We start from the raw sequence: 72,089 nt of genomic DNA on the forward strand, positions 1-72,089 counted from the left end.
ATGGGACGGGATGGGATGGGATACATTGGGATGGGATGGGATCCCTGGGATGGGATGTGATGGAGTGCGATCCCTGGGATGAGATGGGATGAGATGGGATGGGACGGAATGGGATGGGATGTGATCCCTGGGATGGGATCACTGGGATGTGATGGGATGGAATGGGATGGGATGGGATTGGATGGGATGGGATGGGATGGGATCCCTGGGATGGGATGGGATGGGATGGGATGGCATCCCTGGGATGGGATCCCTGGGATGGGATTGGATTTGATGGGTTGGGATGGGATTGGATGGGAATGGGATCGATGGGATGGGATGGGACTGGCTAGAATGGGATGGGATCGGATGGGATTCCTGGGATGGGATGGGATGGGATGGAATGGGATGGGATGGGATACCTGTGATGGGATGGGATGGGATGGGACGGGATGGGATGGGATCCCTGTGATGGGATGGAATCCCTGGGATGGGATGGGATCCCTGGGATGGGATCCCTGGGATTGGATGGGATCCCTGGGATGGGATGGGGTGGGATCCCTGGGATGGGATGGGATCCCAGGGATGGGATGGGATGGGATGGGATGGGATCCCTGGGATGGGATGGGATCCCTGGGATGGGATGGGATCCCTGGGAAGGGGTGCCTCGGATGGGATGGGATCCCTGGGATGCGATGGGATTCCACGGAAGCGATGGGACCCCTGGGATGGGATCCCTGGGATGGGATGGGATCCCTGGGATGGGATGGGATGGGATGGGATGCCTGGGAAGGGATCCCTGGGATGGGATGGGATGGGATGGGATGGGATACCTGTGATGGGATGGGATGGGATGGGATGGGATGGGATGCCTGGGATTGGATGGGATCCCTGGGATGGGATGGGATCCCTGGGATGGGATACCTGGGATGCGGTGGGATCCCTGGGGTGGGATGGTATCCCTGGGATGGGATGGGATCCACGGTAAGGGGTGCCTGGGATGGCATGGGATCCGTGGGACGGGATGGGATCCCTGGGATGGTATCGCTGGGTTGGTATCCCTGGAATGGGATGGGATGGGATCCCTGTGATGAAATGGGATGCCTGGGATGGGATCCCTGGGATGGGATGGGATGGGATGTGGTCCCTGGGATGGGATGGGATCCCTGGGATGGGATCCCTGGGATGGGATGAGATGGGATGGGATGGGGTCCCTGGGATGGGATGGGATCCCTGGGATCGGATGGGATCGCTGTGAAGGGATGGGATCCCTGGGATGAGATCCCTGGGATGGGATCCCTGGGATGGGATCCTTGGGATGGAATCCCTGGGATGGGATGGGACGGGATGGGATGGGATGGGATGGGATACCTGTGATGGGATGGGATGGGATGGGATGGGACGGGATGGGATGGGATCCCTGTGATGGGATGGAATCCCTGGGATGGGATGGGATCCCTGGGATGGGATCCCTGGGATTGGATGGGATCCCTGGGATGGGATCCCTGGGATTGGATGGGATCCCTGGGATGGGATGGGGTGGGATCCCTGGGATGGGATGGGATCCCAGGGATGGGATGGGATGGGATGGGATGGGATGGGATCTCTGGGATGTGATGGGATGGGATGGGATCCCTGGGATGGGATGGGATCCCTGGGAAGGGGTGCCTCGGATGGGATGGGATCCCTGGGATGCGATGGGATTCCACGGAAGCGATGGGACCCCTGGGATGGGATCCCTGGGATGGGATGGGATCCCTGGGATGGGATGGGATGGGATGGGATGCCTGGGAAGGGATCCCTGGGATGGGATGGGATGGGATGGGATGGGATGGGACGGGATCCCTGTGATGGGATGGAATCCCTGGGATGGGATGGGATCCCTGGGATGGGATCCCTGGGATTGGATGGGATGCCTGGGATGGGATGGGATGGGTGGGATCCCAGTGATGGGATGCCTGGGATGCGATGGGATCCCTGGGGTGGGATGGGATCCCTGGGATGGGATTGGATGTGATGGGATGGGATGGGATTGGATGGGGATGGGATCGATGGGATGGGATGGGACTGGCTAGAATGGGATGGGATGGGATGGGATGGGATGGGATGGGATGGGATGGGATGGGATCCCTGGGCTGGGATGGGAAGGGATGGATGGGATCCCTGAAATGGGATGTGATGGGTTCCCTCGTATGGGATCCCTGGGATGGGATTGGGTGGGATGGGATGGGCTGGGATCCCTGGGATGGGATGGGATGGGATCCCTGGGATGGGATCGGATGGGATGGGATCCCTGCGATGAGATGGGATGGGATTGGATGCCTGGGATTGGATGGGATGGGATCCCTGGGTTGGGATCCCTGGAATGCGATCCCTCGTATGGGATGGGATCCCTGGGATGGGATGGAATCCCTGGGATGGGATCCCCGGGTTGGGTGGATACCTGGGATGGGATCCCTGGGATTGATGGGATGGGATGGGATGGGATGGGATCCCTGGGATTGATGGGATGGCATGGGATGGGATGGGATGGGATGGGATGGGATGGGATCGGATGGGATGGGATGGGATGGGATGGGATGAGATGGGATAGGATGGGATCCATGGGATGGGATGGGATGGGATTGGATGCCTGGGATTGGATGGGATGGGATACCTGGGTTGGGATCCCTGGAATGTGATCCCTCTTATGAGATGGGATCCCTGGGATGGGATGGAATCCCTGGGATGGGATCCCTGGGATGGGATGGCATGGGATACCTGGGATGGGATCCCTGGGATTGATTGGATGGGATGGGATGGGATGGGATGGGATGGGATGGGATGGGATGGGATCCCTGGGATGGGAGGGGATCCCTGGGATGGGATGGGATGGGATGGGAAGGGTTGGGATGGGATGGGTTGGGATGGGATGGGATGGGATCCCTGGGTTGGGATGGGATCCATGGGATGGGATGGGATGGGATGGGATGGGATGGGATGGGATGGGATGGGATGGGATGGGATGGGATGGGATGAGATGGGATAGGATGGGATCCATGGGATGGGATGTGATGGGATGGGATCCCTGGGATGGAATGGGATACCTGGGATGGGATCCCTGCAATGGGATGGGATCTCTGCGATGGGATGGGATGGGATGTTATCCCTGGGATGGGATCTCTGGGATGGGATGGGATGGGACGGGATGGGATGGGATACATTGGGATGGGATGGGATCCCTGGGATGGGATGTGATGGAGTGCGATCCCTGGGATGAGATGGGATGAGATGGGATGGGACGGGATGGGATGGGATGTGATCCCTGGGATGGGATCACTGGGATGTGATGGGATGGGATGGAATGGGATGGGATGGGATTGGATGGGATGGGATGGGATGGGATCCCTGGGATGGGATGGGATCCCTGGGATGGGGTCCCTGGGATGGGATGGGAAGGGATCCCTAGGATGGGATGGGATCCCTGCGATGGGATGGGATGGGATGGGATGGCATCCCTGGGATGGGATCCCTGGGATGGGATTGGATTTGATGGGTTGGGATGGGATTGGATGGGAATGGGATCGATGGGATGGGACTGGCTAGAATGGGATGGGATCGGATGGGATTCCTGGGATGGGATGGGATGGGATGGGATGGGATGGGATGGGATGGGATGGGATGGGATGGGATGGAATGGGATGTGATGGGATGGGATGGGATGGGATCCCTGGGATGGGATTAGATCCCTGGAATGGGATCCCTCGGAAGGGATGGGATCCCTGGTATGGGATGGGATCCCTTGGATGGGATGGGATTCCTGGAATTGGATCGGATGGGATTCCTGGGATGGGAATGGATGGGATGGGTTGGGATGGCATGGGATGGGATGGGACGGGATGGCATGGGATGGGATGGGATCCCTGGGATGGGATGGGATCCCTGGGAAGGGGTGCCTCGGATGGGATGGGATCCCTGGGATGCGATGGGATTCCACGGAAGCGATGGGACCCCTGGGATGGGATCCCTGGGATGGGATGGGATCCCTGGGATGGGATGGGATGGGATGGGATGCCTGGGAAGGGATCCCTGGGATGGGATGGGATGGGATGGGATGGGATGGGACGGGATCCCTGTGATGGGATGGAATCCCTGGGATGGGATGGGATCCCTGGGATGGGATCCCTGGGATTGGATGGGATGCCTGGGATGGGATGGGATGGGTGGGATCCCAGTGATGGGATGCCTGGGATGCGATGGGATCCCTGGGGTGGGATGGGATCCCTGGGATGGGATTGGATGTGATGGGATGGGATGGGATTGGATGGGGATGGGATCGATGGGATGGGATGGGACTGGCTAGAATGGGATGGGATGGGATGGGATGGGATGGGATGGGATGGGATGGGATGGGATCCCTGGGCTGGGATGGGAAGGGATGGATGGGATCCCTGAAATGGGATGTGATGGGTTCCCTCGTATGGGATCCCTGGGATGGGATTGGGTGGGATGGGATGGGCTGGGATCCCTGGGATGGGATGGGATGGGATCCCTGGGATGGGATCGGATGGGATGGGATCCCTGCGATGAGATGGGATGGGATTGGATGCCTGGGATTGGATGGGATGGGATCCCTGGGTTGGGATCCCTGGAACGCGATCCCTCGTATGGGATGGGATCCCTGGGATGGGATGGAATCCCTGGGATGGGATCCCCGGGTTGGGTGGATACCTGGGATGGGATCCCTGGGATTGATGGGATGGGATGGGATGGGATGGGATCCCTGGGATTGATGGGATGGCATGGGATGGGATGGGATGGGATGGGATGGGATGGGATGGGATGGGATCGGATGGGATGGGATGGGATGGGATGGGATGAGATGGGATAGGATGGGATCCATGGGATGGGATGGGATGGGATTGGATGCCTGGGATTGGATGGGATGGGATCCCTGGGTTGGGATCCCTGGAATGTGATCCCTCTTATGAGATGGGATCCCTGGGATGGGATGGAATCCCTGGGATGGGATCCCTGGGATGGGATGGCATGGGATACCTGGGATGGGATCCCTGGGATTGATTGGATGGGATGGGATGGGATGGGATGGGATGGGATGGGATGGGATGGGATCCCTGGGATGGGAGGGGATCCCTGGGATGGGATGGGATGGGATGGGAAGGGTTGGGATGGGATGGGTTGGGATGGGATGGGATCCCTGGGTTGGGATGGGATCCATGGGATGGGATGGGATGGGATGGGATGGGATGGGATGGGATGGGATGGGATGGGATGGGATGGGATGAGATGGGATAGGATGGGATCCATGGGATGGGATGTGATGGGATGGGATCCCTGGGATGGAATGGGATACCTGGGATGGGATCCCTGCAATGGGATGGGATCTCTGCGATGGGATGGGATGGGATGTTATCCCTGGGATGGGATCTCTGGGATGGGATGGGATGGGACGGGATGGGATGGGATACATTGGGATGGGATGGGATCCCTGGGATGGGATGTGATGGAGTGCGATCCCTGGGATGAGATGGGATGAGATGGGATGGGACGGGATGGGATGGGATGTGATCCCTGGGATGGGATCACTGGGATGTGATGGGATGGGATGGAATGGGATGGGATGGGATTGGATGGGATGGGATGGGATGGGATCCCTGGGATGGGATGGGATCCCTGGGATGGGGTCCCTGGGATGGGATGGGAAGGGATCCCTAGGATGGGATGGGATCCCTGCGATGGGATGGGATGGGATGGGATGGCATCCCTGGGATGGGATCCCTGGGATGGGATTGGATTTGATGGGTTGGGATGGGATTGGATGGGAATGGGATCGATGGGATGGGACTGGCTAGAATGGGATGGGATCGGATGGGATTCCTGGGATGGGATGGGATGGGATGGGATGGGATGGGATGGGATGGGATGGGATGGAATGGGATGTGATGGGATGGGATGGGATGGGATCCCTGGGATGGGATTAGATCCCTGGAATGGGATCCCTCGGAAGGGATGGGATCCCTGGTATGGGATGGGATCCCTTGGATGGGATGGGATTCCTGGAATTGGATCGGATGGGATTCCTGGGATGGGAATGGATGGGATGGGTTGGGATGGCATGGGATGGGATGGGACGGGATGGCATGGGATGGGATGGGATCCCTGGGATGGGAGGGGATCCCTGGGATGGGATGGGATGGGATGGGATGGGATGGGATGGGATGGGATGGGATGGGAAGGGTTGGGATGGGATGGGTTGGGATGGGATGGGATCCCTGGGTTGGGATGGGATCCATGGGATGGGATGGGATGGGATGGGATGGGATGGGATGGGATGGGATGGGATGGGATGGGATGGGATGGGATGGGATGAGATGGGATAGGATGGGATCCATGGGATGGGATGTGATGGGATGGGATCCCTGGGATGGGATGGGATACCTGGGATGGGATCCCTGCAATGGGATGGGATCTCTGCGATGGGATGGGATGGGATGTTATCCCGGGGATGGGATCTCTGGGATGGGACGGGATGGGATGGGATACATTGGGATGGGATGGGATCCCTGGGATGGGATGTGATGGAGTGCGATCCCTGGGATGAGATGGGATGAGATGGGATGGGACGGGATGGGATGGGATGTGATCCCTGGGATGGGATCACTGGGATGTGATGGGATGGGATGGAATGGGATGGGATGGGATTGGATGGGATGGGATGGGATGGGATCCCTGGGATGGGATGGGATCCCTGGGATGGGGTCCCTGGGATGGGATGGGAAGGGATCCCTAGGATGGGATGGGATCCCTGCGATGGGATGGGATGGGATGGGATGGGATGGGATGGGATGGGATGGGATGGGATGGGATGGGATGGGATGGGATGGGATGGAATGGGATGGGATGGAATGGGATGTGATGGGATGGGATGGGATGGGATCCCTGGGATGGGATTAGATCCCTGGAATGGGATCCCTCGGAAGGGATGGGATCCCTGGTATGGGATGGGATCCCTTGGATGGGATGGGATTCCTGGAATTGGATCGGATGGGATTCCTGGGATGGGAATGGATGGGATGGGTTGGGATGGCATGGGATGGGATGGGATGGCATGGGATGGGATGGGATCCCTGGGATGGGATCCCAGGGATGGGATGGGATCCCTGTGATGGGATGAGATGGGATGGGATGGGATCCCTGGGATGGGATGGGACCCTGGGATGGGATCCCTGGAATGAGATGTGATCCCTGGAATGGGATGGGATGGGATGCGATGGGATAGGTTGGGATGGGATGCGATCCCTGGGAAGGGATGGGATGGTATGGGATGGGTTTTGGTCCCTGGGATGGGATGGGATCAGTGGGATGGGATGGGATGGGATCCCTGGGATGGGATCCCTGGGATGTGATCCCTGGGATGGGATGGGATGGGATCCCTGGGATAGGATGAGATCCCAGGGTTGGGATCGGATCGCTGGGATGGGATCCCTGGAATGAGATGGGACCCCTGGGATGGGACCCCTGGGATGGGATGGGATGGGATGGGACCCCTGGGATGGGATGGGATGGGATGGGACCCCTGGGATGGGATGGGATGGGATCCCTGGGATGGGATGGGATGGGATGGGATGCCTGGGATGGGATTGGATGTGATGGGATGGGATGGGATGGGATTGGATGGGAATGGGATCGATGGGATGGGATGGGACTGGCTAGAATGGGATGGGATGGGATGGGATGGGATGGGATGGGATGGGATGGGATGGGATGGGATGGGATGGGATGGGATGGAATGGGATGGGATGGGATTGGATGGGATGGGATGGGATAAGATCCCTGGGATGGGATGGGATCCGTGGGATGGGGTCCCTGGGATGGGATGGGAAGGGATCCCTAGGATGGGATGGGATCCCTGCGATGGGATGGGATGGGATGAGATGGCATCCCTGGGATGGGATCCCTGGGATGGGATTGGATTTGATGTGTTGGGATGGGATTGGATGGGAATGGGATCGATGGGATGGGATGGGACTGGCTAGAATGGGATGGGATGGGATGGGATGGGATGGGATGGGATGGGATGGGATGGGATGGGATGGGATGGGATGGGATCCCTGGTATGGGATGGGATCCCTTGGATGGGATGGGATTCCTGGAATTGGATCGGATGGGATTCCTGGGATGGGAATGGATGGGATGGGTTGGGATGGCATGGGATGGGATGGGACGGCATGGGATGGGATGGGATCCCTGGGATGGGATCCCAGGGATGGGATGGGATCCCTGCGATGGGATCCCTGGGATGGGATGGGATCCCTGGGATGGGATGGGATCCCTGGGATGGGATACCTGGGATGCGGTGGGATCCCTGGGGTGGGATGGTATCCCTGGGATGGGATGGGATCCACGGTAAGGGTTGCCTGGGATGGCATGGGATCCGTGGGACGGGATGGGATCCCTGGGATGGTATCGCTGGGTTGGTATCCCTGGAATGGGATGGGATGGGATCCCTGTGATGAAATGGGATGCCTGGGATGGGATCCCTGGGATGGGATGGGATGGGATGTGGTCCCTGGGATGGGATGGGATCCCTGGGATGGGATCCCTGGGATGGGATGAGATGGGATGGGATGGGGTCCCTGGGATGGGATGGGATCCCTGGGATCGGATGGGATCGCTGTGAAGGGATGGGATCCCTGGGATGAGATCCCTGGGATGGGATCCCTGGGATGGGATCCTTGGGATGGAATCCCTGGGATGGGATGGGACGGGATGGGATGGGATGGGATGGGATGGGATGGGATACCTGTGATGGGATGGGATGGGATGGGATGGGACGGGATGGGATGGGATCCCTGTGATGGGATGGAATCCCTGGGATGGGATGGGATCCCTGGGATGGGATCCCTGGGATTGGATGGGATCCCTGGGATGGGATCCCTGGGATTGGATGGGATCCCTGGGATGGGATGGGGTGGGATCCCTGGGATGGGATGGGATCCCAGGGATGGGATGGGATGGGATGGGATGGGATGGGATGGGATCTCTGGGATGGGATGGGATGTGATGGGATGGGATGGGATCCCTGGGATGGGATGGGATCCCTGGGAAGGGGTGCCTCGGATGGGATGGGATCCCTGGGATGCGATGGGATTCCACGGAAGCGATGGGACCCCTGGGATGGGATCCCTGGGATGGGATGGGATCCCTGGGATGGGATGGGATGGGATGGGATGCCTGGGAAGGGATCCCTGGGATGGGATGGGATGGGATGGGATGGGATGGGATGGGATGGGATACCTGTGATGGGATGGGATGGGATGGGATGGGACGGGATCCCTGTGATGGGATGGAATCCCTGGGATGGGATGGGATCCCTGGGATGGGATCCCTGGGATTGGATGGGATGCCTGGGATGGGATGGGATGGGTGGGATCCCAGTGATGGGATGCCTGGGATGCGATGGGATCCCTGGGGTGGGATGGGATCCCTGGGATGGGATTGGATGTGATGGGATGGGATGGGATTGGATGGGAATGGGATCGATGGGATGGGATGGGACTGGCTAGAATGGGATGGGATGGGATGGGATGGGATGGGATGGGATGGGATGGGATGGGATGGGATGGGATCCCTGGGCTGGGATGGGAAGGGATGGATGGGATCCCTGAAATGGGATGTGATGGGTTCCCTCGTATGGGATCCCTGGGATGGGATTGGGTGGGATGGGATGGGCTGGGATCCCTGGGATGGGATGGGATGGGATCCCTGGGATGGGATCGGATGGGATGGGATCCCTGCGATGAGATGGGATGGGATTGGATGCCTGGGATTGGATGGGATGGGATCCCTGGGTTGGGATCCCTGGAATGCGATCCCTCGTATGGGATGGGATCCCTGGGATGGGATGGAATCCCTGGGATGGGATCCCCGGGTTGGGTGGATACCTGGGATGGGATCCCTGGGATTGATGGGATGGGATGGGATGGGATGGGATGGGATCCCTGGGATTGATGGGATGGCATGGGATGGGATGGGATGGGATGGGATGGGATGGGATGGGATGGGATGGGATCGGATGGGATGGGATGGGATGGGATGGGATGAGATGGGATAGGATGGGATCCATGGGATGGGATGGGATGGGATTGGATGCCTGGGATTGGATGGGATGGGATCCCTGGGTTGGGATCCCTGGAATGTGATCCCTCTTATGAGATGGGATCCCTGGGATGGGATGGAATCCCTGGGATGGGATCCCTGGGATGGGATGGCATGGGATACCTGGGATGGGATCCCTGGGATTGATTGGATGGGATGGGATGGGATGGGATGGGATGGGATGGGATCCCTGGGATGGGAGGGGATCCCTGGGATGGGATGGGATGGGATGGGAAGGGTTGGGATGGGATGGGTTGGGATGGGATGGGATCCCTGGGTTGGGATGGGATCCATGGGATGGGATGGGATGGGATGGGATGGGATGGGATGGGATGGGATGGGATGGGATGGGATGGGATGAGATGGGATAGGATGGGATCCATGGGATGGGATGTGATGGGATGGGATCCCTGGGATGGAATGGGATACCTGGGATGGGATCCCTGCAATGGGATGGGATCTCTGCGATGGGATGGGATGGGATGTTATCCCTGGGATGGGATCTCTGGGATGGGATGGGATGGGACGGGATGGGATGGGATACATTGGGATGGGATGGGATCCCTGGGATGGGATGTGATGGAGTGCGATCCCTGGGATGAGATGGGATGAGATGGGATGGGACGGGATGGGATGGGATGTGATCCCTGGGATGGGATCACTGGGATGTGATGGGATGGGATGGAATGGGATGGGATGGGATTGGATGGGATGGGATGGGATGGGATCCCTGGGATGGGATGGGATCCCTGGGATGGGGTCCCTGGGATGGGATGGGAAGGGATCCCTAGGATGGGATGGGATCCCTGCGATGGGATGGGATGGGATGGGATGGCATCCCTGGGATGGGATCCCTGGGATGGGATTGGATTTGGTGGGTTGGGATGGGATTGGATGGGAATGGGATCGATGGGATGGGACTGGCTAGAATGGGATGGGATCGGATGGGATTCCTGGGATGGGATGGGATGGGATGGGATGGGATGGGATGGGATGGGATGGGATGGGATGGGATGGAATGGGATGTGATGGGATGGGATGGGATGGGATCCCTGGGATGGGATTAGATCCCTGGAATGGGATCCCTCGGAAGGGATGGGATCCCTGGTATGGGATGGGATCCCTTGGATGGGATGGGATTCCTGGAATTGGATCGGATGGGATTCCTGGGATGGGAATGGATGGGATGGGTTGGGATGGCATGGGATGGGATGGGACGGGATGGCATGGGATGGGATGGGATCCCTGGGATGGGAGGGGATCCCTGGGATGGGATGGGATGGGATGGGATGGGATGGGATGGGATGGGATGGGATGGGATGGGATGGGAAGGGTTGGGATGGGATGGGTTGGGATGGGATGGGATCCCTGGGTTGGGATGGGATCCATGGGATGGGATGGGATGGGATGGGATGGGATGGGATGGGATGGGATGGGATGGGATGGGATGGGATGGGATAGGATGGGATCCATGGGATGGGATGTGATGGGATGGGATCCCTGGGATGGAATGGGATACCTGGGATGGGATCCCTGCAATGGGATGGGATCTCTGCGATGGGATGGGATGGGATGTTATCCCGGGGATGGGATCTCTGGGATGGGACGGGATGGGATGGGATACATTGGGATGGGATGGGATCCCTGGGATGGGATGTGATGGAGTGCGATCCCTGGGATGAGATGGGATGAGATGGGATGGGACGGGATGGGATGGGATGTGATCCCTGGGATGGGATCACTGGGATGTGATGGGATGGGATGGGATGGAATGGGATGGGATGGGATTGGATGGGATGGGATGGGATGGGATCCCTGGGATGGGATGGGATCCCTGGGATGGGGTCCCTGGGATGGGATGGGAAGGGATCCCTAGGATGGGATGGGATCCCTGCGATGGGATGGGATGGGATGGGATGGGATGGGATGGGATGGGATGGGATGGCATCCCTGGGATGGGATCCCTGGGATGGGATTGGATTTGATGGGTTGGGATGGGATTGGATGGGAATGGGATCGATGGGATGGGATGGGACTGGCTAGAATGGGATGGGATCGGATGGGATTCCTGGGATGGGATGGGATGGGATGGGATGGGATGGGATGGGATGGGATGGGATGGGATGGGATGGGATGGAATGGGATGTGATGGGATGGGATGGGATGGGATCCCTGGGATGGGATTAGATCCCTGGAATGGGATCCCTCGGAAGGGATGGGATCCCTGGTATGGGATGGGATCCCTTGGATGGGATGGGATTCCTGGAATTGGATCGGATGGGATTCCTGGGATGGGAATGGATGGGATGGGTTGGGATGGCATGGGATGGGATGGGATGGGATGGGATGGGATGGGATCCCTGGGATGGGATCCCAGGGATGGGATGGGATCCCTGTGATGGGATGAGATGGGATGGGATGGGATCCCTGGGATGGGATGGGATCCCTGGGATGGGATCCCTGGAATGAGATGTGATCCCTGGAATGGGATGGGATGGGATGCGATGGGATAGGTTGGGATGGGATGCGATCCCTGGGAAGGGATGGGATGGTATGGGATGGGTTTTGGTCCCTGGGATGGGATGGGATCAGTGGGATGGGATGGGATGGGATCCCTGGGATGGGATCCCTGGGATGTGATCCCTGGGATGGGATGGGATGGGATCCCTGGGATAGGATGGGATCCCAGGGTTGGGATCGGATCGCTGGGATGGGATCCCTGGAATGAGATGGGACCCCTGGGATGGGACCCCTCGGATGGGATGGGATGGGATGGGACCCCTGGGATGGGATGGGATGGGATGTGACCCCTGGGATGGGATGGGATGGGATCCCTGGGATGGGATGGGATGGGATGGGATGCCTGGGATGGGATTGGATGTGATGGGATGGGATGGAATGGGATTGGATGGGAATGGGATCGATGGGATGGGATGGCACTGGCTAGAATGGGATGGGATGGGATGGGATGGGATGGGATGGGATGGGATGGGATGGGATGGGATGGGATGGGATGGGATGGAATGGGATGGGATTGGATGGGATGGGATGGGATAAGATCCCTGGGATGGGATGGGATCCGTGGGATGGGGTCCCTGGGATGGGATGGGAAGGGATCCCTAGGATGGGATGGGATCCCTGCGATGGGATGGGATGGGATGAGATGGCATCCCTGGGATGGGATCCCTGGGATGGGATTGGATTTGATGGGTTGGGATGGGATTGGATGGGAATGGGATCGATGGGATGGGATGGGACTGGCTAGAATGGGATGGGATGGGATGGGATGGGATGGGATGGGATGGGATGGGATGGGATGGGATGGGATGTGATGGGATGGGATGGGATGGGATCCCTGGTATGGGATGGGATCCCTTGGATGGGATGGGATTCCTGGAATTGGATCGGATGGGATTCCTGGGATGGGAATGGATGGGATGGGTTGGGATGGCATGGGATGGGATGGGACGGCATGGGATGGGATGGGATCCCTGGGATGGGATCCCAGGGATGGGATGGGATCCCTGCGATGGGATCCCTGGGATGGGATGGGATCCCTGGGATGGGATGGGATCCCTGGGATGGGATCCCTGGGATTGGATGGGATCCCTGGGATGGGATCCCTGGGATTGGATGGGATCCCTGGGATGGGATGGGGTGGGATCCCTGGGATGGGATGGGATCCCAGGGATGGGATGGGATGGGATGGGATGGGATCTCTGGGATGGGATGGGATGTGATGGGATGGGATGGGATCCCTGGGATGGGATGGGATCCCTGGGAAGGGGTGCCTCGGATGGGATGGGATCCCTGGGATGCGATGGGATTCCACGGAAGCGATGGGACCCCTGGGATGGGATCCCTGGGATGGGATGGGATCCCTGGGATGGGATGGGATGGGATGGGATGCCTGGGAAGGGATCCCTGGGATGGGATGGGATGGGATGGGATGGGATGGGATACCTGTGATGGGATGGGATGGGATGGGATGGGACGGGATCCCTGTGATGGGATGGAATCCCTGGGATGGGATGGGATCCCTGGGATGGGATCCCTGGGATTGGATGGGATGCCTGGGATGGGATGGGATGGGTGGGATCCCAGTGATGGGATGCCTGGGATGCGATGGGATCCCTGGGGTGGGATGGGATCCCTGGGATGGGATTGGATGTGATGGGATGGGATGGGATTGGATGGGAATGGGATCGATGGGATGGGATGGGACTGGCTAGAATGGGATGGGATGGGATGGGATGGGATGGGATGGGATGGGATGGGATGGGATGGGATGGGATGGGATCCCTGGGCTGGGATGGGAAGGGATGGATGGGATCCCTGAAATGGGATGTGATGGGTTCCCTCGTATGGGATCCCTGGGATGGGATTGGGTGGGATGGGATGGGCTGGGATCCCTGGGATGGGATGGGATGGGATCCCTGGGATGGGATCGGATGGGATGGGATCCCTGCGATGAGATGGGATGGGATTGGATGCCTGGGATTGGATGGGATGGGATCCCTGGGTTGGGATCCCTGGAATGCGATCCCTCGTATGGGATGGGATCCCTGGGATGGGATGGAATCCCTGGGATGGGATCCCCGGGTTGGGTGGATACCTGGGATGGGATCCCTGGGATTGATGGGATGGGATGGGATGGGATGGGATCCCTGGGATTGATGGGATGGCATGGGATGGGATGGGATGGGATGGGATGGGATGGGATCGGATGGGATGGGATGGGATGGGATGGGATGAGATGGGATAGGATGGGATCCATGGGATGGGATGGGATGGGATTGGATGCCTGGGATTGGATGGGATGGGATCCCTGGGTTGGGATCCCTGGAATGTGATCCCTCTTATGAGATGGGATCCCTGGGATGGGATGGAATCCCTGGGATGGGATCCCTGGGATGGGATGGCATGGGATACCTGGGATGGGATCCCTGGGATTGATTGGATGGGATGGGATGGGATGGGATGGGATGGGATGGGATGGGATGGGATCCCTGGGATGGGAGGGGATCCCTGGGATGGGATGGGATGGGATGGGAAGGGTTGGGATGGGATGGGTTGGGATGGGATGGGATCCCTGGGTTGGGATGGGATCCATGGGATGGGATGGGATGGGATGGGATGGGATGGGATGGGATGGGATGGGATGGGATGGGATGGGATGGGATGGGATGAGATGGGATAGGATGGGATCCATGGGATGGGATGTGATGGGATGGGATCCCTGGGATGGAATGGGATACCTGGGATGGGATCCCTGCAATGGGATGGGATCTCTGCGATGGGATGGGATGGGATGTTATCCCGGGGATGGGATCTCTGGGATGGGACGGGATGGGATGGGATACATTGGGATGGGATGGGATCCCTGGGATGGGATGTGATGGAGTGCGATCCCTGGGATGAGATGGGATGAGATGGGATGGGACGGGATGGGATGGGATGTGATCCCTGGGATGGGATCACTGGGATGTGATGGGATGGGATGGAATGGGATGGGATGGGATTGGATGGGATGGGATGGGATGGGATCCCTGGGATGGGATGGGATCCCTGGGATGGGGTCCCTGGGATGGGATGGGAAGGGATCCCTAGGATGGGATGGGATCCCTGCGATGGGATGGGATGGGATGGGATGGCATCCCTGGGATGGGATCCCTGGGATGGGATTGGATTTGATGGGTTGGGATGGGATTGGATGGGAATGGGATCGATGGGATGGGACTGGCTAGAATGGGATGGGATCGGATGGGATTCCTGGGATGGGATGGGATGGGATGGGATGGGATGGGATGGGATGGGATGGAATGGGATGTGATGGGATGGGATGGGATGGGATCCCTGGGATGGGATTAGATCCCTGGAATGGGATCCCTCGGAAGGGATGGGATCCCTGGTATGGGATGGGATCCCTGGGATGGGATGGGATTCCTGGAATTGGATCGGATGGGATTCCTGGGATGGGAATGGATGGGATGGGTTGGGATGGCATGGGATGGGATGGGACGGGATGGCATGGGATGGGATGGGATCCCTGGGATGGGAGGGGATCCCTGGGATGGGATGGGATGGGATGGGATGGGATGGGATGGGATGGGATGGGAAGGGTTGGGATGGGATGGGTTGGGATGGGATGGGATCCCTGGGTTGGGATGGGATCCATGGGATGGGATGGGATGGGATGGGATGGGATGGGATGGGATGGGATGGGATGGGATGGGATGGGATGGGATGAGATGGGATGGGATGGGATGGGATGGGATGGGATGGGATGGGATGGGATGGGATGGCATCCCTGGGATGGGATCCCTGGGATGGGATTGGATTTCATGGGTTGGGATGGGATTGGATGGGAATGGGATCGATGGGATGGGATGGGACTGGCTAGAATGGGATGGGATCGGATGGGATTCCTGGGATGGGATGGGATGGGATGGGATGGGATGGGATGGGATGGGATGGGATGGGATGGGATGGAATGGGATGTGATGGGATGGGATGGGATGGGATCCCTGGGATGGGATTAGATCCCTGGAATGGGATCCCTCGGAAGGGATGGGATCCCTGGTATGGGATGGGATCCCTTGGATGGGATGGGATTCCTGGAATTGGATCGGATGGGATTCCTGGGATGGGAATGGATGGGATGGGTTGGGATGGCATGGGATGGGATGGGATGGGATGGGATGGGATGGGATGGGATCCCTGGGATGGGATCCCAGGGATGGGATGGGATCCCTGTGATGGGATGAGATGGGATGGGATGGGATCCCTGGGATGGGATGGGATCCCTGGGATGGGATCCCTGGAATGAGATGTGATCCCTGGAATGGGATGGGATGGGATGCGATGGGATAGGTTGGGATGGGATGCGATCCCTGGGAAGGGATGGGATGGTATGGGATGGGTTTTGGTCCCTGGGATGGGATGGGATCAGTGGGATGGGATGGGATGGGATCCCTGGGATGGGATCCCTGGGATGTGATCCCTGGGATGGGATGGGATGGGATCCCTGGGATAGGATGGGATCCCAGGGTTGGGATCGGATCGCTGGGATGGGATCCCTGGAATGAGATGGGACCCCTGGGATGGGACCCCTGGGATGGGATGGGATGGGATGGGACCCCTGGGATGGGATGGGATGGGATGGGACCCCTGGGATGGGATGGGATGGGATCCCTGGGATGGGATGGGATGGGATGGGATGCCTGGGATGGGATTGGATGTGATGGGATGGGATGGAATGGGATTGGATGGGAATGGGATCGATGGGATGGGATGGGACTGGCTAGAATGGGATGGGATGGGATGGGATGGGATGGGATGGGATGGGATGGGATGGGATGGGATGGGATGGGATGGGATGGGATGGGATGGAATGGGATGGGATGGGATTGGATGGGATGGGATGGGATAAGATCCCTGGGATGGGATGGGATCCGTGGGATGGGGTCCCTGGGATGGGATGGGAAGGGATCCCTAGGATGGGATGGGATCCCTGCGATGGGATGGGATGGGATGAGATGGCATCCCTGGGATGGGATACCTGGGATGGGATTGGATTTGATGGGTTGGGATGGGATTGGATGGCAATGGGATCGATGGGATGGGATGGGACTGGCTAGAATGGGATGGGATGGGATGGGATGGGATGGGATGGGATGGGATGGGATGGGATGGGATGGGATGGGATGTGATGGGATGGGATGGGATGGGATCCCTGGTATGGGATGGGATCCCTTGGATGGGATGGGATTCCTGGAATTGGATCGGATGGGATTCCTGGGATGGGAATGGATGGGATGGGTTGGGATGGCATGGGATGGGATGGGACGGCATGGGATGGGATGGGATCCCTGGGATGGGATCCCAGGGATGGGATGGGATCCCTGCGATGGGATCCCTGGGATGGGATGGGATCCCTGGGATGGGATGGGATCCCTGGGATGGGATCCCTGGAATGAGATGTGATCCCTGGAATGGGATGGGATGTGATGCGATGGGATAGGGTGGGATGGGATGCGATCCCTGGGAAGGGATGGGATGGTATGGGATGGGTTTTGGTCCCTGGGATGGGATGGGATGGGATGGGATCAGTGGGATGGGATGGGATGGGATGGGATGGGATGGGATGGGATGGGATGGGATGGGATCCCTGGGATGGGATCCCTGGGATGTGATCTCTGGGATGGGATGGGATCCCTGGGATAGGATGGGATCCCAGGGTTGGGATCGGATCGCTGGGATGGGATCCCTGGAATGAGATGGGACCCCTGGGATGGGATGGGATGGGATGGGACCCCTGGGATGGGATGGGATGGGATGGGACCCCTGGGATGGGATGGGATGGGATGGGATGGGATCCCTGGGCTGGGATGGGAAGGGATGGATGGGATCGCTGAAATGGGATGGGATGGGATCCCTCGTATGGGATCCCTGGGATGGGATTGGGTGGGATGGGATGGGCTGGGATCCCTGGGATGGGGTGGGATGGGATGGGATGGGATGGGATCCCTGGGATGGGATTAGATCCCTGGGATGGGATCCCTCGGAAGGGATGGGATCCCTGGGATGGGATGGGATCCCTTGGATGGGATGGGATTCCTGGAATTGGATGGGACGGGATTCCTGGGAGGGGATGGGAACCCTGGGATGGGATCCCTGGGATGGTATGGGATCCCTGGGATCGGAAGGGATCCCTGGGATCGTATCCCTGGAATGGGGTGGGATCCCTGGGATGGGATGTCATGGGATCTCTGGATGGGATGGGATGGTATGGGATGGGATGGGATGGGATGGGATACCTGGGATGGGATGGGATCCCAGGGATGGGATGGGATGGGATGGGATCCCTGGGATGGGATGGGATCCCAGGGATGGGATGGGATGGGATGGGATCCCTGGGATGGGATGGGATCCGTGGGACGGGATGGGATCCCTGGGATGGTATCGCTGGGATGGGATGGGATGGGATGTGATGGGATGGGATGGGATGGGATGTGATGGGATGGGATGGGATCCCTGGGAAGGGGTGCCTGGGATGGAATGGGATCCCTGGGATGCGATGGGATTCCACGGAAGCGATGGGACCCCGGGGATGGGATCCCTGGGATGGGATGGGATCCCTGGGATGGGATGGGATCACAGGGATGGGATCCCTGGGAAGGGATCCCTGGGATGGGATGGCATGGGATACCTGGGATGGGATCCCTGGGATTGATTGGATGGGATGGGATGGGATGGGATGGGATGGGATGGGACGGGATGGGATCCCTGGGATGGGATGGGATGGGATGGGATGGGATGGGATGGGATGGGATGGGAAGGGTTGGGATGGGATGGGTTGGGATGGGATGGGATCCCTGGGTTGGGATGGGATCCATGGGATGGGATGGGATGGGATGGGATGGGATGGGATGTGATGGGATGGGATGGAATGAGATGGGATGGGATGGGATGGGATCCCTGGGAAGGGGTGCCTGGGATGGGATGGGATCCCTGGGATGCGATGGGATTCCACGGAAGCGATGGGACCCCTGGGATGGGAACCCTGGGATGGGATGGGATCCCTGGGATGGGATGGGATCACAGGGATGGGATCCCTGGGAAGGGATCCCTGGGATGGGATGGCATGGGATACCTGGGATGGGATCCCTGGGATTGATTGGATGGGATGGGATGGGATGGGATGGGATGGGATGGGATGGGACGGGATGGGATCCCTGGGATGGGAGGGGATCCCTGGGATGGGATGGGATGGCATGGGATGGGATGGGATGGGAAGGGTTGGGATGGGATGGGTTGGGATGGGATCCCTGGGTTGGGATGGGATCCATGGGATGGGATGGGATGGGATGGGATGGGATGGGATGGGATGGGATGGGATGGGATGGGATGGTATGGGATGGGATGGGATGGGATGGGATGGGATGGAATGAGATGGGATGGGATGGGATGAGATGGGATAGGATGGGATCCATGGGATGGGATGTGATGGGATGGGATCCCTGGGATGGGATGGGATACCTGGGATGGGATCCCTGCAATGGGATGGGATCTCTGCGATGGGATGGGATGGGATGTTATCCCGGGGATGGGATCTCTGGGATGGGATGGGATGGGATGGGACGGGATGGGATGGGATACATTGGGATGGGATGGGATCCCTGGGATGGGATGGGATGGAGTGCCATCCCTGGGATGAGATGGGATGAGATGGGATGGGACGGGATGGGATGGGATGTGATCCCTGGGATGGGATCACTGGGATGTGATGGGATGGGATGGAATGGGATGTGATGGGATGGGATGGGATTGGATGGGAATGGGATGGGATTGGATGGGATGGGATGGGATGGGATGGGATGGGATGGGATGGGATGGGATGGGATGGGATGGGATGGGATGGGATGGAATGGGATGGGATGGGATTGGATGGGATGGGATGGGATGGAATCCCTGGGATGGGATGGGATCCCTGGGATGGGGTCCCTGGGATGGGATGGGAAGGGATCCCTAGGATGGGATGGGATCCCTGCGATGGGATGGGATGGGATGGGATGGCATCCCTGGGATGGGATCCCTGGGATGGGATTGGATTTGATGGGTTGGGATGGGATGGGATGGGAATGGGATCGATGGGATGGGATGGGACTGGCTAGAATGGGATGGGATGGGATGGGATGGGATGGGATGGGATCCCTGGGATGGGATTAGATCCCTGGAATGGGATCCCTCGGAAGGGATGGGATCCCTGGTATGGTATGGGATCCCTTGGATGGGATGGGATTCCTGGAATTGGATCGGATGGGATTCCTGGGATGGGAATGGATGGGATGGGTTGGGATGGCATGGCATGGTATGGGATGGGATGGGATGGCATGGGATGGGATGGGATCCCTGGGATGGGATCCCAGGAATGGGATGGGATCCCTGGGATGGGATCCCTGGGATGGGATGGGATACCTGGGATGGGATGGGATACCTGGGATGGGATCCCTGGAATGAGATGTGATCCCTGGAATGGGATGGGATGCGATGGGATAGGTTGGGATGGGATGCGATCCCTGGGAAGGGATGGGATGGTATGGGATGGGTTTTGGTCCCTGGGATGGGATGGGATGGGATGGGATCAGTGGGATGGGATGGAATGGGATGGGATGGGATCCCTGGGATGGGATCCCTGGGATGTGATCCCTGGCATGGGATGGGATGGGATCCCTGGGATAGGATGGGATCCCAGGGTTGGGATCGGATCGCTGGGATGGGATCCCTGGAATGAGATGGGACCCCTGGGATGGGATGGGATGGGATGGGATGGGATGGGATGGGACCCCTGGGATGGGATGGGATGGGATGGGACCCCTGGGATGGGATGGGATGGGATGGGATCCCTGGGATGGGATGGGATGGGATGGGATGGGATGGGATGGGATGCCGGGGATGGGATTGGATGTGATGGGATGGGATGGGATTGGATGGGAATGGGATCGATGGGATGGGATGGGACTGGCTAGAATGGGATGGGATGGGATGGGATGGGATGGGATGGGATGGGATGGGATGGGATCCCTGGGCTGGGATGGGAAGGGATGGATGGGATCGGTGAAATGGGATGGGATGGGATCCCTCGTATGGGATCCCTGGGTTGGGATTGGGTGGGATGGGATGGGCTGCGATCCCTGGGATGGGGTGGGATGGGATCCCTGGGATGGGATCGGATGGGATGGGATCCCTGCGATGAGATGGGATGGGATTGGATGCCTGGGATTGGATGGGATGGGATCCCTGGGTTGGGATCCCTGGAATGCGATCCCTCGTATGGGATGGGATCCCTGGGATGGGATGGAATCCCTGGGATGGGATCCCTGGGTTGGGTGGATACCTGGGATGGGATCCCTGGGATTGATGGGATGGGATGGGATGGGATGGGAAGGGGTGGGATGGGATGGGATCGCTGGGATGGGATGGGATGGGATCCCTGGGTTGGGATGGGATCCATGGGATGGGATGGGATGGGATGGGATGGGATGGGATGGGATGGGATGGAATCGGATGGGATGGGATGGGATGGGATGAGATGGGATAGGATGAGATCCATGGGATGGGATGTGATGGGATGGTATGGGATCCCTGGGATGGGATGGGATCCCTGGGATGGGATCCGGGCCATGGGATGGGATCTCTGCGATGGGATGGGATGGGATGTTATCCCGGGGATGGGATCTCTGCGATGGGATGGGATGGGACGGGATGGGATGGGATGGGATACATTGGGATGGGATGGGATCCCTGGGATGGGATGGGATGGGGTGCGATCCCTGGGATGAGATGGGATGGGATGGGATGGGACGGGATTGGATGGGATGTGATCCCTGGGATGGGATCACTGGGATGTGATGGGATGGGATGGACTGGGATGGGATGGGATTGGATGGGATGGGATGGGATGGGATCCCTGGGATGGGATGGGATCCCTGGGATGGGGTCCCTGGGATGGGATGGGAAGGGATCCCTAGGATGGGATGGGATCCCTGCGATGGGATGGGATGGGATGGCATCCCTGGGATGGAATCCCTGGGATGGTATTGGATGGGATGTGTTGGGATGGGATTGGATGGGAATGGGATCGATGGGATGGGATGGGACTGGCTAGAATGGGATGGGATGGGATGGGATGGGATGGGATGGGATTGGGTGGGATCCCTGGGATGGGATGGGATGGTATCCCTGGGATGGGATGGGATGGGATTGGGTGGGATCCCTGGGATGGGATGGGATGGTATCCCTGGGATGGGATGGGATGGGATGGGATGGGATGGGATGGGATGGGATCCCTGGGATGGGATTAGATCCCTGGGATGGGATCCCTCGGAAGGGATGGGATACCTGGGATGGGATGGGATCCCTTGGATGGGATGGGAACCCTGGGATGGGATCCCTGGGATGGTATGGGATCCTTGGGATCGGAAGGGAACCCTGGGATGGTATCCCTGGAATGGTGTGGGATCCCTGGGATGGGATGTCATGGGATCTCTGGATGGGATGGGATGGGATGGGATGGGATGGGATGGGATTCCTGGGAAGGGGTGCCTGGGACGGGATGGGATCCCTGGGATGCGATGGGATGGGATGGGATCCCGGGGAAGGGAACCCCGGGATGGGAAGGGATGGGATGGGATGGGATACCTGGGATGGGATGGGATGGGATGGGATGGGACGGGATCCCTGTGATGGGATGGAATCCCTGGGATGGGATGGGATCCCTGGGATGGGATCCCTGGGATTGGATGGGATCCCTGGGATGGGATGGGATCCCTGGGATGGGATCCCTGGAATGAGATGTGATCCCTGGAATGGGATGGGATCCCTGGGATGGGATGGGATCCATGGTAAGGGGTGCCTGGGATGGCATGGGATCCCTGGGAAGCGATGGGATCCCAGGGATGGGATGGGATGGGATGGGATACCTGGGATGGGATGGGATCCCAGGGATGGGATGGGATGGGATCCCTGGGATGGGATGGGATCCGTGGGACGGGATGGGATCCCTGGGATGGTATCGCTGGGATGGGATGGGATGGGATGTGATGGGATGGGTTGGGATCCCTGGGATGGGGTGGGATCCCTGGGAAGGGGTGCCTGGGATGGGATGGGATCCCTGGGATGCGATGGGATTCCACGGAAGCGATGGGACCCATGGGATGGGATCCCTGGGATGGGATGGGATGGGATCCCAGGGATGGGATCCCTGGGAAGGGATCCCTGGGATGGGATGGCATGGGATACCTGGGATGGGATCCCTGGGATTGATTGGATGGGATGGGATGGGATGGGATGGGATGGGATCCCTGGGATGGGGTCCCTGGGATGGGATGGGAAGGGATCCCTAGGATGGGATGGGATCCCTGCGATGGGATGGGATGGGATGGGATGGGATGGGATGGGATGGGATGGGATTGGATGGGAATGGGATCGATGGGATGGGATGGGACTGGCTAGAATGGGATGGGATGGGATGGGATGGGATGGGATGGGATGGGATGGGATGGGATGGGATGGGATGGGATGGGATGGGATGGGATGGGATGGGATGGAATGGGATGTGATGGGATGGGATGGGATGGGATCCCTGGGATGGGATTAGATCCCTGGAATGGGATCCCTCGGAAGGGATGGGATCCCTGGTATGGGATGGGATCCCTTGGATGGGATGGGATTCCTGGAATTGGATCGGATGGGATTCCTGGGATGGGAATGGATGGGATGGGTTGGGATGGCATGGGATGGGATGGGATGGGATGGCATGGGATGGGATGGGATCCCTGGGATGGGATCCCAGGGATGGGATGGGATCCCTGGGATGGGATCCCTGGGATGGGATGGGATCCCTGGGATGGGATGGGATCCCTGGGATGGGATCCCTGGAATGAGATGTGATCCCTGGAATGGGATGGGATGGGATGCGATGGGATAGGTTGGGATGGGATGCGATCCCTGGGAAGGGATGGGATGGTATGGGATGGGTTTTGGTCCCTGGGATGGGATGGGATCAGTGGGATGGGATGGGATGGGATGGGATCCCTGGGATGGGATCCCTGGGATGTGATCCCTGGGATGGGATGGGATGGGATGGGACCCCTGGGATGGGATGGGATGGGACCCCTGGGATGGGATGGGATGGGATGGGATCCCTGGGATGGGATGGGATGGGATGGGACGGGATGGGATGCCTGGGATGGGATTGGATGTGATGGGATGGGATGGGATTGGATGGGAATGGGATCGATGGGATGGGATGGGACTGGCTAGAATGGGATGGGATGGGATGGGATGGAATGGGATGGGATGGGATGGGATGGGATGGGATGGGATGGGATGGGATGGGATGGGATGGGATGGGATGGGATGGGATGGAATGGGATGGGATTGGATGGGATGGGATGGGATCCCTGGGATGGGATGGGATCCCTGGGATGGGGTCCCTGGGATGGGATGGGAAGGGATCCCTAGGATGGGATGGGATCCCTGCGATGGGATGGGATGGGATGGGATGGCATACCTGGGATGGGATCCCTGGGATGGGATTGGATTTGATGGGTTGGGATGGGATTGGATGGGAATGGGATCGATGGGATGGGATGGGACTGGCTGGAATGGGATGGGATGGGATGGGATGGGATGGGATGGGATGGGATGGGATCCCTGGGATGGGATTAGATCCCTGGAATGGGATCCCTCGGAAGGGATGGGATCCCTGGTATGGGATGGGATCCCTTGGATGGGATGGGATTCCTGGAATTGGATCGGATGGGATTCCTGGGATGGGAATGGATGGGATGGGTTGGGATGGCATGGGATGGGATGGGATGGGATGGCATGGCATGGGATGGGATCCCTGGGATGGGATCCCAGGGATGGGATGGGATCCCTGGGATGGGATCCCTGGGATGGGATGGGATCCCTGGGATGGGATGGGATCCCTGGGATGGGATCCCTGGAATGAGATGTGATCCCTGGAATGGGATGGGATGGGATGCGATGGGATAGGTTGGGATGGGATGCGATCCCTGGGAAGGGATGGGATGGTATGGGATGGGTTTTGGTCCCTGGGATGGGATGGGATGGGATCAGTGGGATGGGATGCGATGGGATGGGATCCCTGGGATGGGATCCCTGGGATGTGATCCCTGGGATGGGATGGGATGGGATCCCTGGGATAGGATGGGATCCCAGGGATGGGATCGGATCGCTGGGATGGGATCCCTGGAATGAGATGGGACCCCTGGGATGGGATGGGACCCCTGGGATGGGATGTGATGGGATGGGATCCCTGGGATGGGATGGGATGGGATGGGATGGGATGGGATGGGATGGGATGGGATGGGATGCCTGGGATGGGATTGGATGTGATGGGATGGGATCCCTGGGCTGGGATGGGAAGGGATGGATGGGATCGCTGAAATGGGATGGGATGGGATCCCTCGTATGGGATCCCTGGGATGGGATTGGGTGGGATGGGATGGGCTGGGATCCCTGGGATGGGGTGGGATGGGATCTCTGGGATGGGATGGGATGGGATGGGACGGGATGGGATGGGATGGGATACATTGGGATGGGATGGGATCCCTGGGATGGGATGGGATGGGGTGCGATCCCTGGGATGGTATTGGATGGGATGGGTTCGATGGGATTGGATGGGAATGGGATCGATGGGATGGGATGGGACTGGCTAGAATGGGATGGGATGGGATGGGATGGGATGGGATGGGATGGGATGGGATGGGATTGGGTGGGATCCCTGGGATGGGATGGGATGGTATCCCTGGGATGGGATGGGATGGGATTGGGTGGGATCCCTGGGATGGGATGGGATGGGATCCCTGGGATGGGATGGGATGGGATGGGATGGGATCCCTGGGATGGTGTTAGATCCCTGGGATGGGATCCCTCGGAAGGGATGGGATCCCTGGGATGGGATGGGATCCCTTGGATGGGATGGGATTCCTGGAATTGGATGGGATGGGATTCCTGGGATGGGATGGGAACCCTGGGATGGGATCCCTGGGATGGTATGGGATCCTTGGGATCGGAAGGGATCCCTGGGATGGTATCCCTGGAATGGGGTGGGATCCCTGGGATGGGATGTCATGGGATCTCTGGATGGGATGGGATGGGATGGGATGGGATGGGATTCCTGGGAAGGGGTGCCTGGGACGGGATGGGATCCCTGGGATGCGATGGGATGGGATCCCGGGGAAGGGAACCCCGGGATGGGAAGGGATGGGATGGGATGGGATACCTGGGATGGGATGGGATGGGATGGGATGGGACGGGATCCCTGTGATGGCATGGAATCCCTGGGATGGGATGGGATCCCTGGGATGGGATCCCTGGGATTGGATGGGATCCCTGGGATGGGATGGGATGGGATGGGATGGGATGCCTGGGATGGGATGCCTGGGATGCGGTGGGATCCCTGGGATGGGATGGGATCCCTGGGATGGGATGGGATCCATGGTAAGGGGTGCCTGGGATGGCATGGGATCCCTGGGAAGCGATGGGATCCCAGGGATGGGATGGGATGGGATGGGATGGGATGGGATGGGATGGGATACCTGGGATGGGATGGGATCCCAGGGATGGGATGGGATGGGATCCCTGGGATGGGATGGGATCCGTGGGACGGGATGGGATCCCTGGGATGGTATCGCTGGGATGGGATGGGATGGGATGTGATGGGATGGGTTGGGATCCCTGGGATGGGATGGGATCCCTGGGAAGGGGTGCCTGGGATGGGATGGGATCCCTGGGATGCGATGGGATTCCACGGAAGCGATGGGACCCCTGGGATGGGATCCCTGGGATGGGATGGGATGGGATGGGATGGGATGGGATCCCTGGGCTGGGATGGGAAGGGATGGATGGGATCGCTGAAATGGGATGGGATGGGATCCCTCGTATGGGATCCCTGGGATGGGATTGGGTGGGATGGGATGGGGTGGGATCCCTGGGATGGGGTGGGATGGGATCCCTGGGATGGGATCGGATGGGATGGGATCCCTGCGATGAGATGGGATGGGATTGGATGCCTGGGATTGGATGGGATGGGATCCCTGGGATGGGATGGAATCCCTGGGATGGGATCCCTGGGTTGGGTGGATACCTGGGATGGGATCCCTGGGATTGATGGGATGGGATGGGATGGGATGGGATGGGATGGGAAGGGGTGGGATGGGATGGGATCGCTGGGATGGGATGGGATGGGATCCCTGGGTTGGGATGGGATCCATGGGATGGGATGGGATGGGATGGGATGGGATGGGATGGGATGGGATGGGATGGGATGGGATGGGATGGGATGGGATGCCTGGGATGGGATTGGATGTGATGGGATGGGATGGGATTGGATGGGAATGGGATCGATGGGATGGGATGGGACTGGCTAGAATGGGATGGGATGGGATGGGATGGGATGGGATGGGATGGGATGGGATGGGATGGGATGGGATCCCTGGGCTGGGATGGGAAGGGATGGATGGGATCGCTGAAATGGGATGGGATGGGATCCCTCGTATGGGATCCCTGGGATGGGATTGGGTGGGATGGGATGGGCTGGGATCCCTGGGATGGGGTGGGATGGGATCCCTGGGATGGGATCGGATGGGATGGGATCCCTGCGATGAGATGGGATGGGATTGGATGCCTGGGATTGGATGGGATGGGATCCCTGGGTTGAGATCCCTGGAATGCGATCCCTCGTATGGGATGGGATCCCTGGGATGGGATGGAATCCCTGGGATGGGATCCCTGGGTTGGGTGGATACCTGGGATGGGATCCCTGGGATTGATGGGATGGGATGGGATGGGATGGGATGGGATGGGATGGGAAGGGGTGGGATGGGATGGGATCGCTGGGATGGGATGGGATCGCTGTGATGGGATGGGATGGGATCACTGGGTTGGGATGGGATCCATGGGATGGGATGGGATGGGATGGGATGGGATGGGATGGGATGGGATGGGATGGGATGGAATCGGATGGGATGGGATGGGATGGGATGAGATGGGATAGGATGGGATCCATGGGATGGGATGTGATGGGATGGTATGGGATCCCTGGGATGGGATGGGATCCCTGGGATGGGATCCGGGCCATGGGATGGGATCTCTGCGATGGGATGGGATGGGATGTTATCCCGGGGATGGGATCTCTGGGATGGGATGGGATGGGATGGGATGGGATGGGATACATTGGGATGGGATGGGATACCTGGGATGGGATGGGATGGGGTGCGATCCCTGGGATGAGATGGGATGGGATGGGATGGGACGGGATTGGATGGGATGTGATCCCTGGGATGGGATCACTGGGATGTGATGGGATGGGATGGACTGGGATGGGATGGGATTGGATGGGATGGGATGGGATGGGATGGGATGGGATGGGATCCCTGGGATGGGATGGGATCCCTGGGATGGGGTCCCTGGGATGGGATAGGAAGGGATCCCTAGGATGGGATGGGATCCCTGCGATGGGATGGGATGGGATGGCATCCCTGGGATGGAATCCCTGGGATGGTATTGGATGGGATGGGTTGGGATGGGATTGGATGGGAATGGGATCGATGGGATGGGATGGGACTGGCTAGAATGGGATGGGATGGGATGGGATGGGATGGGATGGGATGGGATGGGATGGGATTGGGTGGGATCCCTGGGATGGGATGGGATGGTATCCCTGGGATGGGATGGGATGGGATTGGGTGGGATCCCTGGGATGGGATGGGATGGTATCCCTGGGATGGGATGGGATGGGATGGGATGGGATGGGATGGGATGGGATCCCTGGGATGGGATTAGATCCCTGGGATGGGATCCCTCGGAAGGGATGGGATACCTGGGATGGGATGGGATCCCTTGGATGGGATGGGAACCCTGGGATGGGATCCCTGGGATGGTACGGGATCCTTGGGATCGGAAGGGATCCCTGGGATGGTATCCCTGGAATGGGGTGGGATCCCTGGGATGGGATGTCATGGGATCTCTGGATGGGATGGGATGGGATGGGATGGGATTCCTGGGAAGGGGTGCCTGGGACGGGATGGGATCCCTGGGATGCGATGGGATGGGATGGGATCCCGGGGAAGGGAACCCCGGGATGGGAAGGGATGGGATGGGATGGGATACCTGGGATGGGATGGGATGGGACGGGATCCCTGTGATGGGATGGAATCCCTGGGATGGGATGGGATCCCTGGGATGGGATCCCTGGGATTGGATGGGATCCCTGGGATGGGATGGGATGGGATGGGATCCCTGGGATGGGATGCCTGGGATGCGGTGGGATCCCTGGGATGGGATGGGATCCCTGGGATGGGATGGGATCCATGGGATGGGATGGGATGGGGTGCGATCCCTGGGATGGTATTGGATGGGATGGGTTGGGATGGGATTGGATGGGAATGGGATCGATGGGATGGGATGGGACTGGCTAGAATGGGATGGGATGGGATGGGATGGGATGGGATGGGATGGGATGGGATGGGATGGGATGGGATGGGATGGGATGGGATCCCTGGGCTGGGATGGGAAGGGATGGATGGGATCGCTGAAATGGGATGGGATGGGATCCCTCGTATGGGATCCCTGGGATGGGATTGGGTGGGATGGGATGGGCTGGGATCCCTGGGATGGGGTGGGATGGGATCCCTGGGATGGGATCGGATGGGATGGGATCCCTGCGATGAGATGGGATGGGATTGGATGCCTGGGATTGGATGGGATGGGATCCCTGGGTTGGGATCCCTGGAATGTGATCCCTCGTATGGGATGGGATCCCTGGGATGGGATGGAATCCCTGGGATGGGATCCCTGGGTTGGGTGGATACCTGGGATGGGATCCCTGGGATTGATGGGATGGGATGGGATGGGATGGGATGGGATGGGAAGGGGTGGGATGGGATGGGATCGCTGGGATAGGATGGGATCGATGGGATGGGATGGGATGGGATCCCTGGGTTGGGATGGGATCCATGGGATGGGATGGGATGGGATGGGATGGGATGGGATGGGATGGGATGGGATGGGATGGAATCGGATGGGATGGGATGGGATGGGATGAGATGGGATAGGATGGGATCCATGGGATGGGATGTGATGGGATGGTATGGGATCCCTGGGATGGGATCCCTGGGATTGATTGGATGGGATGGGATGGGATGGGATGGGATGGGATGGGATGGGATGGGATGGGATGGGACGGGATGGGATCCCTGGGATGGGAGGGGATCCCTGGGATGGGATGGGATGGCATGGGATGGGATGGGATGGGAAGGGTTGGGATGGGATGGGTTGGGATGGGATCCCTGGGTTGGGATGGGATCCATGGGATGGGATGGGATGGGATGGGATGGGATGGGATGGGATGGGATGGGATGGGATGGGATGGGATGGGATGGGATGGGATGGAATGAGATGGGATGGGATGGGATGGGATGGGATGAGATGGGATAGGATGGGATCCATGGGATGGGATGTGATGGGATGGGATCCCTGGGATGGGATGGGATACCTGGGATGGGATCCCTGCAATGGGATGGGATCTCTGCGATGGGATGGGATGGGATGTTATCCCGGGGATGGGATCTCTGGGATGGGATGGGATGGGATGGGACGGGATGGGATGGGATACATTGGGATGGGATGGGATCCCTGGGATGGGATGGGATGGAGTGCCATCCCTGGGATGAGATGGGATGAGATGGGATGGGACGGGATGGGATGGGATGTGATCCCTGGGATGGGATCACTGGGATGTGATGGGATGGGATGGAATGGGATGTGATGGGATGGGATGGGATTGGATGGGAATGGGATGGGATTGGATGGGATGGGATGGGATGGGATGGGATGGGATGGGATGGGATGGGATGGGATGGAATGGGATGGGATGGGATGGGATTGGATGGGATGGGATGGGATGGAATCCCTGGGATGGGATGGGATCCCTGGGATGGGGTCCCTGGGATGGGATGGGAAGGGATCCCTAGGATGGGATGGGATCCCTGCGATGGGATGGGATGGGATGGGATGGCATCCCTGGGATGGGATCCCTGGGATGGGATTGGATTTGATGGGTTGGGATGGGATGGGATGGGAATGGGATCGATGGGATGGGATGGGACTGGCTAGAATGGGATGGGATGGGATGGGATGGGATGGGATGGGATGGGATCCCTGGGATGGGATTAGATCCCTGGAATGGGATCCCTCGGAAGGGATGGGATCCCTGGTATGGTATGGGATGCCTTGGATGGGATGGGATTCCTGGAATTGGATCGGATGGGATTCCTGGGATGGGAATGGATGGGATGGGTTGGGATGGCATGGCATGGTATGGGATGGGATGGGATGGCATGGGATGGGATGGGATCCCTGGGATGGGATCCCAGGAATGGGATGGGATCCCTGGGATGGGATCCCTGGGATGGGATGGGATACCTGGGATGGGATGGGATACCTGGGATGGGATCCCTGGAATGAGATGTGATCCCTGGAATGGGATGGGATGCGATGGGATAGGTTGGGATGGGATGCGATCCCTGGGAAGGGATGGGATGGTATGGGATGGGTTTTGGTCCCTGGGATGGGATGGGATGGGATGGGATCAGTGGGATGGGATGGAATGGGATGGGATGGGATCCCTGGGATGGGATCCCTGGGATGTGATCCCTGGCATGGGATGGGATGGGATCCCTGGGATAGGATGGGATCCCAGGGTTGGGATCGGATCGCTGGCATGGGATCCCTGGAATGAGATGGGACCCCTGGGATGGGATGGGATGGGATGGGATGGGACCCCTGGGATGGGATGGGATGGGATGGGACCCCTGGGATGGGATGGGATGGGATGGGATCCCTGGGATGGGATGGGATGGGATGGGATGGGATGGGATGGGATGGGATGCCGGGGATGGGATTGGATGTGATGGGATGGGATTGGATGGGAATGGGATCGATGGGATGGGATGGGACTGGCTAGAATGGGATGGGATGGGATGGGATGGGATGGGATGGGATGGGATGGGATGGGATGGGATCCCTGGGCTGGGATGGGAAGGGATGGATGGGATCGCTGAAATGGGATGGGATGGGATCCCTCGTATGGGATCCCTGGGTTGGGATTGGGTGGGATGGGATGGGCTGCGATCCCTGGGATGGGGTGGGATGGGATCCCTGGGATGGGATCGGATGGGATGGGATCCCTGCGATGAGATGGGATGGGATTGGATGCCTGGGATTGGATGGGATGGGATCCCTGGGTTGGGATCCCTGGAATGCGATCCCTCGTATGGGATGGGATGGGATGGGATGGGATGGGATGGGATGGGATCCCTGGGATGGGATTAGATCCCTGGGATGGGATCCCTCGGAAGGGATGGGATACCTGGGATGGGATGGGATCCCTTGGATGGGATGGGAACCCTGGGATGGGATCCCTGGGATGGTACGGGATCCTTGGGATCGGAAGGGATCCCTGGGATGGTATCCCTGGAATGGGGTGGGATCCCTGGGATGGGATGTCATGGGATCTCTGGATGGGATGGGATGGGATGGGATGGGATTCCTGGGAAGGGGTGCCTGGGACGGGATGGGATCCCTGGGATGCGATGGGATGGGATGGGATCCCGGGGAAGGGAACCCCGGGATGGGAAGGGATGGGATGGGATGGGATACCTGGGATGGGATGGGATGGGACGGGATCCCTGTGATGGGATGGAATCCCTGGGATGGGATGGGATCCCTGGGATGGGATCCCTGGGATTGGATGGGATCCCTGGGATGGGATGGGATGGGATGGGATCCCTGGGATGGGATGCCTGGGATGCGGTGGGATCCCTGGGATGGGATGGGATCCCTGGGATGGGATGGGATCCATGGGATGGGATGGGATGGGGTGCGATCCCTGGGATGGTATTGGATGGGATGGGTTGGGATGGGATTGGATGGGAATGGGATCGATGGGATGGGATGGGACTGGCTAGAATGGGATGGGATGGGATGGGATGGGATGGGATGGGATGGGATGGGATGGGATGGGATGGGATGGGATCCCTGGGCTGGGATGGGAAGGGATGGATGGGATCGCTGAAATGGGATGGGATGGGATCCCTCGTATGGGATCCCTGGGATGGGATTGGGTGGGATGGGATGGGCTGGGATCCCTGGAATGGGGTGGGATGGGATCCCTGGGATGGGATCGGATGGGATGGGATCCCTGCGATGAGATGGGATGGGATTGGATGCCTGGGATTGGATGGGATGGGATCCCTGGGTTGGGATCCCTGGAATGTGATCCCTCGTATGGGATGGGATCCCTGGGATGGGATGGAATCCCTGGGATGGGATCCCTGGGTTGGGTGGATACCTGGGATGGGATCCCTGGGATTGATGGGATGGGATGGGATGGGATGGGAAGGGGTGGGATGGGATGGGATCGCTGGGATGGGATGGGATCGATGGGATGGGATGGGATGGGATCCCTGGGTTGGGATGGGATCCATGGGATGGGATGGGATGGGATGGGATGGGATGGGATGGGATGGGATGGGATGGAATCGGATGGGATGGGATGGGATGGGATGAGATGGGATAGGATGGGATCCATGGGATGGGATGTGATGGGATGGTATGGGATCCCTGGGATGGGATCCCTGGGATTGATTGGATGGGATGGGATGGGATGGGATGGGATGGGATGGGATGGGATGGGATGGGATGGGATGGGATGGGATGGGATGGGACGGGATGGGATCCCTGGGATGGGAGGGGATCCCTGGGATGGGATGGGATGGCATGGGATGGGATGGGATGGGAAGGGTTGGGATGGGATGGGTTGGAATCCCTGGGATGGGATGGGATCCCTGGGATGGGGTCCCTGGGATGGGATGGGAAGGGATCCCTAGGATGGGATGGGATCCCTGCGATGGGATGGGATGGGATGGGATGGCATCCCTGGGATGGGATCCCTGGGATGGGATTGGATTTGATGGGTTGGGATGGGATGGGATGGGAATGGGATCGATGGGATGGGATGGGACTGGCTAGAATGGGATGGGATGGGATGGGATGGGATGGGATGGGATGGGATCCCTGGGATGGGATTAGATCCCTGGAATGGGATCCCTCGGAAGGGATGGGATCCCTGGTATGGTATGGGATGCCTTGGATGGGATGGGATTCCTGGAATTGGATCGGATGGGATTCCTGGGATGGGAATGGATGGGATGGGTTGGGATGGCATGGCATGGTATGGGATGGGATGGGATGGCATGGGATGGGATGGGATCCCTGGGATGGGATCCCAGGAATGGGATGGGATCCCTGGGATGGGATCCCTGGGATGGGATGGGATACCTGGGATGGGATGGGATACCTGGGATGGGATCCCTGGAATGAGATGTGATCCCTGGAATGGGATGGGATGCGATGGGATAGGTTGGGATGGGATGCGATCCCTGGGAAGGGATGGGATGGTATGGGATGGGTTTTGGTCCCTGGGATGGGATGGGATGGGATGGGATCAGTGGGATGGGATGGAATGGGATGGGATGGGATCCCTGGGATGGGATCCCTGGGATGTGATCCCTGGCATGGGATGGGATGGGATCCCTGGGATAGGATGGGATCCCAGGGTTGGGATCGGATCGCTGGCATGGGATCCCTGGAATGAGATGGGACCCCTGGGATGGGATGGGATGGGATGGGATGGGACCCCTGGGATGGGATGGGATGGGATGGGACCCCTGGGATGGGATGGGATGGGATGGGATCCCTGGGATGGGATGGGATGGGATGGGATGGGATGGGATGGGATGGGATGGGATGCCGGGGATGGGATTGGATGTGATGGGATGGGATTGGATGGGAATGGGATCGATGGGATGGGATGGGACTGGCTAGAATGGGATGGGATGGGATGGGATGGGATGGGATGGGATGGGATGGGATGGGATCCCTGGGCTGGGATGGGAAGGGATGGATGGGATCGCTGAAATGGGATGGGATGGGATCCCTCGTATGGGATCCCTGGGTTGGGATTGGGTGGGATGGGATGGGCTGCGATCCCTGGGATGGGGTGGGATGGGATCCCTGGGATGGGATCGGATGGGATGGGATCCCTGCGATGAGATGGGATGGGATTGGATGCCTGGGATTGGATGGGATGGGATCCCTGGGTTGGGATCCCTGGAATGCGATCCCTCGTATGGGATGGGATGGGATGGGATGGGATGGGATGGGATCCCTGGGATGGGATTAGATCCCTGGGATGGGATCCCTCGGAAGGGATGGGATACCTGGGATGGGATGGGATCCCTTGGATGGGATGGGAACCCTGGGATGGGATCCCTGGGATGGTACGGGATCCTTGGGATCGGAAGGGATCCCTGGGATGGTGTCCCTGGAATGGGGTGGGATCCCTGGGATGGGATGTCATGGGATCTCTGGATGGGATGGGATGGGATGGGATGGGATTCCTGGGAAGGGGTGCCTGGGACGGGATGGGATCCCTGGGATGCGATGGGATGGGATGGGATCCCGGGGAAGGGAACCCCGGGATGGGAAGGGATGGGATGGGATGGGATACCTGGGATGGGATGGGATGGGACGGGATCCCTGTGATGGGATGGAATCCCTGGGATGGGATGGGATCCCTGGGATGGGATCCCTGGGATTGGATGGGATCCCTGGGATGGGATGGGATGGGATGGGATCCCTGGGATGGGATGCCTGGGATGCGGTGGGATCCCTGGGATGGGATGGGATCCCTGGGATGGGATGGGATCCATGGGATGGGATGGGATGGGGTGCGATCCCTGGGATGGTATTGGATGGGATGGGTTGGGATGGGATTGGATGGGAATGGGATGGATGGGATGGGATGGGACTGGCTAGAATGGGATGGGATGGGATGGGATGGGATGGGATGGGATGGGATGGGATGGGATGGGATGGGATGGGATCCCTGGGCTGGGATGGGAAGGGATGGATGGGATCGCTGAAATGGGATGGGATGGGATCCCTCGTATGGGATCCCTGGGATGGGATTGGGTGGGATGGGATGGGCTGGGATCCCTGGAATGGGGTGGGATGGGATCCCTGGGATGGGATCGGATGGGATGGGATCCCTGCGATGAGATGGGATGGGATTGGATGCCTGGGATTGGATGGGATGGGATCCCTGGGTTGGGATCCCTGGAATGTGATCCCTCGTATGGGATGGGATCCCTGGGATGGGATGGAATCCCTGGGATGGGATCCCTGGGTTGGGTGGATACCTGGGATGGGATCCCTGGGATTGATGGGATGGGATGGGATGGGATGGGATGGGATGGGATGGGAAGGGGTGGGATGGGATGGGATCGCTGGGATGGGATGAGATCGATGGGATGGGATGGGATGGGATCCCTGGGTTGGGATGGGATCCATGGGATGGGATGGGATGGGATGGGATGGGATGGGATGGGATGGGATGGGATGGGATGGGATGGAATCGGATGGGATGGGATGGGATGGGATGAGATGGGATAGGATGGGATCCATGGGATGGGATGTGATGGGATGGTATGGGATCCCTGGGATGGGATCCCTGGGATTGATTGGATGGGATGGGATGGGATGGGATGGGATGGGATGGGATGGGATGGGATGGGATGGGATGGGATGGGATGGGATGGGACGGGATGGGATCCCTGGGATGGGAGGGGATCCCTGGGATGGGATGGGATGGCATGGGATGGGATGGGAAGGGTTGGGATGGGATGGGTTGGGATGGGATCCCTGGGTTGGGATGGGATCCATGGGATGGGATGGGATGGAATGGGATGGGATGGGATGGGATGGGATGGGATGGGATGGGATGGGATGGGATGGAATGAGATGGGATGGGATGGGATGGGATGGGATGAGATGGGATAGGATGGGATCCATGGGATGGGATGTGATGGGATGGGATCCCTGGGATGGGATGGGATACCTGGGATGGGATCCCTGCAATGGGATGGGATCTCTGCGATGGGATGGGATGGGATGTTATCCCGGGGATGGGATCTCTGGGATGGGATGGGATGGGATGGGACGGGATGGGATGGGATACATTGGGATGGGATGGGATCCCTGGGATGGGATGGGATGGAGTGCCATCCCTGGGATGAGATGGGATGGGACGGGATGGGATGGGATGTGATCCCTGGGATGGGATCACTGGGATGTGATGGGATGGGATGGAATGGGATGTGATGGGATGGGATGGGATTGGATGGGAATGGGATGGGATTGGATGGGATGGGATGGGATGGGATGGGATGGGATGGGATGGGATGGGATGGGATGGAATGGGATGGGATGGGATTGGATGGGATGGGATGGGATGGAATCCCTGGGATGGGATGGGATCCCTGCGATGGGGTCCCTGGGATGGGATGGGAAGGGATCCCTAGGATGGGATGGGATCCCTGCGATGGGATGGGATGGGATGGGATGGCATCCCTGGGATGGGATCCCTGGGATGGGATTGGATTTGATGGGTTGGGATGGGATGGGATGGGAATGGGATCGATGGGATGGGATGGGACTGGCTAGAATGGGATGGGATGGGATGGGATGGGATGGGATGGGATGGGATCCCTGGGATGGGATTAGATCCCTGGAATGGGATCCCTCGGAAGGGATGGGATCCCTGGTATGGTATGGGATCCCTTGGATGGGATGGGATTCCTGGAATTGGATCGGATGGGATTCCTGGGATGGGAATGGATGGGATGGGTTGGGATGGCATGGCATGGTATGGGATGGGATGGGATGGCATGGGATGGGATGGGATCCCTGGGATGGGATCCCAGGAATGGGATGGGATCCCTGGGATGGGATCCCTGGGATGGGATGGGATACCTGGGATGGGATGGGATACCTGGGATGGGATCCCTGGAATGAGATGTGATCCCTGGAATGGGATGGGATGCGATGGGATAGGTTGGGATGGGATGCGATCCCTGGGAAGGGATGGGATGGTATGGGATGGGTTTTGGTCCCTGGGATGGGATGGGATGGGATGGGATCAGTGGGATGGGATGGAATGGGATGGGATGGGATCCCTGGGATGGGATCCCTGGGATGTGATCCCTGGCATGGGATGGGATGGGATCCCTGGGATAGGATGGGATCCCAGGGTTGGGATCGGATCGCTGGCATGGGATCCCTGGAATGAGATGGGACCCCTGGGATGGGATGGGATGGGATGGGATGGGACCCCTGGGATGGGATGGGATGGGATGGGACCCCTGGGATGGGATGGGATGGGATGGGATCCCTGGGATGGGATGGGATGGGATGGGATGGGATGGGATGGGATGCCGGGGATGGGATTGGATGTGATGGGATGGGATTGGATGGGAATGGGATCGATGGGATGGGATGGGACTGGCTAGAATGGGATGGGATGGGATGGGATGGGATGGGATGGGATGGGATGGGATGGGATGGGATGGGATGGGATGGGATCCCTGGGCTGGGATGGGAAGGGATGGATGGGATCGCTGAAATGTGATGGGATGGGATCCCTGGGATGGGATGGGATACCTGGGATGGGATCCCTGCAATGGGATGGGATCTCTGCGATGGGATGGGATGGGATGTTATCCCGGGGATGGGATCTCTGGGATGGGATGGGATGGGATGGGACGGGATGGGATGGGATACATTGGGATGGGATGGGATCCCTGGGATGGGATGGGATGGAGTGCCATCCCTGGGATGAGATGGGATGGGACGGGATGGGATGGGATGTGATCCCTGGGATGGGATCACTGGGATGTGATGGGATGGGATGGAATGGGATGTGATGGGATGGGATGGGATTGGATGGGAATGGGATGGGATTGGATGGGATGGGATGGGATGGGATGGGATGGGATGGGATGGGATGGGATGGGATGGAATGGGATGGGATGGGATTGGATGGGATGGGATGGGATGGAATCCCTGGGATGGGATGGGATCCCTGCGATGGGGTCCCTGGGATGGGATGGGAAGGGATCCCTAGGATGGGATGGGATCCCTGCGATGGGATGGGATGGGATGGGATGGCATCCCTGGGATGGGATCCCTGGGATGGGATTGGATTTGATGGGTTGGGATGGGATGGGATGGGAATGGGATCGATGGGATGGGATGGGACTGGCTAGAATGGGATGGGATGGGATGGGATGGGATGGGATGGGATGGGATCCCTGGGATGGGATTAGATCCCTGGAATGGGATCCCTCGGAAGGGATGGGATCCCTGGTATGGTATGGGATCCCTTGGATGGGATGGGATTCCTGGAATTGGATCGGATGGGATTCCTGGGATGGGAATGGATGGGATGGGTTGGGATGGCATGGCATGGTATGGGATGGGATGGGATGGCATGGGATGGGATGGGATCCCTGGGATGGGATCCCAGGAATGGGATGGGATCCCTGGGATGGGATCCCTGGGATGGGATGGGATACCTGGGATGGGATGGGATACCTGGGATGGGATCCCTGGAATGAGATGTGATCCCTGGAATGGGATGGGATGCGATGGGATAGGTTGGGATGGGATGCGATCCCTGGGAAGGGATGGGATGGTATGGGATGGGTTTTGGTCCCTGGGATGGGATGGGATGGGATGGGATCAGTGGGATGGGATGGAATGGGATGGGATGGGATCCCTGGGATGGGATCCCTGGGATGTGATCCCTGGCATGGGATGGGATGGGATCCCTGGGATAGGATGGGATCCCAGGGTTGGGATCGGATCGCTGGCATGGGATCCCTGGAATGAGATGGGACCCCTGGGATGGGATGGGATGGGATGGGATGGGACCCCTGGGATGGGATGGGATGGGATGGGACCCCTGGGATGGGATGGGATGGGATGGGATCCCTGGGATGGGATGGGATGGGATGGGATGGGATGGGATGGGATGCCGGGGATGGGATTGGATGTGATGGGATGGGATTGGATGGGAATGGGATCGATGGGATGGGATGGGACTGGCTAGAATGGGATGGGATGGGATGGGATGGGATGGGATGGGATGGGATGGGATGGGATGGGATGGGATGGGATGGGATCCCTGGGCTGGGATGGGAAGGGATGGATGGGATCGCTGAAATGGGATGGGATGGGATCCCTCGTATGGGATCCCTGGGTTGGGATTGGGTGGGATGGGATGGGCTGCGATCCCTGGGATGGGGTGGGATGGGATCCCTGGGATGGGATCGGATGGGATGGGATCCCTGCGATGAGATGGGATGGGATTGGATGCCTGGGATTGGATGGGATGGGATCCCTGGGTTGGGATCCCTGGAATGCGATCCCTCGTATGGGATGGGATCCCTGGGATGGGATGGAATCCCTGGGATGGGATCCCTGGGTTGGGTGGATACCTGGGATGGGATCCCTGGGATTGATGGGATGGGATGGGATGGGATGGGATGGGATGGGAAGGGGTGGGATGGGATGGGATCGCTGGGATGGGATGGGATGGGATCCCTGGGTTGGGATGGGATCCATGGGATGGGATGGGATGGGATGGGATGGGATGGGATGGGATGGGATGGGATGGGATGGGATGGGATGGAATCGGATGGGATGGGATGGGATGGGATGAGATGGGATAGGATGAGATCCATGGGATGGGATGTGATGGGATGGTATGGGATCCCTGGGATGGGATGGGATCCCTGGGATGGGATCCGGGCCATGGGATGGGATCTCTGCGATGGGATGGGATGGGATGTTATCCCGGGGATGGGATCTCTGCGATGGGATGGGATGGGACGGGATGGGATGGGATGGGATACATTGGGATGGGATGGGATCCCTGGGATGGGATGGGATGGGATGCGATCCCTGGGATGAGATGGGATGGGATGGGATGGGATGGGACGGGATTGGATGGGATGTGATCCCTGGGATGGGATCACTGGGATGTGATGGGATGGACTGGGATGGGATGGGATTGGATGGGATGGGATGGGATGGGATGGGATGGGATCCCTGGGATGGGATGGGATCCCTGGGATGGGGTCCCTGGGATGGGATGGGAAGGGATCCCTAGGATGGGATGGGATCCCTGCGATGGGATGGGATGGGATGGCATCCCTGGGATGGAATCCCTGGGATGGTATTGGATGGGATGGGTTGGGATGGGATTGGATGGGAATGGGATCGATGGGATGGGATGGGACTGGCTAGAATGGGATGGGATGGGATGGGATGGGATGGGATTGGGTGGGATCCCTGGGATGGGATGGGATGGTATCCCTGGGATGGGATGGGATTGGGTGGGATCCCTGGGATGGGATGGGATGGTATCCCTGGGATGGGATGGGATGGGATGGGATGGGATGGGATCCCTGGGATGGGATTAGATCCCTGGGATGGGATCCCTCGGAAGGGATGGGATACCTGGGATGGGATGGGATCCCTTGGATGGGATGGGAACCCTGGGATGGGATCCCTGGGATGGTATGGGATCCTTGGGATCGGAAGGGAACCCTGGGATGGTATCCCTGGAATGGTGTGGGATCCCTGGGATGGGATGTCATGGGATCTCTGGATGGGATGGGATGGGATGGGATGGGATGGGATGGGATTCCTGGGAAGGGGTGCCTGGGACGGGATGGGATCCCTGGGATGCGATGGGATGGGATGGGATCCCGGGGAAGGGAACCCCGGGATGGGAAGGGATGGGATGGGATGGGATACCTGGGATGGGATGGGATGGGATGGGATGGGACGGGATCCCTGTGATGGGATGGAATCCCTGGGATGGGATGGGATCCCTGGGATGGGATCCCTGGGATTGGATGGGATCCCTGGGATGGGATGGGATCCCTGGGATGGGATCCCTGGAATGAGATGTGATCCCTGGAATGGGATGGGATCCCTGGGATGGGATGGGATCCATGGTAAGGGGTGCCTGGGATGGCATGGGATCCCTGGGAAGCGATGGGATCCCAGGGATGGGATGGGATGGGATGGGATACCTGGGATGGGATGGGATCCCAGGGATGGGATGGGATGGGATCCCTGGGATGGGATGGGATCCGTGGGACGGGATGGGATCCCTGGGATGGTATCGCTGGGATGGGATGGGATGGGATGTGATGGGATGGGTTGGGATCCCTGGGATGGGGTGGGATCCCTGGGAAGGGGTGCCTGGGATGGGATGGGATCCCTGGGATGCGATGGGATTCCACGGAAGCGATGGGACCCATGGGATGGGATCCCTGGGATGGGATGGGATGGGATCCCAGGGATGGGATCCCTGGGAAGGGATCCCTGGGATGGGATGGCATGGGATACCTGGGATGGGATCCCTGGGATTGATTGGATGGGATGGGATGGGATGGGATGGGATGGGATCCCTGGGATGGGGTCCCTGGGATGGGATGGGAAGGGATCCCTAGGATGGGATGGGATCCCTGCGATGGGATGGGATGGGATGGGATGGGATGGGATTGGATGGGAATGGGATCGATGGGATGGGATGGGACTGGCTAGAATGGGATGGGATGGGATGGGATGGGATGGGATGGGATGGGATGGGATGGGATGGGATGGGATGGGATGGGATGGGATGGAATGGGATGTGATGGGATGGGATGGGATGGGATCCCTGGGATGGGATTAGATCCCTGGAATGGGATCCCTCGGAAGGGATGGGATCCCGGGGAAGGGAACCCCGGGATGGGAAGGGATGGGATGGGATACCTGGGATGGGATGGGATGGGACGGGATCCCTGTGATGGGATGGAATCCCTGGGATGGGATGGGATCCCTGGGATGGGATCCCTGGGATTGGATGGGATCCCTGGGATGGGATGGGATGGGATGGGATCCCTGGGATGGGATGCCTGGGATGCGGTGGGATCCCTGGGATGGGATGGGATCCCTGGGATGGGATGGGATCCATGGGATGGGATGGGATGGGGTGCGATCCCTGGGATGGTATTGGATGGGATGGGTTGGGATGGGATTGGATGGGAATGGGATCGATGGGATGGGATGGGACTGGCTAGAATGGGATGGGATGGGATGGGATGGGATGGGATGGGATGGGATGGGATGGGATGGGATGGGATGGGATGGGATGGGATGGGATGGGATCCCTGGGCTGGGATGGGAAGGGATGGATGGGATCGCTGAAATGGGATGGGATGGGATCCCTCGTATGGGATCCCTGGGATGGGATTGGGTGGGATGGGATGGGCTGGGATCCCTGGGATGGGGTGGGATGGGATCCCTGGGATGGGATCGGATGGGATGGGATCCCTGCGATGAGATGGGATGGGATTGGATGCCTGGGATTGGATGGGATGGGATCCCTGGGTTGGGATCCCTGGAATGCGATCCCTCGTATGGGATGGGATCCCTGGGATGGGATGGAATCCCTGGGATGGGATCCCTGGGTTGGGTGGATACCTGGGATGGGATCCCTGGGATTGATGGGATGGGATGGGATGGGATGGGATGGGATGGGATGGGATGGGAAGGGGTGGGATGGGATGGGATCGCTGGGATGGGATGGGATCGATGGGATGGGATGGGATGGGATCCCTGGGTTGGGATGGGATCCATGGGATGGGATGGGATGGGATGGGATGGGATGGGATGGGATGGGATGGGATGGGATGGGATGGAATCGGATGGGATGGGATGGGATGGGATGAGATGGGATAGGATGGGATCCATGGGATGGGATGTGATGGGATGGTATGGGATCCCTGGGATGGGATCCCTGGGATTGATTGGATGGGATGGGATGGGATGGGATGGGATGGGATGGGATGGGATGGGACGGGATGGGATCCCTGGGATGGGAGGGGATCCCTGGGATGGGATGGGATGGCATGGGATGGGATGGGATGGGAAGGGTTGGGATGGGATGGGTTGGGATGGGATCCCTGGGTTGGGATGGGATCCATGGGATGGGATGGGATGGGATGGGATGGGATGGGATGGGATGGGATGGGATGGGATGGGATGGGATGGAATGAGATGGGATGGGATGGGATGGGATGGGATGAGATGGGATAGGATGGGATCCATGGGATGGGATGTGATGGGATGGTATGGGATCCCTGGGATGGGATCCCTGGGATTGATTGGATGGGATGGGATGGGATGGGATGGGATGGGATGGGATGGGATGGGATGGGACGGGATGGGATCCCTGGGATGGGAGGGGATCCCTGGGATGGGATGGGATGGCATGGGATGGGATGGGATGGGAAGGGTTGGGATGGGATGGGTTGGGATGGGATCCCTGGGTTGGGATGGGATCCATGGGATGGGATGGGATGGGATGGGATGGGATGGGATGGGATGGGATGGGATGGGATGGGATGGAATGAGATGGGATGGGATGGGATGGGATGGGATGAGATGGGATAGGATGGGATCCATGGGATGGGATGTGATGGGATGGGATCCCTGGGATGGGATGGGATACCTGGGATGGGATCCCTGCAATGGGATGGGATCTCTGCGATGGGATGGGATGGGATGTTATCCCGGGGATGGGATCTCTGGGATGGGATGGGATGGGATGGGACGGGATGGGATGGGATACATTGGGATGGGATGGGATCCCTGGGATGGGATGGGATGGAGTGCCATCCCTGGGATGAGATGGGATGAGATGGGATGGGACGGGATGGGATGGGATGTGATCCCTGGGATGGGATCACTGGGATGTGATGGGATGGGATGGAATGGGATGTGATGGGATGGGATGGGATTGGATGGGAATGGGATGGGATTGGATGGGATGGGATGGGATGGGATGGGATGGGATGGGATGGGATGGGATGGAATGGGATGGGATGGGATTGGATGGGATGGGATGGGATGGAATCCCTGGGATGGGATGGGATCCCTGGGATGGGGTCCCTGGGATGGGATGGGAAGGGATCCCTAGGATGGGATGGGATCCCTGCGATGGGATGGGATGGGATGGGATGGCATCCCTGGGATGGGATCCCTGGGATGGGATTGGATTTGATGGGTTGGGATGGGATGGGATGGGAATGGGATCGATGGGATGGGATGGGACTGGCTAGAATGGGATGGGATGGGATGGGATGGGATGGGATGGGATGGGATCCCTGGGATGGGATTAGATCCCTGGAATGGGATCCCTCGGAAGGGATGGGATCCCTGGTATGGTATGGGATCCCTTGGATGGGATGGGATTCCTGGAATTGGATCGGATGGGATTCCTGGGATGGGAATGGATGGGATGGGTTGGGATGGCATGGCATGGTATGGGATGGGATGGGATGGCATGGGATGGGATGGGATCCCTGGGATGGGATCCCAGGAATGGGATGGGATCCCTGGGATGGGATCCCTGGGATGGGATGGGATACCTGGGATGGGATGGGATACCTGGGATGGGATCCCTGGAATGAGATGTGATCCCTGGAATGGGATGGGATGCGATGGGATAGGTTGGGATGGGATGCGATCCCTGGGAAGGGATGGGATGGTATGGGATGGGTTTTGGTCCCTGGGATGGGATGGGATGGGATGGGATCAGTGGGATGGGATGGAATGGGATGGGATGGGATCCCTGGGATGGGATCCCTGGGATGGGATGCCTGGGATGCGGTGGGATCCCTGGGATGGGATGGGATCCCTGGGATGGGATGGGATCCATGGGATGGGATGGGATGGGGTGCGATCCCTGGGATGGTATTGGATGGGATGGGTTGGGATGGGATTGGATGGGAATGGGATCGATGGGATGGGATGGGACTGGCTAGAATGGGATGGGATGGGATGGGATGGGATGGGATGGGATGGGATGGGATGGGATGGGATGGGATGGGATGGGATGGGATGGGATGGGATCCCTGGGCTGGGATGGGAAGGGATGGATGGGATCGCTGAAATGGGATGGGATGGGATCCCTCGTATGGGATCCCTGGGATGGGATTGGGTGGGATGGGATGGGCTGGGATCCCTGGGATGGGGTGGGATGGGATCCCTGGGATGGGATCGGATGGGATGGGATCCCTGCGATGAGATGGGATGGGATTGGATGCCTGGGATTGGATGGGATGGGATCCCTGGGTTGGGATCCCTGGAATGCGATCCCTCGTATGGGATGGGATCCCTGGGATGGGATGGAATCCCTGGGATGGGATCCCTGGGTTGGGTGGATACCTGGGATGGGATCCCTGGGATTGATGGGATGGGATGGGATGGGATGGGATGGGATGGGATGGGATGGGATGGGATGGGAAGGGGTGGGATGGGATGGGATCGCTGGGATGGGATGGGATCGATGGGATGGGATGGGATGGGATCCCTGGGTTGGGATGGGATCCATGGGATGGGATGGGATGGGATGGGATGGGATGGGATGGGATGGGATGGGATGGGATGGAATCGGATGGGATGGGATGGGATGGGATGAGATGGGATAGGATGGGATCCATGGGATGGGATGTGATGGGATGGTATGGGATCCCTGGGATGGGATCCCTGGGATTGATTGGATGGGATGGGATGGGATGGGATGGGATGGGATGGGATGGGATGGGACGGGATGGGATCCCTGGGATGGGAGGGGATCCCTGGGATGGGATGGGATGGCATGGGATGGGATGGGATGGGAAGGGTTGGGATGGGATGGGTTGGGATGGGATCCCTGGGTTGGGATGGGATCCATGGGATGGGATGGGATGGGATGGGATGGGATGGGATGGGATGGGATGGGATGGGATGGGATGGGATGGGATGGAATGAGATGGGATGGGATGGGATGGGATGGGATGAGATGGGATAGGATGGGATCCATGGGATGGGATGTGATGGGATGGTATGGGATCCCTGGGATGGGATCCCTGGGATTGATTGGATGGGATGGGATGGGATGGGATGGGATGGGATGGGATGGGATGGGATGGGATGGGATGGGATGGGACGGGATGGGATCCCTGGGATGGGAGGGGATCCCTGGGATGGGATGGGATGGCATGGGATGGGATGGGATGGGAAGGGTTGGGATGGGATGGGTTGGGATGGGATCCCTGGGTTGGGATGGGATCCATGGGATGGGATGGGATGGGATGGGATGGGATGGGATGGGATGGGATGGGATGGGATGGAATGAGATGGGATGGGATGGGATGGGATGGGATGAGATGGGATAGGATGGGATCCATGGGATGGGATGTGATGGGATGGGATCCCTGGGATGGGATGGGATACCTGGGATGGGATCCCTGCAATGGGATGGGATCTCTGCGATGGGATGGGATGGGATGTTATCCCGGGGATGGGATCTCTGGGATGGGATGGGATGGGATGGGACGGGATGGGATGGGATACATTGGGATGGGATGGGATCCCTGGGATGGGATGGGATGGAGTGCCATCCCTGGGATGAGATGGGATGAGATGGGATGGGACGGGATGGGATGGGAAGTGATCCCTGGGATGGGATCACTGGGATGTGATGGGATGGGATGGAATGGGATGTGATGGGATGGGATGGGATTGGATGGGAATGGGATGGGATTGGATGGGATGGGATGGGATGGGATGGGATGGGATGGGATGGGATGGGATGGAATGGGATGGGATGGGATTGGATGGGATGGGATGGGATGGAATCCCTGGGATGGGATGGGATCCCTGGGATGGGGTCCCTGGGATGGGATGGGAAGGGATCCCTAGGATGGGATGGGATCCCTGCGATGGGATGGGATGGGATGGGATGGCATCCCTGGGATGGGATCCCTGGGATGGGATTGGATTTGATGGGTTGGGATGGGATGGGATGGGAATGGGATCGATGGGATGGGATGGGACTGGCTAGAATGGGATGGGATGGGATGGGATGGGATGGGATGGGATGGGATCCCTGGGATGGGATTAGATCCCTGGAATGGGATCCCTCGGAAGGGATGGGATCCCTGGTATGGTATGGGATCCCTTGGATGGGATGGGATTCCTGGAATTGGATCGGATGGGATTCCTGGGATGGGAATGGATGGGATGGGTTGGGATGGCATGGCATGGTATGGGATGGGATGGCATGGGATGGGATGGGATGGGGTGCGATCCCTGGGATGGTATTGGATGGGATGGGTTGGGATGGGATTGGATGGGAATGGGATCGATGGGATGGGATGGGACTGGCTAGAATGGGATGGGATGGGATGGGATGGGATGGGATGGGATGGGATGGGATGGGATGGGATGGGATGGGATGGGATGGGATCCCTGGGCTGGGATGGGAAGGGATGGATGGGATCGCTGAAATGGGATGGGATGGGATCCCTCGTATGGGATCCCTGGGATGGGATTGGGTGGGATGGGATGGGCTGGGATCCCTGGGATGGGGTGGGATGGGATCCCTGGGATGGGATCGGATGGGATGGGATCCCTGCGATGAGATGGGATGGGATTGGATGCCTGGGATTGGATGGGATGGGATCCCTGGGTTGGGATCCCTGGAATGCGATCCCTCGTATGGGATGGGATCCCTGGGATGGGATGGAATCCCTGGGATGGGATCCCTGGGTTGGGTGGATACCTGGGATGGGATCCCTGGGATTGATGGGATGGGATGGGATGGGATGGGATGGGATGGGATGGGATGGGATGGGAAGGGGTGGGATGGGATGGGATCGCTGGGATGGGATGGGATCGATGGGATGGGATGGGATGGGATCCCTGGGTTGGGATGGGATCCATGGGATGGGATGGGATGGGATGGGATGGGATGGGATGGGATGGGATGGGATGGGATGGAATCGGATGGGATGGGATGGGATGGGATGAGATGGGATAGGATGGGATCCATGGGATGGGATGTGATGGGATGGTATGGGATCCCTGGGATGGGATCCCTGGGATTGATTGGATGGGATGGGATGGGATGGGATGGGATGGGATGGGATGGGATGGGACGGGATGGGATCCCTGGGATGGGAGGGGATCCCTGGGATGGGATGGGATGGCATGGGATGGGATGGGATGGGAAGGGTTGGGATGGGATGGGTTGGGATGGGATCCCTGGGTTGGGATGGGATCCATGGGATGGGATGGGATGGGATGGGATGGGATGGGATGGGATGGGATGGGATGGGATGGGATGGAATGAGATGGGATGGGATGGGATGGGATGGGATGAGATGGGATAGGATGGGATCCATGGGATGGGATGTGATGGGATGGTATGGGATCCCTGGGATGGGATCCCTGGGATTGATTGGATGGGATGGGATGGGATGGGATGGGATGGGATGGGATGGGATGGGATGGGATGGGATGGGACGGGATGGGATCCCTGGGATGGGAGGGGATCCCTGGGATGGGATGGGATGGCATGGGATGGGATGGGATGGGAAGGGTTGGGATGGGATGGGTTGGGATGGGATCCCTGGGTTGGGATGGGATCCATGGGATGGGATGGGATGGGATGGGATGGGATGGGATGGGATGGGATGGGATGGGATGGGATGGGATGGGATGGAATGAGATGGGATGGGATGGGATGGGATGGGATGAGATGGGATAGGATGGGATCCATGGGATGGGATGTGATGGGATGGGATCCCTGGGATGGGATGGGATACCTGGGATGGGATCCCTGCAATGGGATGGGATCTCTGCGATGGGATGGGATGGGATGTTATCCCGGGGATGGGATCTCTGGGATGGGATGGGATGGGATGGGACGGGATGGGATGGGATACATTGGGATGGGATGGGATCCCTGGGATGGGATGGGATGGAGTGCCATCCCTGGGATGAGATGGGATGAGATGGGATGGGACGGGATGGGATGGGATGTGATCCCTGGGATGGGATCACTGGGATGTGATGGGATGGGATGGAATGGGATGTGATGGGATGGGATGGGATTGGATGGGAATGGGATGGGATTGGATGGGATGGGATGGGATGGGATGGGATGGGATGGGATGGGATGGGATGGAATGGGATGGGATGGGATTGGATGGGATGGGATGGGATGGAATCCCTGGGATGGGATGGGATCCCTGGGATGGGGTCCCTGGGATGGGATGGGAAGGGATCCCTAGGATGGGATGGGATCCCTGCGATGGGATGGGATGGGATGGGATGGCATCCCTGGGATGGGATCCCTGGGATGGGATTGGATTTGATGGGTTGGGATGGGATGGGATGGGAATGGGATCGATGGGATGGGATGGGACTGGCTAGAATGGGATGGGATGGGATGGGATGGGATGGGATGGGATGGGATCCCTGGGATGGGATTAGATCCCTGGAATGGGATCCCTCGGAAGGGATGGGATCCCTGGTATGGTATGGGATCCCTTGGATGGGATGGGATTCCTGGAATTGGATCGGATGGGATTCCTGGGATGGGAATGGATGGGATGGGTTGGGATGGCATGGCATGGTATGGGATGGGATGGGATGGCATGGGATGGGATGGGATCCCTGGGATGGGATCCCAGGAATGGGATGGGATCCCTGGGATGGGATCCCTGGGATGGGATGGGATACCTGGGATGGGATGGGATACCTGGGATGGGATCCCTGGAATGAGATGTGATCCCTGGAATGGGATGGGATGCGATGGGATAGGTTGGGATGGGATGCGATCCCTGGGAAGGGATGGGATGGTATGGGATGGGTTTTGGTCCCTGGGATGGGATGGGATGGGATGGGATCAGTGGGATGGGATGGAATGGGATGGGATGGGATCCCTGGGATGGGATCCCTGGGATGTGATCCCTGGCATGGGATGGGATGGGATCCCTGGGATAGGATGGGATCCCAGGGTTGGGATCGGATCGCTGGGATGGGATCCCTGGAATGAGATGGGACCCCTGGGATGGGATGGGATGGGATGGGATGGGACCCCTGGGATGGGATGGGATGGGATGGGACCCCTGGGATGGGATGGGATGGGATGGGATCCCTGGGATGGGATGGGATGGGATGGGATGGGATGGGATGGGATGGGATGCCGGGGATGGGATTGGATGTGATGGGATGGGATGGGATTGGATGGGAATGGGATCGATGGGATGGGATGGGACTGGCTAGAATGGGATGGGATGGGATGGGATGGGATGGGATGGGATGGGATGGGATGGGATGGGATGGGATGGGATGGGATGGGATGGGATGGGATGGGATCCCTGGGCTGGGATGGGAAGGGATGGATGGGATCGCTGAAATGGGATGGGATGGGATCCCTCGTATGGGATCCCTGGGTTGGGATTGGGTGGGATGGGATGGGCTGCGATCCCTGGGATGGGGTGGGATGGGATCCCTGGGATGGGATCGGATGGGATGGGATCCCTGCGATGAGATGGGATGGGATTGGATGCCTGGGATTGGATGGGATGGGATCCCTGGGTTGGGATCCCTGGAATGCGATCCCTCGTATGGGATGGGATCCCTGGGATGGGATGGAATCCCTGGGATGGGATCCCTGGGTTGGGTGGATACCTGGGATGGGATCCCTGGGATTGATGGGATGGGATGGGATGGGATGGGATGGGAAGGGGTGGGATGGGATGGGATCGCTGGGATGGGATGGGATGGGATCCCTGGGTTGGGATGGGATCCATGGGATGGGATGGGATGGGATGGGATGGGATGGGATGGGATGGGATGGGATGGGATGGGATGGAATCGGATGGGATGGGATGGGATGGGATGAGATGGGATAGGATGAGATCCATGGGATGGGATGTGATGGGATGGTATGGGATCCCTGGGATGGGATGGGATCCCTGGGATGGGATCCGGGCCATGGGATGGGATCTCTGCGATGGGATGGGATGGGATGTTATCCCGGGGATGGGATCTCTGCGATGGGATGGGATGGGACGGGATGGGATGGGATGGGATGGGATACATTGGGATGGGATGGGTTCCCTGGGATGGGATGGGATGGGGTGCGATCCCTGGGATGAGATGGGATGGGATGGGATGGGACGGGATTGGATGGGATGTGATCCCTGGGATGGGATCACTGGGATGTGATGGGATGGGATGGACTGGGATGGGATGGGATTGGATGGGATGGGATGGGATGGGATGGGATGGGATGGGATCCCTGGGATGGGATGGGATCCCTGGGATGGGGTCCCTGGGATGGGATGGGAAGGGATCCCTAGGATGGGATGGGATCCCTGCGATGGGATGGGATGGGATGGCATCCCTGGGATGGAATCCCTGGGATGGTATTGGATGGGATGGGTTGGGATGGGATTGGATGGGAATGGGATCGATGGGATGGGATGGGACTGGCTAGAATGGGATGGGATGGGATGGGATGGGATGGGATTGGGTGGGATCCCTGGGATGGGATGGGATGGTATCCCTGGGATGGGATGGGATGGGATTGGGTGGGATCCCTGGGATGGGATGGGATGGTATCCCTGGGATGGGATGGGATGGGATGGGATGGGATGGGATGGGATGGGATCCCTGGGATGGGATTAGATCCCTGGGATGGGATCCCTCGGAAGGGATGGGATACCTGGGATGGGATGGGATCCCTTGGATGGGATGGGAACCCTGGGATGGGATCCCTGGGATGGTATGGGATCCTTGGGATCGGAAGGGAACCCTGGGATGGTATCCCTGGAATGGTGTGGGATCCCTGGGATGGGATGTCATGGGATCTCTGGATGGGATGGGATGGGATGGGATGGGATGGGATGGGATGGGATTCCTGGGAAGGGGTGCCTGGGACGGGATGGGATCCCTGGGATGCGATGGGATGGGATGGGATCCCGGGGAAGGGAACCCCGGGATGGGAAGGGATGGGATGGGATGGGATACCTGGGATGGGATGGGATGGGATGGGATGGGATGGGACGGGATCCCTGTGATGGGATGGAATCCCTGGGATGGGATGGGATCCCTGGGATGGGATCCCTGGGATTGGATGGGATCCCTGGGATGGGATGGGATCCCTGGGATGGGATCCCTGGAATGAGATGTGATCCCTGGAATGGGATGGGATCCCTGGGATGGGATGGGATCCATGGTAAGGGGTGCCTGGGATGGCATGGGATCCCTGGGAAGCGATGGGATCCCAGGGATGGGATGGGATGGGATGGGATACCTGGGATGGGATGGGATCCCAGAGATGGGATGGGATGGGATCCCTGGGATGGGATGGGATCCGTGGGACGGGATGGGATCCCTGGGATGGTATCGCTGGGATGGGATGGGATGGGATGTGATGGGATGGGTTGGGATCCCTGGGATGGGGTGGGATCCCTGGGAAGGGGTGCCTGGGATGGGATGGGATCCCTGGGATGCGATGGGATTCCACGGAAGCGATGGGACCCATGGGATGGGATCCCTGGGATGGGATGGGATGGGATCCCAGGGATGGGATCCCTGGGATGGGATCCCTGGGATTGATTGGATGGGATGGGATGGGATGGGATGGGATGGGATCCCTGGGATGGGGTCCCTGGGATGGGATGGGAAGGGATCCCTAGGATGGGATGGGATCCCTGCGATGGGATGGGATGGGATGGGATGGGATGGGATGGGATGGGATTGGATGGGAATGGGATCGATGGGATGGGATGGGACTGGCTAGAATGGGATGGGATGGGATGGGATGGGATGGGATGGGATGGGATGGGATGGGATGGGATGGGATGGGATGGGATGGGATGGAATGGGATGTGATGGGATGGGATGGGATGGGATCCCTGGGATGGGATTAGATCCCTGGAATGGGATCCCTCGGAAGGGATGGGATCCCTGGTATGGGATGGGATCCCTTGGATGGGATGGGATTCCTGGAATTGGATCGGATGGGATTCCTGGGATGGGAATGGATGGGATGGGTTGGGATGGCATGGGATGGGATGGGATGGGATGGCATGGGATGGGATGGGATCCCTGGGATGGGATCCCAGGGATGGGATGGGATCCCTGGGATGGGATCCCTGGGATGGGATGGGATCCCTGGGATGGGATGGGATCCCTGGGATGGGATCCCTGGAATGAGATGTGATCCCTGGAATGGGATGGGATGGGATGCGATGGGATAGGTTGGGATGGGATGCGATCCCTGGGAAGGGATGGGATGGTATGGGATGGGTTTTGGTCCCTGGGATGGGATGGGATCAGTGGGATGGGATGGGATGGGATGGGATCCCTGGGATGGGATCCCTGGGATGTGATCCCTGGGATGGGATGGGATGGGATGGGATGGGACCCCTGGGATGGGATGGGATGGGACCCCTGGGATGGGATGGGATGGGATGGGATCCCTGGGATGGGATGGGATGGGATGGGACGGGATGGGATGCCTGGGATGGGATTGGATGTGATGGGATGGGATGGGATTGGATGGGAATGGGATCGATGGGATGGGATGGGACTGGCTAGAATGGGATGGGATGGGATGGGATGGGATGGGATGGGATGGGATGGGATGGGATGGGATGGGATGGGATGGGATGGGATGGAATGGGATGGGATGGGATTGGATGGGATGGGATGGGATGGGATCCCTGGGATGGGATGGGATCCCTGGGATGGGGTCCCTGGGATGGGATGGGAAGGGATCCCTAGGATGGGATGGGATCCCTGCGATGGGATGGGATGGGATGGGATGGCATACCTGGGATGGGATCCCTGGGATGGGATTGGATTTGATGGGTTGGGATGGGATTGGATGGGAATGGGATCGATGGGATGGGATGGGACTGGCTGGAATGGGATGGGATGGGATGGGATGGGATGGGATGGGATGGGATGGGATGGGATCCCTGGGATGGGATTAGATCCCTGGAATGGGATCCCTCGGAAGGGATGGGATCCCTGGTATGGGATGGGATCCCTTGGATGGGATGGGATTCCTGGAATTGGATCGGATGGGATTCCTGGGATGGGAATGGATGGGATGGGTTGGGATGGCATGGGATGGGATGGGATGGGATGGCATGGCATGGGATGGGATCCCTGGGATGGGATCCCAGGGATGGGATGGGATCCCTGGGATGGGATCCCTGGGATGGGATGGGATCCCTGGGATGGGATGGGATCCCTGGGATGGGATCCCTGGAATGAGATGTGATCCCTGGAATGGGATGGGATGGGATGCGATGGGATAGGTTGGGATGGGATGCGATCCCTGGGAAGGGATGGGATGGTATGGGATGGGTTTTGGTCCCTGGGATGGGATGGGATGGGATCAGTGGGATGGGATGCGATGGGATGGGATCCCTGGGATGGGATCCCTGGGATGTGATCCCTGGGATGGGATGGGATGGGATCCCTGGGATAGGATGGGATCCCAGGGATGGGATGGGACCCCTGGGATGGGATGTGATGGGATGGGATGGGATGGGATGGGATCCCTGGGATGGGATGGGATGGGATGGGATGGGATGGGATGGGATGCCTGGGATGGGATTGGATGTGATGGGATGGGATCCCTGGGCTGGGATGGGAAGGGATGGATGGGATCGCTGAAATGGGATGGGATGGGATCCCTCGTATGGGATCCCTGGGATGGGATTGGGTGGGATGGGATGGGCTGGGATCCCTGGGATGGGGTGGGATGGGATCTCTGGGATGGGATGGGATGGGATGGGACGGGATGGGATGGGATGGGATACATTGGGATGGGATGGGATCCCTGGGATGGGATGGGATGGGGTGCGATCCCTGGGATGGTATTGGATGGGATGGGTTCGATGGGATTGGATGGGAATGGGATCGATGGGATGGGATGGGACTGGCTAGAATGGGATGGGATGGGATGGGATGGGATGGGATGGGATGGGATGGGATTGGGTGGGATCCCTGGGATGGGATGGGATGGTATCCCTGGGATGGGATGGGATGGGATTGGGTGGGATCCCTGGGATGGGATGGGATGGTATCCCTGGGATGGGATGGGATGGGATGGGATGGGATCCCTGGGATGGTGTTAGATCCCTGGGATGGGATCCCTCGGAAGGGATGGGATCCCTGGGATGGGATGGGATCCCTTGGATGGGATGGGATTCCTGGAATTGGATGGGATGGGATTCCTGGGATGGGATGGGAACCCTGGGATGGGATCCCTGGGATGGTATGGGATCCTTGGGATCGGAAGGGATCCCTGGGATGGTATCCCTGGAATGGGGTGGGATCCCTGGGATGGGATGTCATGGGATCTCTGGATGGGATGGGATGGGATGGGATGGGATGGGATGGGATTCCTGGGAAGGGGTGCCTGGGACGGGATGGGATCCCTGGGATGCGATGGGATGGGATGGGATCCCGGGGAAGGGAACCCCGGGATGGGAAGGGATGGGATGGGATGGGATACCTGGGATGGGATGGGATGGGATGGGATGGGACGGGATCCCTGTGATGGCATGGAATCCCTGGGATGGGATGGGATCCCTGGGATGGGATCCCTGGGATTGGATGGGATCCCTGGGATGGGATGGGATGGGATGGGATGGGATGGGATGGGATCCCTGGGATGGGATGCCTGGGATGCGGTGGGATCCCTGGGATGGGATGGGATCCCTGGGATGGGATGGGATCCATGGTAAGGGGTGCCTGGGATGGCATGGGATCCCTGGGAAGCGATGGGATCCCAGGGATGGGATGGGATGGGATGGGATGGGATGGGATGGGATGGGATGGGATACCTGGGATGGGATGGGATCCCAGGGATGGGATGGGATGGGATCCCTGGGATGGGATGGGATCCGTGGGACGGGATGGGATCCCTGGGATGGTATCGCTGGGATGGGATGGGATGGGATGTGATGGGATGGGTTGGGATCCCTGGGATGGGATGGGATCCCTGGGAAGGGGTGCCTGGGATGGGATGGGATCCCTGGGATGCGATGGGATTCCACGGAAGCGATGGGACCCCTGGGATGGGATCCCTGGGATGGGATGGGATGGGATGGGATGGGATGGGATGGGATCCCTGGGCTGGGATGGGAAGGGATGGATGGGATCGCTGAAATGGGATGGGATGGGATCCCTCTTATGGGATCCCTGGGATGGGATTGGGTGGGATGGGATGGGCTGGGATCCCTGGGATGGGGTGGGATGGGATCCCTGGGATGGGATCGGATGGGATGGGATCCCTGCGATGAGATGGGATGGGATTGGATGCCTGGGATTGGATGGGATGGGATCCCTGGGATTGATGGGATGGGATGGGATGGGATGGGATGGGATGGGATGGGATGGGATGGGATGGGAAGGGGTGGGATGGGATGGGATCGCTGGGATGGGATGGGATGGGATCCCTGGGTTGGGATGGGATCCATGGGATGGGATGGGATGGGATGGGATGGGATGGGATGGGATGGGATGGGATGGGATGCCTGGGATGGGATTGGATGTGATGGGATGGGATGGGATTGGATGGGAATGGGATCGATGGGATGGGATGGGACTGGCTAGAATGGGATGGGATGGGATGGGATGGGATGGGATGGGATGGGATGGGATGGGATGGGATGGGATGGGATGGGATCCCTGGGCTGGGATGGGAAGGGATGGATGGGATCGCTGAAATGGGATGGGATGGGATCCCTCGTATGGGATCCCTGGGATGGGATTGGGTGGGATGGGATGGGCTGGGATCCCTGGGATGGGGTGGGATGGGATCCCTGGGATGGGATCGGATGGGATGGGATCCCTGCGATGAGATGGGATGGGATTGGATGCCTGGGATTGGATGGGATGGGATCCCTGGGTTGAGATCCCTGGAATGCGATCCCTCGTATGGGATGGGATCCCTGGGATGGGATGGAATCCCTGGGATGGGATCCCTGGGTTGGGTGGATACCTGGGATGGGATCCCTGGGTTTGATGGGATGGGATGGGATGGGATGGGATGGGATGGGATGGGATGGGAAGGGGTGGGATGGGATGGGATCGCTGGGATGGGATGGGATCGCTGTGATGGGATGGGATGGGATCACTGGGTTGGGATGGGATCCATGGGATGGGATGGGATGGGATGGGATGGGATGGGATGGGATGGGATGGGATGGGATGGGATGGGATGGGATGGGATGGAATCGGATGGGATGGGATGGGATGGGATGAGATGGGATAGGATGGGATCCATGGGATGGGATGTGATGGGATGGTATGGGATCCCTGGGATGGGATGGGATCCCTGGGATGGGATCCGGGCCATGGGATGGGATCTCTGCGATGGGATGGGATGGGATGTTATCCCGGGGATGGGATCTCTGGGATGGGATGGGATGGGACGGGATGGGATGGGATACATTGGGATGGGATGGGATCCCTGGGATGGGATGGGATGGGGTGCGATCCCTGGGATGAGATGGGATGGGATGGGATGGGACGGGATTGGATGGGATGTGATCCCTGGGATGGGATCACTGGGATGTGATGGGATGGGATGGACTGGGATGGGATGGGATTGGATGGGATGGGATGGGATGGGATGGGATGGGATCCCTGGGATGGGATGGGATCCCTGGGATGGGGTCCCTGGGATGGGATGGGATCCCTGCGATGGGATGGGATGGGATGGCATCCCTGGGATGGAATCCCTGGGATGGTATTGGATGGGATGGGTTGGGATGGGATTGGATGGGAATGGGATCGATGGGATGGGATGGGACTGGCTAGAATGGGATGGGATGGGATGGGATGGGATGGGATGGGATGGGATGGGATGGGATGGGATGGGATGGGATGGGATGGGATGGGATTGGGTGGGATCCCTGGGATGGGATGGGATGGTATCCCTGGGATGGGATGGGATGGGATTGGGTGGGATCCCTGGGATGGGATGGGATGGTATCCCTGGGATGGGATGGGATGGGATGGGATGGGATGGGATCCCTGGGATGGGATTAGATCCCTGGGATGGGATCCCTCGGAAGGGATGGGATACCTGGGATGGGATGGGATCCCTTGGATGGGATGGGAACCCTGGGATGGGATCCCTGGGATGGTACGGGATCCTTGGGATCGGAAGGGATCCCTGGGATGGTATCCCTGGAATGGGGTGGGATCCCTGGGATGGGATGTCATGGGATCTCTGGATGGGATGGGATGGGATGGGATGGGATGGGATGGGATTCCTGGGAAGGGGTGCCTGGGACGGGATGGGATCCCTGGGATGCGATGGGATGGGATGGGATCCCGGGGAAGGGAACCCCGGGATGGGAAGGGATGGGATGGGATGGGATACCTGGGATGGGATGGGATGGGACGGGATCCCTGTGATGGGATGGAATCCCTGGGATGGGATGGGATCCCTGGGATGGGATCCCTGGGATTGGATGGGATCCCTGGGATGGGATGGGATGGGATGGGATCCCTGGGATGGGATGCCTGGGATGCGGTGGTATCCCTGGGATGGGATGGGATCCCTGGGATGGGATGGGATCCATGGGATGGGATGGGATGGGGTGCGATCCCTGGGATGGTATTGGATGGGATGGGTTGGGATGGGATTGGATGGGAATGGGATCGATGGGATGGGATGGGACTGGCTAGAATGGGATGGGATGGGATGGGATGGGATGGGATGGGATGGGATGGGATGGGATGGGATCCCTGGGCTGGGATGGGAAGGGATGGATGGGATCGCTGAAATGGGATGGGATGGGATCCCTCGTATGGGATCCCTGGGATGGGATTGGGTGGGATGGGATGGGCTGGGATCCCTGGGATGGGGTGGGATGGGATCCCTGGGATGGGATCGGATGGGATGGGATCCCTGCGATGAGATGGGATGGGATTGGATGCCTGGGATTGGATGGGATGGGATCCCTGGGTTGGGATCCCTGGAATGCGATCCCTCGTATGGGATGGGATCCCTGGGATGGGATGGAATCCCTGGGATGGGATCCCTGGGTTGGGTGGATACCTGGGATGGGATCCCTGGGATTGATGGGATGGGATGGGATGGGATGGGATGGGATGGGATGGGATGGGATGGGAAGGGGTGGGATGGGATGGGATCGCTGGGATGGGATGGGATCGATGGGATGGGATGGGATGGGATGGGATCCCTGGGTTGGGATGGGATCCATGGGATGGGATGGGATGGGATGGGATGGGATGGGATGGGATGGGATGGGATGGGATGGGATGGGATCCCTGGGTTGGGATGGGATCCATGGGATGGGATGGGATGGGATGGGATGGGATGGGATGGGATGGGATGGGATGGGATGGGATGGAATCGGATGGGATGGGATGGGATGGGATGAGATGGGATAGGATGGGATCCATGGGATGGGATGTGATGGGATGGTATGGGATCCCTGGGATGGGATGGGATCCCTGGGATGGGATCCGGGCCATGGGATGGGATCTCTGCGATGGGATGGGATGGGATGTTATCCCGGGGATGGGATCTCTGGGATGGGATGGGATGGGACGGGATGGGATGGGATGGGATACATTGGGATGGGATGGGATCCCTGGGATGGGATGGGATGGGGTGCGATCCCTGGGATGAGATGGGATGGGATGGGATGGGACGGGATTGGATGGGATGTGATCCCTGGGATGGGATCACTGGGATGTGATGGGATGGGATGGACTGGGATGGGATGGGATTGGATGGGATGGGATGGGATGGGATGGGATGGGATCCCTGGGATGGGATGGGATCCCTGGGATGGGGTCCCTGGGATGGGATGGGAAGGGATCCCTAGGATGGGATGGGATCCCTGCGATGGGATGGGATGGGATGGCATCCCTGGGATGGAATCCCTGGGATGGTATTGGATGGGATGGGTTGGGATGGGATTGGATGGGAATGGGATCGATGGGATGGGATGGGACTGGCTAGAATGGGATGGGATGGGATGGGATGGGATGGGATGGGATGGGATGGGATGGGATTGGGTGGGATCCCTGGGATGGGATGGGATGGTATCCCTGGGATGGGATGGGATGGGATGGGATGGGATCCCTGGGATGGGATTAGATCCCTGGGATGGGATCCCTCGGAAGGGATGGGATACCTGGGATGGGATGGGATCCCTTGGATGGGATGGGAACCCTGGGATGGGATCCCTGGGATGGTACGGGATCCTTGGGATCGGAAGGGATCCCTGGGATGGTATCCCTGGAATGGGGTGGGATCCCTGGGATGGGATGTCATGGGATCTCTGGATGGGATGGGATGGGATGGGATGGGATGGGATGGGATGGGATGGGATGGGATTCCTGGGAAGGGGTGCCTGGGACTGGATGGGATCCCTGGGATGCGATGGGATGGGATGGGATCCCGGGGAAGGGAACCCCGGGATGGGAAGGGATGGGATGGGATGGGATACCTGGGATGGGATGGGATGGGATGGGACGGGATCCCTGTGATGGGATGGAATCCCTGGGATGGGATGGGATCCCTGGGATGGGATCCCTGGGATTGGATGGGATCCCTGGGATGGGATGGGATGGGATGGGATCCCTGGGATGGGATGCCTGGGATGCGGTGGGATCCCTGGGATGGGATGGGATCCCTGGGATGGGATGGGATCCATGGGATGGGATGGGATGGGGTGCGATCCCTGGGATGGTATTGGATGGGATGGGTTGGGATGGGATTGGATGGGAATGGGATCGATGGGATGGGATGGGACTGGCTAGAATGGGATGGGATGGGATGGGATGGGATGGGATGGGATGGGATGGGATGGGATTGGGTGGGATCCCTGGGATGGGATGGGATGGTATCCCTGGGATGGGATGGGATGGGATGGGATGGGATCCCTGGGATGGTGTTAGATCCCTGGGATGGGATCCCTCGGAAGGGATGGGATCCCTGGGATGGGATGGGATCCCTTGGATGGGATGGGATTCCTGGAATTGGATGGGATGGGATTCCTGGGATGGGATGGGAACCCTGGGATGGGATCCCTGGGATGGTATGGGATCCTTGGGATCGGAAGGGATCCCTGGGATGGTATCCCTGGAATGGGGTGGGATCCCTGGGATGGGATGTCATGGGATCTCTGGATGGGATGGGATGGGATGGGATTCCTGGGAAGGGGTGCCTGGGACGGGATGGGATCCCGGGGATGCGATGGGATGGGATGGGATCCCGGGGAAGGGAACCCCGGGATGGGAAGGGATGGGATGGGATACCTGGGATGGGATGGGATGGGATGGGATGGGACGGGATCCCTGTGATGGGATGGAATCCCTGGGATGGGATGGGATCCCTGGGATGGGATCCCTGGGATTGGATGGGATCCCTGGGATGGGATGGGATGGGATGGGATCCCTGGGATGGGATGCCTGGGATGCGGTGGGATCCCTGGGATGGGATGGGATCCCTGGGATGGGATGGGATCCATGGTAAGGGGTGCCTGGGATGGAATGGGATCCCTGGGAAGCGATGGGATCCCAGGGATGGGATGGGATTGGATGGGATGGGATGGGATGGGATGGGATACCTGGGATGGGATGGGATCCCAGGGATGGGATGGGATGGGATCCCTGGGATGGGATGGGATCCGTGGGACGGGATGGGATCCCTGGGATGGTATCGCTGGGATGGGATGGGATGGGATGTGATGGGATGGGTTGGGATCCCTGGGATGGGATGGGATCCCTGGGAAGGGGTGCCTGGGATGGGATGGGATCCCTGGGATGCGATGGGATTCCACGGAAGCGATGGGACCCCTGGGATGGGATCCCTGGGATGGGATGGGATGGGATGGGATGGGATGGGATGGGATGGGATCCCTGGGCTGGGATGGGAAGGGATGGATGGGATCGCTGAAATGGGATGGGATCCCTCGTATGGGATCCCTGGGATGGGATTGGGTGGGATGGGATGGGCTGGGATCCCTGGGATGGGGTGGGATGGCATGGGATGGGATGTGATGGGATGGGATGGGATGGGATGGGATCCCTGCGGTGGGATGGGATGGTATGGGATGGGATCCCTGCGATGAGATGGGATGGGATTGGATGCCTGGGATTGGATGGGATGGGATCCCTGGGATGGGATGGAATCCCTGGGATGGGATCCCTGGGTTGGGTGGATACCTGGGATGGGATCCCTGGGATTGATGGGATGGGATGGGATGGGATGGGATGGGATGGGATGGGATGGGAAGGGGTGGGATGGGATGGGATCGCTGGGATGGGATGGGATGGGATCCCTGGGTTGGGATGGGATCCATGGGATGGGATGGGATGGGATGGGATGGGATGGGATGGGATGGGATGGGATGGGATGGGATGGGATGGGATGGGATGCCTGGGATGGGATTGGATGTGATGGGATGGGATGGGATTGGATGGGAATGGGATCGATGGGATGGGATGGGACTGGCTAGAATGGGATGGGATGGGATGGGATGGGATGGGATGGGATGGGATGGGATGGGATGGGATGGGATGGGATGGGATGGGATCCCTGGGCTGGGATGGGAAGGGATGGATGGGATCGCTGAAATGGGATGGGATGGGATCCCTCGTATGGGATCCCTGGGATGGGATTGGGTGGGATGGGATGGGCTGGGATCCCTGGGATGGGGTGGGATGGGATCCCTGGGATGGGATCGGATGGGATGGGATGGGATGGGATGGGATGGGATGGGATCCCTGGGATGGGATGGGATCCCTGGGATGGGGTCCCTGGGATGGGATGGGAAGGGATCCCTAGGATGGGATGGGATCCCTGCGATGGGATGGGATGGGATGGCATCCCTGGGATGGAATCCCTGGGATGGTATTGGATGGGATGGGTTGGGATGGGATTGGATGGGAATGGGATCGATGGGATGGGATGGGACTGGCTAGAGTGGGATGGGATGGGATGGGATGGGATGGGATGGGATGGGATGGGATGGGATTGGGTGGGATCCCTGGGATGGGATGGGATGGTATCCCTGGGATGGGATGGGATGGGATTGGGTGGGATCCCTGGGATGGGATGGGATGGTATCCCTGGGATGGGATGGGATGGGATGGGATGGGATCCCTGGGATGGGATTAGATCCCTGGGATGGGATCCCTCGGAAGGGATGGGATACCTGGGATCGGATGGGATCCCTTGGATGGGATGGGAACCCTGGGATGGGGTCCCTGGGATGGTACGGGATCCTTGGGATCGGAAGGGATCCCTGGGATGGTATCCCTGGAATGGAGTGGGATCCCTGGGATGGGATGTCATGGGATCTCTGGATGGGATGGGATGGGATGGGATGGGATGGGATGGGATGGGATGGGATGGGATGGGATGGGATGGGATTCCTGGGAAGGGGTGCCTGGGACGGGGTGGGATCCCTGGGATGCGATGGGATGGGATGGGATCCCGGGGAAGGGAACCCCGGGATGGGATGGGATGGGATACCTGGGATGGGATGGGATGGGATGGGACGGGATCCCTGTGATGGGATGGAATCCCTGGGATGGGATGGGATCCCTGGGATGGGATCCCTGGGATTGGATGGGATCCCTGGGATGGGATGGGATGGGATGGGATCCCTGGGATGGGATGCCTGGGATGCGGTGGGATCCCTGGGATGGGATGGGATCCCTGGGATGGGATGGGATCCATGGTAAGGGGTGCCTGGGATGGCATGGGATCCCTGGGAAGCGATGGGATCCCAGGGATGGGATGGGATGGGATGGGATGGGATGGGATGGGATACCTGGGATGGGATGGGATCCCAGGGATGGGATGGGATGGGATCCCTGGGATGGGATGGGATCCGTGGGACGGGATGGGATCCCTGGGATGGTATCGCTGGGATGGGATGGGATGGGATGTGATGGGATGGGTTGGGATCCCTGGGAAGGGGTGCCTGGGATGGGATGGGATCCCTGGGATGCGATGGGATTCCACGGAAGCGATGGGACCCCTGGGATGGGATGGGATGGGATGGGATCCCTGGGATGGGATGGGATCCCAGGGATGGGATCTCTGGGATGGGATGGGATGGGATGGGACGGGATGGGATGGGATGGGATACATTGGGATGGGATGGGATCCCTGGGATGGGATGGGATGGGGTGCGATCCCTGGGATGGTATTGGATGGGATGGGTTGGGATGGGATTGGATGGGAATGGGATCGATGGGATGGGATGGGACTGGCTAGAATGGGATGGGATGGGATGGGATGGGATGGGATGGGATGGGATGGGATTGGGTGGGATCCCTGGGATGGGATGGGATGGTATCCCTGGGATGGGATGGGATGGGATTGGGTGGGATCCCTGGGATGGGATGGGATGGTATCCCTGGGATGGGATGGGATGGGATGGGATGGGATGGGATGGGATGGGATCCCTGGGATGGGATCCCTGGGATGTGATGGGATCCCTTGGATGGGATGGGATTCCTGGAATTGGATGGGATGGGATTCCTGGGATGGGATGGGAACCCTGGGATGGGATCCCTGGGATGGTATGGGATCCTTGGGATCGGAAGGGATCCCTGGGATGGTATCCCTGGAATGGGGTGGGATCCCTGGGATGGGATGTCATGGGATCTCTGGATGGGATGGGAAGGGATGGGATGGGATGGGATGGGATGGGATGGGATTCCTGGGAAGGGGTGCCTGGGACGGGATGGGATCCCTGGGATGCGATGGGATGGGATGGGATCCCGGGGAAGGGAACCCCGGGATGGGAAGGGATGGGATGGGATGGGATACCTGGGATGGGATGGGATGGGATGGGATGGGATGGGACGGGATCCCTGTGATGGGATGGAATCCCTGGGATGGGATGGGATGGGATGGGATCCCTGGGATGGGATGCCTGGGAGGCGGAGGGATCCCTGGGATGGGATGGGATCCCTGGGATGGGATGGGATCCATGGTAAGGGGTGCCTGGGATGGCATGGGATCCCTGGGAAGCGATGGCATCCCAGGGATGGGATGGGATGGGATGGGATGGGATGGGATGGGATACCTGGGATGGGATGGGATCCCAGGGATGGGATGGGATGGGATCCCTGGGATGGGATGGGATCCGTGGGACGGGATGGGATCCCTGGGATGGTATCGCTGGGATGGGATGGGATGGGATGTGATGGGATGGGATGGGATCCCTCGTATGGGATCCCTGGGAAGGGGTGCCTGGGATGGGATGGGATCCCTGGGATGCGATGGGATTCCACGGAAGCGATGGGACCCCTGGGATGGGATCCCTGGGATGGGATGGGATGGGATGGGATGGGATGGGATGGGATGGGATCCCTGGGCTGGGATGGGAAGGGATGGATGGGATCGCTGAAATGGGATGGGATGGGATCCCTCGTATGGGATCCCTGGGATGGGATTGGGTGGGATGGGATGGGCTGGGATCCCTGGGATGGGGTGGGATGGGATCCCTGGGATGGGATCGGATGGGATGGGATCCCTGCGATGAGATGGGATGGGATTGGATGCCTGGGATTGGATGGGATGGGATCCCTGGGTTGGGATCCCTGGAATGCGATCCCTCGTAAGGGATGGGATCCCTGGGATGGGATGGAATCCCTGGGATGGGATCCCTGGGTTGGGTGGATACCTGGGATGGGATCCCTGGGATTGATGAGATGGGATGGGATGGGATGGGATGGGAAGGGGTGGGATGGGATGGGATCGCTGGGATGGGATGGGATCCCTGGGTTGGGATGGGATCCATGGGATGGGATGGGATGGGATGGGATGGGATGGGATGGGATGGGATGGAATCGGATGGGATGGGATGGGATGGGATGGGATGGGATGAGATGGGATAGGATGGGATCCATGGGATGGGATGTGATGGGATGGTATGGGATCCCTGGGATGGGATGGGATCCCTGGGATGGGATCCGGGCCATGGGATGGGATCTCTGCGATGGGATGGGATGGGACGGGATGGGATGGGATGGGATACATTGGGATGGGATGGGATCCCTGGGATGGGATGGGATGGGGTGCGATCCCTGGGATGAGATGGGATGGGATGGGATGGGACGGGATTGGATGGGATGTGATCCCTGGGATGGGATCACTGGGATGTGATGGGATGGGATGGACTGGGATGGGATGGGATTGGATGGGATGGGATCCCTGGGATGGGATGGGATCCCTGGGATGGGATGGGATCCCTGGGATGGGGTCCCTGGGATGGGATGGGAAGGGATCCCTAGGATGGGATGGGATCCCTGCGATGGGATGGGATGGGATGGGATCCCAGGGATGGGATCCCTGGGAAGGGATCCCTGGGATGGGATGGCATGGGATACCTGGGATGGGATCCCTGGGATTGATTGGATGGGATGGGATGGGATGGGATGGGATGGGATGGGATGGGATGGGATGGGATGGGATGGGATCCCTGGGATGGGGTCCCTGGGATGGGATGGGAAGGGATCCCTAGGATGGGATGGGATCCCTGCGATGGGATGGGATGGGATGGGATGGCATGGGATTGGATGGGAATGGGATCGATGGGATGGGATGGGACAGGCTAGAATGGGATGGGATGGGATGGGATGGGATGGGATGGGATGGGATGGGATGGGATGGGATTGGATGGGATGGGATCCCAGGGATGGGATGGGATCCCTGGGATGGGATCCCTGGGATGGGATGGGATCCCTGGGATGGGATCCCTGGAATGAGATGTGATCCCTGGAATGGGATGGGATGGGATGCGATGGGATAGGTTGGGATGGGATGCGATCCCTGGGAAGGGATGGGATGGTATGGGATGGGTTTTGGTCCCTGGGATGGGATGGGATCAGTGGGATGGGATGGGATGGGATGGGATGGGATCCCTGGGATGGGATCCCTGGGATGTGATCCCTGGGATGGGATGGGATGGGATGGGATCCCTGGGATAGGATGGGATCCCAGGGTTGGGATCGGATCGCTGGGATGGGATCCCTGGAATGAGATGGGACCCTTGGGATGGGATGGGATGGGATGGGATGGGATGGGATGGGACCCCTGGGATGGGATGGGATGGGATGGGACCCCTGGGATGGGATGGGATGGGATGGGATCCCTGGGATGGGATGGGATGGGATGGGATGGGATGGGATGGGATGGGACGGGATGGGATGGGATGGGATCCCTGGGATGGGATTGGATGTGATGGGATGGGATGGGGTTGGATGGGAATGGGATCGATGGGATGGGATGGGACTGGCTAGAATGGGATGGGATGGGATGGGATGGGATGGGATGGGATGGGATGGGATGGGATGGGATGGGATGGGATGGGATGGGATGGAATGGGATGGGATGGGATTGGATGGGATGGGATGGGATGGGATCCCTGGGATGGGATGGGATCCCTGGGATGGGGTCCCTGGGATGGGATGGGAAGGGATCCCTAGGATGGAATGGGATCCCTGCGATGGGATGGGATGGGATGGCATCCCTGGGATGGGATCCCTGGGATGGGATTGGATTTGATGGGTTGGGATGGGATTGGATGGGAATGGGATCGATGGGATGGGATGGGACTGGCTAGAATGGGATGGGATGGGATGGGATGGGATGGGATGGGATGGGATGGGATGGGATGGGATGGGATGGGATGGGATGGGATGGGATGGGATGTGATGGGATGGGATGGGATGGGATCCCTGGGATGGGATTAGATCCCTGGAATGGGATCCCTCGGAAGGGATGGGATCCCTGGTATGGGATGGGATCCCTTGGATGGGATGGGATTCCTGGAATTGGATCGGATGGGATTCCTGGGATGGGAATGGATGGGATGGGTTGGGATGGCATGGGATGGCATGGGATGGGATGGGATGGGATGGGATGGGATCCCTGGGATGGGATCCCAGGGATGGGATGGGATCCCTGGGATGGGATCCCTGGGATGGGATGGGATCCCTGGGATGGGATGGGATCCCTGGGATGGGATCCCTGGAATGAGATGTGATCCCTGGAATGGGATGGGATGGGATGCGATGGGATAGGTTGGGATGGGATGCGATCCCTGGGAAGGGATGGGATGGTATGGGATGGGTTTTGGTCCCTGGGATGGGATGGGATGGGATGGGATCAGTGGGATGGGATGGGATGGGATGGGATGGGATCCCTGGGATGGGATCCCTGGGATGTGATCCCTGGGATGGGATGGGATGGGATCCCTGGGATAGGATGGGATCCCAGGGATGGGATCGGATCGCTGGGATGGGATGTGATGGGATGGGATGGGATGGGATGGGATGGGATGGGATCCCTGGGATGGGATGGGATGGGATGGGATGGGATGGGATGGGATGGGATGCCTGGGATGGGATTGGATGTGATGGGATGGGATCCCTGGGCTGGGATGGGAAGGGATGGATGGGATCGCTGAAATGGGATGGGATGGGATCCCTCGTATGGGATCCCTGGGATGGGATTCGGTGGGGTGGGATGGGCTGGGATCCCTGGGATGGGGTGGGATGGGATCCCTGGGATGGGATCGGATGGGATGGGATCCCTGCGATGAGATGGGATGGGATTGGATGCCTGGGATTGGATGGGATGGGATCCCTGGGTTGGGATCCCTGGAATGCGATCCCTCGTATGGGATGGGATCCCTGGGATGGGATGGAATCCCTGGGATGGGATCCCTGGGTTGGGTGGATACCTGGGATGGGATCCCTGGGATTGATGGGATGGGATGGGATGGGATGGGATGGGATGGGATGGGATGGGATGGGATGGGATGGGATGGGATGGGATGGGAAGGGGTGGGATGGGATGGGATCTCTGGGATGGGATGGGATGGGATCCCTGGGTTGGGATGGGATCCATGGGATGGGATGGGATGGGATGGGATGGGATGGGATGGGATGGGATGGGATGGGATGGGATGGAATCGGATGGGATGGGATGAGATGGGATGAGATGGGATAGGATGGGATCCATGGGATGGGATGTGATGGGATGGTATGGGATCCCTGGGATGGGATGGGATCCCTGGGATGGGATCCGGGCCATGGGATGGGATCTCTGCGATGGGATGGGATGGGATATTATCCCGGGGATGTGATCTCTGGGATGGGATGGGATGGGACGGGATGGGATACATTGGGATGGGATGGGATCCCTGGGATGGGATGGGATGGGGTGCGATCCCTGGGATGGTATTGGATGGGATGGGTTGGGATGGGATTGGATGGGAATGGGATCGATGGGATGGGATCGGACTGGCTAGAATGGGATGGGATGGGATGGGATGGGATGGGATGGGATGGGATGGGATGGGATGGGATGGGATGGGATTGGGTGGGATCCCTGGGATGGGATGGGATGGTATCCCTGGGATTGGATGGGATGGGATTGGGTGGGATCCCTGGGATGGGATGGGATGGTATCCCTGGGATGGGATGGGATGGGATGAGATGGGATGGGATGGGATCCCTGGGATGGGATGGGATCCCTCGGAAGGGATGGGACCCCTGGGATGGGATGGGATCCCTTGGATGGGATGGGATTCATGGAATTGGATGGGATGGGATTCCTGGGATGGGATGGGAACCCTGGGATGGGATCCCTGGGATGGTATGGGATCCTTGGGATCGGAAGGGATCCCTGGGATGGTATCCCTGGAATGGGGTGGGATCCCTGGGATGGGATGTCATGGGATCTCTGGATGGGATGGGATGGGATGGGATGGGATGGGATGGGATGGGATGGGATGGGATGGGATTCCTGGGAAGGGGTGCCTGGGACGGGATGGGATCCCTGGGATGCGATGGGATGGGATGGGATCCCGGGGAAGGGAACCCCGGGATGGGAAGGGATGGGATGGGATGGGATACCTGGGATGGGATGGGATGGGATGGGACGGGATCCCTGTGATGGGATGGGATCCCTGGGATGGGATGGGATCCCTGGGATGGGATCCCTGGGATTGGATGGGATCCCTGGGATGGGATGGGATGGGATGGGATCCCTGGGATGGGATGCCTGGGATGCGGTGGGATCCCTGGGATGGGATGGGATCCCTGGGATGGGATGGGATCCATGGTAAGGGGTGCCTGGGATGGCATGGGATCCCTGGGAAGCGATGGGATCCCAGGGATGGGATGGGATGGGATGGGATGGGATGGGATACCTGGGATGGGATGGGATCCCAGGGATGGGATGGGATGGGATGGGATGGGATGTGATGGGATGGGTAGGGATCCCTGGGATGGGATGGGATCCCTGGGAAGGGGTGCCTGGGATGGGATGGGATCCCTGGGATGCGAGGGGATTCCACGGAAGCGATGGGACCCCTGGGATGGGATCCCTGGGATGGGATGGGATCCCTGGGATGGGATGGGATCCCAGGGATGGGATCCCTGGGAAGGGATCCCTGGGATGGGATGGCATGGGATACCTGGGATGGGATCCCTGGGATTGATTGGATGGG

Source organism: Sturnus vulgaris, chromosome W (genome assembly GCF_052056855.1).
Source record: "Sturnus vulgaris isolate bStuVul1 chromosome W, bStuVul1.hap1, whole genome shotgun sequence".
Taxonomy (NCBI): domain Eukaryota; kingdom Metazoa; phylum Chordata; class Aves; order Passeriformes; family Sturnidae; genus Sturnus; species Sturnus vulgaris.